Raw genomic sequence first — 60262 nt, forward strand, 5'->3', positions numbered from 1 at the left:
GAAGCGAGATTCTGCAAGCTTCCACGAGGTTCCGATTCCGATTCCGGTTCCGAAGCGGGAAGCGGACGTCCGATGAAGCTTCCGTGCAACGTAGACAGAAACAACATAGTTACCATTTGCTGTTGCTATTTTACAGCCACATAGGACTAACAAAATGTGTTCAAAGCGTGAGTTTTACCTGCTCATTAGAGCTGGAGATGAACGTGTTGAGTTCTCTAACTGACACAATTGGTATCAACATGCGTGAAAACCTCTCCTGCTGCACTGCACAAAAACATATCTTTGCCAAATATTAACTCTTTAAATTAATAATCCTCTTACCCAACTACAAGTAGTAATTTCTCCATTTAAGAAATGGTTATTAATGGGAGATATATAACGTTAATTTATTTGGAGTAGGTGATAAACTCTTTAAATTAAAGATCATCGTGCGCCTCGAACAGACACAACTTTTCTCTGGAATAGTCGCCTCTCTTGCAGATAATTATAATTACATTTGACTCTCTCTTATGTATGTAATGTGTAGTCAAGTCACTAAATTTGAACTCCACTCCATTAAATCGTCTCCTTCTCTCCCTTTACATATATACAGTTTGCTCTCTCCCACTAACATTCTCTAGCAAAAAAAAAACAGATAAATCACCAAAAAACAAAGAAACGATACATCATCTCTCAAGTGTCTAACAATGTGGCACACTACAATATTCTTGCTGACGTTGTATATAACAGGAGCATCACAGCATGGCGTTTAAGAGTGAATATACTCATGATCCAGTTGTTATATTCCTATGTTTCCGGTTTAAGACCCAACTGGAGTTATATCCTAGCGGATGAGGTTGTAAGTCTAAAATCACCGTCTTTCAATTTTCAAAAAACATGCAACAATGCAAACTAAAAAATTGATTCTTAAACTTTATTATGCAGAGAACCAAGATGGAAATGACCATTTATCCATGAAGCAATGGCGGAGCCACATTGTAGGTAGGGTGGTCAATTGACCCTATGAAATATTTAAAATTTAACATTTAGGCTAATATCCACTATTTTTGATGTGGTAACCTAGTTAAAAATTTTCTGTTTGACCCCCATGTGTTGAGTTCAAAACTCAGATACTACCCTTCTAGCTGTAATAAAATAATTATGACCCCTGTGAAGTGAAACTCTAGCTCTACCACTGACAGAAAGTGCATATAGATTTAGAAACCTAGAGAACCAAGAAGGACAGTGGGTGGAAATTTTTCGGATAGAAGTTGATCATGCCTATCCAGGTTTCAATGCAACAAACTCTCGATTCAAACTATCTGCTACGCCGTATACTAAAGTCCACACCATCGATCCTCTGAACAAACATCATTACATGGAATTCAAGTGTATTTCCCTCACTTCATGAGCAGAAACTATCCCATAGGTACTAATACTAACTACTAAAATATATTTCAGATAATGTATATGTAAGTAACAAAAGTTAAAGCACTTATCTTGTAGATATAATGGGAGTGGTCTTCAAAGGTGGTGTTTTACATAATAGACAACACGTAGGTACAAAGTAACATATGATCACGGCCAAACGTTTACATTAGTGTAATGGACACACATTGTTTTATTCATAATAGTGAGAGTGAGATAAAATGTGTGGCAACTGGCGATCGTGCTTATGCCTTCTGGGATGGGTTTGAAAATCGCGGAGAGGTGATTGCGGTCCTTAAGATGTGGAGAATCTGGAGGTTTTATAAGTAAGTGTATTATATTGTTTTTTTAGTTTTAAATGTGTTAGTTGAATAAAATGTTTCCTAAACTCATTTATACAAGTTAGTTTGATGATGATGATCTGTGACTTGAAACCGAGGGTGGGTTATCTGACTTCAGGTTCAATCCACGTTTGCCGGAGGTTGAGGAGTTCATGCAATCGCTACTTAACAGTGATCCTTATGTTCGTAGATACGGAGCTATGAGGCCTTTGTAAAACTTGGATGTTCTCTCTATTTTTTTGGTTGTGTTTTATTTGAATATATTTTTACGCATAAAATAAAACTATGGTGAAATAAAAATAATTATCTTTGTTCTTATCTGATTGCATTAAGTTATTTTTTGGTTCAAGGTGTGTAAGGAATATTTTCTATATATCATTGAATTTTGAGATAGAAAGATACATAGATACGGAGAGAAAATTATGATAGACTTAAAAATAGTCATTGCACAAACATGTATTATAGCATTAAACATATTGAGATAGAATTACAATATACTTATACACTAATAATAATATCTATATATGCAATATATGAATCATAATAATGCTCACACATGCATGCGGGCGGTCCACCTAATTTTTAATATAATTGAAAGCAAAAATTTCTTCATATTTTCTAAAAACACGATCAATAATGTTTTCATATATAATATTAAACAAATAAACAAAATATACAAACGTATTCAAATTACAGTATGTCAAAGAATTTATACAAGTTTATAATCAAATAAAAAATTAAAATGATTTATTTTAGTAATAGATATCACCAAATTACATATTTATTTTAATATCAATTTCAGTTACATTTCAAGGAATAAAAACCCATATGACTAGCCAAATCCTTCTTTAGTAGAGTAGTTAAAGCTATTATTAACAATGGTGATAATGTTGAAAACGAAAAAAAGAAGATGTTAGTTCATTTGAGTTGAATTGATTCAAGTAATTGATCATTAAAAAAGGGGTCAACCCTGATTAAGTAATTTTTAATACATTTCAATTATTAAAATAAATAATATTCTAGAAAATATATTTTTGTTAAAAAAATAATAATATCAAAATTCATTATTTTATAATCTATAAATAAAGATTTGATTCATTTAATTCAAACACATAATTTTTTTACTATAATATTTGATATTATTCAACAATTGTTTTATTATATAAATAATAATTCTGTGTGAAATAGATAAAAAAATTATAATTAAAATTAAGTAAGTTTTATTTATTTAAAAGTTTTAGTTGATAATTATTATTGACATGTATTTATAAAGCAAAAAACAGAAAAAAATAAATGAAATGTAAAATGGGTACTGAATTTTTCAAAACAAAAACCATTGTAAATATGAATATTGAATAATTGTTAAATGATTATGTGGAAAAGAGGTAATGTGATGTGGAATGTACAAAGTGAAAAGGTGTCGAAGGATATAACCGTTGTGTGGAATTGTGAAAATTGATCGTTATATAGATCGAACTTGTGGGTAGGGCTGAGAATTTTAATCGGAACCGTTTACCCGAAATGGACCGGTTCAGTTATGGCTATATTACCCGAGGGATCCTGCTTCTAATACCCGTAGGCATCAGCTCGGTTTTGATTTTTACCAAATATCAGAACGAGTACCCATTTGGATAAGCAGAAAAACAAAAAAGCAACTATGTTAGTACCAGACCACTTTAATTTACATATAATTTTTTTTTGTCAATATATATAGGATTCACATAATTAATATGTATCTGAAACCAATCTAAAACCGATGATACTCAATCCAAAACCTAAACCAAAATCTACTAAGTACTTATTGAGTATAGAATTCATATATTCTAAAGATCCACCCGAACCCATTCCGAATATCTGAATTCCCAAGCCTACCTATGAGTCACAGAAACCCCATATATGAATGAATAGCCCAAGACACCTACAAAAAAACAAAGAAAAGTGTAACTAGGGCTGCACATTCGGGTATCTCTTCGGGTATGAATACTATCCAGTCGGGTATATGTTTTCGGATTTTGAAAAATTGTCCCATTCAGGTCGGGTTCGAGTCGGATCCGGGTGGGTTGGGGTTTTATCCGAAGGAACCAAACTACTCGATTCGACTTAGATATTTTATATTCACACATTACTTAAACTTATCCAAAATAACTTTAAAATCTAAAAATACTCAATTTATGTGGTTCGAATTGGTTACTTTTATCTGAAAGTAACCATGAATATAAAGTTATTTAAGTATTTTTATCCAAAACATCCATTTTCATCTACAAGTGACCAAAATAACTAATATAATTGGTTTATAATTTTAATTTAGATATTTATATTTTATAAATATAATTTAAAAATAATATTATATATATTTATATGTTTGGATATTTTCGGATACTCGTTCGGTTCTTGGTGCAGACCGGGTTTGACTTCGGTTTTTCGAATTTTGAGAAATAGTCCCATTCAGATATTTAGATAGGATCCGACCGGATTGGATATCCTATTTTTAGGATCGGTTCGGGTAAATACTTGGGGTATGGATATGATGCCCAGTCTTAGGTATGTATGTCTGTCTCTATCACCACGGCAAAATATACTTCTCAGTTACCAAACAAGCCTACAACTTCATCATCTCCAAACCCCAAAACCCTTCTAAAACCCTATCATTCACACTCAGAATTCTCACATTTCCAGCCATGTCAATTTCCAAAGCTGCCCTTCTGCAAACACTCGCTCGAGCCTACCGCCCTCCGCCGTTTTCCGCCGTCCGACGCATGTCTGTCGCGACGCAGGAAGAAGCCGCGGCCGCCGAAAGTCGCCGTCGTAAGCGTCGTATTCGCATGGAGCCACCACCTCTCAACAGATCCAATCAACCTCAAATCTCTAGACCTATCCCGAACCCAAACATCCCGAAGCTACCAGAATCAGTATCCGCCCTCACCGGAAAACGCCTCGATCTCCACAACCACATCTTAAAACTAATCCGACAGAACGATCTCGAAGAAGCCGCTCTCTACACTCGTCACTCCGTCTATTCTAACTCCCGCCCCACGATTTTCACCGTCAACGCCGTTTTAACGGCGCAGCTCCGTCAGTCGAAGTACGGGGCGCTGCTGCAGTTACACGGTTTCATCAACCAAGCTGGCATCGCCGCCAATATCATCACCTACAACTTGATCTTCCAGGCTTATCTTGATCTTAGAAAGCCTGACGTTGCTCTGGAGCATTACAAGCTCTTTATAGATAACGCGCCGTTGAATCCTTCCGTTGCTACTTTTAGGATCCTTGTTAAGGGTTTAGTTGACAATGGGAGTCTTGAGAAAGCCATGGAGATTAAGGAAGATATGAGTGTTAGAGGCTTTGTTCCTGACCCTGTTGTTTATAGCTATCTAATGATAGGTTGTGTGAGGAAGTCTGATGCTGATGGTGCCTTTAAGCTTTATGAGGAGTTGAAGGAGAAGCTTGGTGGGTTTGTTGAGGATGGTGTGGTTTATGGGCTGTTGATGAAAGGTTATTTCATGAAAGGGATGGAGAAGGAAGCTATGGAGTGTTGTGAGGAAGCTATTGGAGAGAACTCAAAGGTTAGGATGAGCGCTATGGCTTATAACTACGTGCTTGAGGCTTTGGGTGAGAATGGGAAGTTTGACGAGGCTTTGAAGTTGTTTGATGAGATGAAAAGGGAACATGATCCACCGAGGCGTTTGGCTTTGAATTTGGGGAGTTTTAATGTGATGGTTAATGGGTATTGTGGTGAAGGAAAGTTTGAGGAAGCATTGGAGGTTTTCAGGCAAATGGGTGAGTTTAGCTGTAGTCCTGACACTTTATCATTCAACAATCTGATGAATCAGCTGTGTGAGAACGGATTGTTGGCAGAGGCTGAGAAGCTTTACAATGAAATGGACGAGAAGAAGGTGAAGCCTGATGAGTACACTTATGGTTTGTTGATGGATACTTGTTTCAAGGAAGGTAAGATAGAGGAAGGAGCTGCGTATTACAAAACGATGGTTGAGTCGAGTCTGAGAACAAACTTGGCGGTGTATAACCGGTTGCAAGATCAGCTGGTTAAAGCCGGGAAACTCGGCGATGCGAAATCCTTCTTTGATATGATGGTGAGCAAGCTCAAGATGGACGACGAGGCTTACAAATTCATCATGAGGGCGTTAAGTGAAGCTGGGAGACTGGACGAGATGCTTAAGATTGTGGACGAGATGCTGGGTGATGAAACTGTTAGAGTGAGCGAAGAAATACAAGAGTTTGTGAAAGAAGAGCTGAGGAAAGGAGGAAGAGAGGATGATTTGCAGAAACTTATGGATGAGAAAGAGAGATTGAAAGAGGAGGCAAAGGCGAAAGAGTTAGAAGCAGCAGAAGCCAAGAAAAGGAGTACAAATATTAGTATAGCTTCGTTAATGAGTCCAAAACTAGAAGAAGAAAAGAAAGAATAGGTAAAAGATGCTTTGGGATAATAATGGTGTTGTTGAAGAAGTCATTGTAGGAGAAGAAAGCGTGAATAAGCTATGATCCACCTTTTTTTTTTATTATGCCAGGATTTTTGCAGTCGTTTTTTCAACCTTGCTTCTGGTTTCATAAATATTATTATTAACATGGTTTCAAAATAGATCTACTTGATGCTATCTATATGACTCTGCATCGTATTCTTTAATACAGGCTTGTGCATGTAAAATGCAAGTTGTGACAATAAAGTTTAGGAAAAAAGGAGTCCAAACAAGACAAAAGCCATATAATAAATAAGACATAGAGGAAACATAAGACTCTAAAGCCTTGAAGAGGTTATATAATAAAAGTATCCATCATTATATGTACATGTTGAAGTTAACCGAAACATATGACTAGAGAAATACAGAAGCGAAGTAAAGAAATCTAAACCAAACTAGTCTATGGAAGCAACTTATCAAAAACTAAGACTAGAAACATGTTCTTAAAGTCAAAATAAGATGTCCTCTAGAAGTGCATGTTACTCAGAGCTCCGTGGTTCTTTTGCTTGCTCTCTTTTCATCATTGCCTGGAGCACCACAACACACAAATACAGCGAGATATGTTAGCCCATGATATGCTGCAATCATATATGTATGGAGTCTGGTCAGCAAGTAGATAAACACTACCTCATACTAGTGGATGAGCTCTGAGCCAAGAATCGAACAAACTCGTCTTTCTTCTTGCCAAAGTTGTAAACAGCATGATCACGGAGCACTTGCGTTCGCTTTATGTCCTCCAGCGTTTTCTCCTTCTTCTGTTTCAGCTCTTTCATTTGCCTCTCCGCCTCACTATGATTATCCATCGCCCGTGAAGCATTTGGCTTTGCAAACCTCACCTTCACCTCATCACTGCAATTTTGCATTTGTTACAGAGGGAAGAACCAAAAGAGGGAAAAAAGGTTGTCAGAATCTTCTTACCTGCTTCCAAGTGTTAAGATCCCGCCTGTTCTAACGATTCCTCCATCCAAAGACACTGCACCTTCACTTATGCATGGGAGGGCACTAATCATATCAGCCCTAGTTTTGTACACCTGAAGACGGGAGAACAGACTGTAGAACAAAGTCTCACGAAGACCGTGTCCATATGCTGTGACACAGAGTAGGTAAGCTGGATCGATCTGTATCATGTTCACAGCAAAACCGAGAAAACCTGGGGGATACTCGCCGTTTGGTAGTTTTGGTTTCAGAAGATTAAGCCTTCTTTGTGGATCACCAGCTATGAACTGACCCACATACGGTCTAAATGTCACCAGAACAAAGTGTCATTAGAAAAGATTTTCATAACGAAAGTATCTAAACACAATTGGTTAATACAGAGTACCTCAGATTTTCGAGAGAGATGGCATCGAAATGGCCTTCAATGGTTCTGCCAATCGAAGAGCCAAGCCCGTGAAGTCCAGCATTTCTATCAACGTTGCCTTGGCTATCATAACTCTCTAGGCCCTTAACACTGTCGTAGTCCTTGCATACAAGTGCCAACATCGAACGAGTCCCTAAATAATCCGACAAAACCCTGCAATTTATGAAGAGGGAGCTAGTCAGTTTCAGACTACAGAAACCATCACAAGAAAGGAGGTGGAACTAACTGGCTCAGGTTTTCATCATGGACTTTCCCGAGTTTGGCTACAACTCCAACAACACCTTTTGTCAACGTCACCTGAGGAGAATGCCGAGACTGAACATGAGTTAAAACTGCAGCAGCTGAGTTTGCATGGCGAAGGATCTGCTCATTGATGTCTTCACCCTGAAGGTTGCCATCACAGTTCTCGCTCCTAGGAGTGCCTGAAGGATTGAGTTTGTTCATATGAACTGCCAAACAAAAGCCGACATTAAACACCTCTCAATTCTCAGACAGAATGTGGGTATAAGCAGGACTCGAACCTTGCAAGTCGAGGATAGATTCATCCAGTTTGGTTTTCTGAGCCTTGAGAAACTTCAAGCTATCTTCGTGCGTTTTGAGTTTGATACCCATGGCTTCAAGATCAGACTGGATCCTATTGGAAGTGAACAAAGCAAACTCTGCCTGAGATATCCCTCCTCCGTTCTGGGTTGTTTCTTTTGGATCCACCATCATCATCGTTGATGGATCTTGAACAGCCGCATGAAACGAAATCTACAAAAATTGGATTAAAAAATCAATTCTTTCATAAACCCTAACCCTCAATTTCGAAAAAGCTGAAACCTTTAAGACCTTTCATCCAATTTAACCACAGATACTGAACAAAAAAAGGGAATTGCATTAAGCCAAGAACATAACTCGGCCAATGTAGTCGCATGCAATTGAACAATATAATCAAAACCCACCAGAAAGATACAAAAATAAGAAAGTAAAGATGAAACTTTTCTCCAGGTTTACAGAGAGATTGATCGCGTAAAGAAGAGATCAGAAGCTAGATTCTTGATGTTCTAAGTAACAAAAGAGAAAGTTCTTGACCAGACCTGTTGACCTGTTGGATACATTGCTCCTCCTCCTCCTCCTCAGCTTCAATGTTACTACCGGAGAATCTTTTTTATTCGATCTCTGCGCTTCGGCTTCTTCTTTGGTCTCACTGGTGAGGAATTTAATTTTGCAGGGTCTCCTCTGGAAATGAAAGCCATTTTTTTACTCCTTTGGGCCGAAACACGTACGCAAGTATTTTTTCATTTTATTCTTTAATTATTTTCTTGGTGTACATTAGATAATCAGAAGAGAGCTAAGCTAGCCTTCGGTCCACGAAAGGCCCCATAACTAAGGGACCAAAAACTATATTTTTGTTCCCTCCCTTGGCTCTTAGAGCATCATTATCCCACATACCCAATTAGGATCTCTTATTTATTTTTTAATATTTTTAAGCAATAAATATGAGTTAAGAAACTCCGTTGAGAGACCCGATCATTTATGTCCTTCATTGCAAGTCTCTTATTTAAGGGTTTTAAAAAAATTAAAATTACAATTTTTTTTTATTTAATAAAACATAGTAAAAAGATTGAAATGAATCAGAGGAAGGTGAACATTGCCACACACACAAAAAAAAAACATTACCAAAAAGCTAGAGTCTTTGCTTATGACAACTCAAACATCAACCAAAGGACTAGTATAACACATAGATGAAACCAAATCATGCTGGAACTTGGAAGGTTTATGATAAGTCTGAGTTGCTCCAAAGAGGCTTTTGATGAGATAAACAAAAAAATTGCAATGCCAATGAAATTCCAGGGAACAACAGTATATTCTTTGCTTTGTTGATCCCAAACTACTAAAGCCTTGCATGTTACAAGCCAGCCGAAAAACAAATAACAAAATATATTGCAACTTAGATACTAGTATTACAGAAGCAAAATAACTCAGAAATAGTTTGTGGTGTTCCAGAGTTACCAAGCTTTGCGGAGTTGTTTCTCATCCAAGACAATGATTCAACTCCTTTCACAAACGCTCCTTCGAAGTTCACTGGAGGAAGAGGATCACCGAACGCTGCTAGTAGCCCATATAGAGCAAAGATCAAAATTCTAAACAAAAAAAAAGGATTGTATCAGAAGAAGTCACATGGTGTTTAATTGTTGCATTAGAAGATATTGTCTACCTTCATCTGTTTAGCAACGAGGGGCAAGCCTGATGCAGACAGCAAACGGTTCGCACATTTACCTGAACAAAAGGTGGAACCATTTTGAGCTACAGAGAGAGAGAGAGTTCCCTCCCTTGGCTCCTGGGTTACACGAATGCTTCATCAGACATTTGATTCCTGCTGTAGAACCAAAATTAGAATCAAATTCTTGTAAGAACTTACAGAATGTTACTTCCAAAACGCTTATAAAATATCCTATGTAAAAACACGTTGGAAGCTTATGATTTTATTTTAAAATCACGCTTTCGTTTAATAAAACATAATATCATAAATAAATTAAAAAAAATGATGTTTTTTTGTTTTTATATAAAATCTCAAAATTTAATAATAATGAAATAGAGAATAGAAATATACAAATATTAAAAATAGAATTATCTCTATGCATTGATGCTTTTATTAGAGATATAACATATATATTCAAATAAATTATGTCAATTATTTATGAAATATTTAAAATAATTAATAGAATAAATTTTTATAAACTAAATTTATGTGTATTTTACAGTTTTAATACAAAATCATTTAAAATTATTATAAAGAATAAATGCTTTATTTTAATTTGAATCATATAATTTTAGATTGGATCCCAACTATACTCTAGAATAACATTGTATACCTTATATACTGATTAAAATTATTCTAACATTTGATTTATGGTGATCTCGTCAATAGGGATGAGCAAAAAAAAAAATTAGAACTCTCCAATCCAATTAAAGGTAAATCGAAATCAAAGTGAAATATTGAGATTTTTATGTTCGACAATTGCATAGAAACTCACTTCTGAATATATATTCTTATAAGTATTTATAACATCAAAATATATTCCAATATTTACTTTAATGTATATTTTTTATAGTTAGTTAAATATTGAGATTTTTATGTTCGACAATTGCATTAAAATTTTTATTATACTTAATTTTTCTTCAAAAGTTCTCAACTATTTTAGTTTTAATTTTAAATGATGTTTCCGACGTTTATAGAGTTTTTAATTGTTAGTTTTAAATTGTGTATGTTTCTCTCTTCTTAACCATGCCACCAAACATTTGTTAGTGCAAACTGTTTTATTTTTTCAATTTTTTTAATTTAAATCTGTATTTTCCAGTCACAAATAAATCTTTGGATAACGAAAAATCGAATTAGAACCGAAACTGAAACTGGAATTATAACCAAACCCAAATTTAAAATTAATTCAATCGGGTTTCCAATGTGTCAATATATCCTAAACAAGCCCGAGTAAATCCGAACCGGCAACGAACCAAACTTTTATAATTTCTGAATTGGATTAAATTTGTGCTCCCGAAAAAGCCAAATCTGAATTGATCATGAACCAAAACTGATTGGACACTCTAACGCCAATGTATATGTGTTAACACCAAAATAATTTTTAGAGTCATTAGAGAAATAAGTTTAAATTATTAGAATAATTATAATATGTTTCATTCATTATTTGGTTTATCTAAACATATAATATATATTTCATTAAATTAATCATAAAATTAATTAGTAATATACAAAAAATCTTCTTCATTTTTTCCTTAAATAAAAACTACAAAACTGATGAAAGTAAATGACGAAATTACTTTATATGTTTTAAAATATATATAAAAATTGAAGATATTGAGTAATTTTGATAAAACATTTTGTACCATCTTTCATTTTTATTTAATTTTATATTGTTAAAATCAATTATTCAATCATATTAACCATATAATAAAATTATATTTTTTCATATATGTTACATTTTGATTTTTTTTAAATGGCAATAAATTATTAAACTATTAAATATCCCACATTAAATTTATTATGATCAATACTTTAATATTTTATTGTAAAAATATATAAATAATTATAAGATCATGAGTACATCATTTAATAGATACACATATATATATATATATATCATTTATACCATATAAATTTTAAAAATATTTTAATTTCAGAATTGTTATACTTAAATTTATAAAATTAAATATTTATGCAATTTAAATCGATCAAATCATTAAAATATATATTTTATTACTACTTTAAAATATTTTTAAAAATATTATGTAATAAATATTTTAAAAATATCTCACTCGGAGATTAAAGGCTCGAACCATGTATAAGGTGTTTCCTCTTTTTGAAGGGTATATTGATCAGTATGTAGAATCATAACCACTAAATCTTGACATAAAAACTAGTTTAGTAAGTTTATATAATCAATGTTCACTATAATCAAACTATAATTATACTATATAATTCTATGCAGCGAATGTTTTTTCAAACACTGATCACGATAAATTCATTGTAGCTAAGGATTATTAAGGTAGGTTTTCATGTACTATTTTCAAAAAATTACATGCATGGAAAGACATCTTCCATATCTATTAAAATAAAACTAAATCTTGACCCGCGCGACCGCGCGACCGCGCAAGTATTTAATTTTACATTTTAATTTGTATTTGTACTTAATTTTACATTTTTACGTTTTAGCGTAAAATATAACACCAATATTGGATATTATGTAAACAAATCAAACATTTATATAATAATATCATGTCTAAAATATATATAGCGGATAATTTTTTTAAATGAAAATTACGAAAAATAGAAAATTATAAATTAGTATGCTATTTACAAATGATACATTAGCTATAAATTAGTATCCCAAAACAGCATCTGCTCAACCTGATCTTACTGCAGTCCCGTTATGGGTAGATCTTCAGGGGGTTCCGGATCACCTATTCTCCCATAATGGTCTTACGTTTTTTGGAGATACTATTGGTCACACAGTGAAATTTCACCCGAATACGGAACGATGCGTCCGGCTTGATGTAGCTCGTCTACTAGTGGTTATGAATCTGGAGGAACCTCTACCTGCGAGTATAAATGTTAGGGGATCGGGTGAAGTCATCTCTGTGAGCTATCCGTGGCTGCCTCCACGTTGTCTTGGCTGCCAGAAATGGGGGCATACCGACAAAACATGTTCAAAAAATAAGCATGTCAAAGATAAAACAGAAGTTGCGAAGGAGAACGAGAAGGCTGCTGAAAGTACTGGAACTGAAGGTCTACAGGCGGGATTAGTGGTGATTACTGAGAACTCAAAACCCATTGATATTGAGAACCCTGTACTGGAGGTAGCGCTTTTGGCTACAGCAGCGACAAGTGCTCACGAATCCTCAACAAATGATAGTGAAGGGAAAGTTAAAGATACTGAAGTGATAGTTCGTGATAGCGTCTCAGGCAAGGTAGCGGAAGATATCGAGGTCCCTGAGAAGGAGGAACCTTGGCTGACGATACCTCAGAGTTCGCCTTCGGGCAAGCGCAACAATGGGAAGTCTGGTAGAGGCACGGAGATAGAGCTCCCTAGTACGAGCTCGTCGTCTAGATTCCATCTTCTTAGTACCGAACTTGAAGAAGGGGAGGTGGAAGTGGAGGAGGAAGTAGAGGAGGATAGTTCTAGTTCTGATGAGGAAAGTTCAGTGGAGTCTAAGGCAGTTATGGAGAAGAAAAAACAAATAGAGAAACAGAAACTTGGAAACAATAAGAGGAATCAGAAAAGCAACCCAAGTGTGAATGTTGGAAACAAGAAAGATCAAACTAAGGGTGCCAAGAACAAGAAAGCAAATCATGTCTCCTCACGGAGACACTAATGTGATGATATCATTATTTGCGTGGAACACCAGGGGCTTCAACAAAATGCGCAAACAAACAGCTCTTCGTTCTTGGATTCAATCTGCTAAACCCTCTTTTGGTTGTCTGATCGAAACTCGTGTTCGAGAAGAAAACAGTATATCTATTCTAAATTCTGCTCTTCCAAACTGGAACTTTCTTACCAACTATGATCATCACCGCCTAGGGAAAATATGGGTCTGCTGGGCGGGGGATGTCTCGGTTACACTTCTGTTTAAAAGTGCCCAATGTGTCACCGTCTGGGTTACCTCCGACACTGGCGAACAGTTCCTTTGCTCTTGTGTATATGCTTCGAATTTTGCAGTCGATAGACAATATCTGTGGAGTGAGATGTCTTACATTAAAGCGCAATATGCCTTAACAGGAGTTCCATGGATTGTGATGGGGGACTTCAATGAAACTCTGGCGTCTTCTAAACATTCTCGAGGTACTTTATCTAGCGCAAATCTCCGAGGCATGCAGGCCTTTTAGTCTGCAGTTGCCACCTGCAACCTCACTGATCTTCCCTCTTTGGGACCTACTTTTACTTGGACAAATAAGCGGAAAGAGAACCCTATTGCAAAAAAACTGGATCGTGTGCTTGTGAACGATCAGTGGCTACACCATTTTCCCCAGTCCTATGCGAGTGTGGAGCCTTCAGGTGTCTCAGATCACACACGTTGTTGGGTTCGGTTAGAGACTCCCACGCCGGGAAATAAACGTCCATTTAAGTTTTTTAACTTCCTTGTGGATCATCCGGACTTTCTTGACACTGTTGCCACGGTATGGGACTCCACTGAGACTCTGTTTCACTCCACTTCGGTGCTGTATAGGTTCCATAAAAAGCTAAAGCTCCTCAAACCAGTGCTGCGTAGACTTAATAAGAATAAGTTTGGCAATATACCTCAAAGAACTCGGGAAGCTTTCGATGTACTCTGTGATAAGCAAAAGATAGCGCTGCAGGACCCCAATGAAACTACCTTTGAGGAAGCTGCAGACGCCATGACAAACTGGAACCATTGGGCTGCGATAGAGGAGAATTTTTTGCGCCAAAAGTCCCGGATCACTTGGCTGCAACATGGAGACCAGAACACTCTATTCTTTTTTAAAATCGTCCAGAGTAGAACCTCTTTCAATATGATAAGGCGCCTCAGCCTACCTTCTGGAGAGATACTTACTGATCTTCATCAAATCAAACTGACGGCTGCTGCACATTTCGAAAGCTTCCTCCAGCAGAGTCCTGTTCATGTTACCGCCAGGACTGCTCCAAATCTGTCTGAACTCTTGGATTTCCGTTGCCCTGAACACACTGCTCAGCTTCTCATTCACCCTGTTTCTGAGGCCGAGATAAGAAATGTGTTGTTCTCTATGCCATCTAGTAAAGCTCCAGGACCCGATGGTTTCCCGGCTGAGTTCTACCGTGCATCGTGGGATATCATCAAACAAGACTTTGTCATAGCAGTCCAGTCTTTCTTCATGTATGGATTTCTGCCTAGAGGTGTTAATGCGACAATACTGACGCTTATACCTAAACATGGGGATGCTAAGGAGATCAAGGATTATCGGCCTATCAGCTGCTGTAATATCTTATACAAAGTGATCTCTAAGATTCTCGCAAACAGGCTCAAGGTGTTGCTTCCGGACCTGATTGAACCGAACCAGTGTGCTTTTGTTAAGGGTCGGCTGCTGCTTGAAAATGTTCTTTTAGCCACTGAACTTGTTAAAGACTATCACAAGCAATCAATCCAGCCTCGAAGCGTTCTCAAGTTGGACATCTCGAAGGCATTTGATTCTGTAAACTGGTCTTTCATCATGAATACCCTCCACGCGCTGGGCATTCCGGATATGTTTATACACTGGATACACACATGTCTCTCCACTGCTGCTTTCTCTGTTTCGGTTAATGGTGAATTGGAAGGCTTCTTTGGCAGTGAGCGTGGCTTGCGACAAGGATGCGCTTTGTCTCCGTATCTATTCGTCATTGTGATGTTAAGAGTTTTCAAGGCTCCTAAGACAAATGTTGTAGTATAAAAGATTGTCGAACCAGTTCTGAGGGATATCAAAGCACTGAGAATGCAAGTACTCACTTAATCTAAGTGCAACCAATGATTTAGATGGGTTTTAAACTACTACTAATACTAGAAAGCAATAACAGAATGATACTTTCTTGACTAAGGGAAAAGAGAACTCATGGGCATAGGGATTAGACCTTGGGTGATCAAATATCGAACTAAGGATGGCAAACGATCAATCAAACTATCAACCTTAAGCCTAGACACAATTCTAAGCAAGCTCTATGTCTAGATGAATGCTCATTTGCTAACATATCTCAAACATCAAATGTCTTTGGTTGAATAATATGAAAGCAATCATTACTAACAAGTCTATTAGCTATCTTAGCATCTTTAACAACAAATGTCTTTGGCAAAGTATACTAAAAGCCTAGGAGAGTTGTCTCAGACATTTCATCAAACACCTTTTGGGTGGGAAATGTCTATTGATCAACTTTTGAGTGGCCAACTCAGAAGATGCATTATGAATACTCTACTAGTAAGGAACAAGAATGATCTACACTAAAACATCCTAGAACTAACCTAATCACCCTTAATCTCCCTAACCCATGAATTCAAAATGTGATTACTCACTAATCTCCATGATTCCTCTTAAACCCATATTGGATTTCAGATTAATCATGTAGAGAAGTAGATAAGAAATCAACAAGAACACAAGAACATAACAATCAAAATCCAAGAGATGAACTTCTCCAGAGAGTTTTTGTGTATTTCTCAATAGATCAAAAGATCATCTGCCTCTGGTGGCTTACAAAGTATTAAAACATAGGTTTTTAGAAGTGCAAAACGTGCCTTCAAATTGCAAAAAGGTCCCCGAGAAATTGTAATTTTCGGCAGCAAAATAACGCGGAGCGACTTGCAGGTGTCGCTCCAGCAAGTCGCTCCAGAGCCACTTTTAGTGTCTCCGACGGCACAAACGCGAGCGACCTTGGTGTGTCACTCCAGCAGGTCGCTCTGAACATCGGGAGCGACTTCAGCACGTCGCTCTGGAAGGTCGCTCCAGGGTCAAATATGTGTGTCTCCGGATGTGAAAACGCGAGCGACTTCGTGCAGTCGCTCTGGATGAGTCGCTCCGGGATGTGGTGCACAGCGACCTCATGTAGTCGCTCCAGGCAGTGCTCGTCCAAAGACCACTCTAATCACCTCCTTTGAGCTCCAAATGCACCCAAATGTCTCCAGAAACTCCATGTGGTACTCAAATACCTGATAGAGACATATGTATGCAAAATGCAACCTAGACATGGCTAAATCCTAATCTATATGATGAAAATGCACATGAATAAATGGATAAGACAATGTAAATATGCAAGATATCAACTCCCCCAAACTTGTTCTTTTACTTGTCCTCAAGTGAACTTTCTAGAACTCATAGGGAGAGAGGTTTGAAGGTGGGAGCTCATAGCCAAAAGAAACACAACTAGCAAACACAACTAGCACACTCTCTTATCACACTCTAGCTTCTCTAGGCCTATCTCAACTCTTTTTGCCCTTACACTCATCATCAAGCATCCACACATTCACATCAACCAACTATCATATTCATTAAGCATAAAACATCAGGTGAATTCTTGCAAATGGTCAATTGGTCTGAATCATTTGGTTGAGTAAAAGGGAAGGCTTTTATTCTAGTGAGTCAAGAGGTTTAAAATCCATGATCTTTTTAAAGTGGTTTACTCTCAAAACAAGTAGCCTTGACATTGCACATAATATATCTAAGAAAGTGACCAACTCATGCATACAATGCTTAATCTCCATTGTTCTACCATTTTCCCAAACATACAAATCACACAATCATTTCCCAATGTCAAACTCAACTCACATCTCTCACCAAAAGATCCTAAGAACATCAACTCTTTCTCTTTGAAATCTGCAAAGGATTTTTCACAACCTCAAAACATTTATTAGCTCCTAACAACTTTGCTAGCCCCCTTTTTCTTTCTTTTCTCTTTTTTTTTTTCGTTTTTCTTTTTCCTTTTTTTTTTTTTAGGCTGGGGGCCAAGACTTTTCAAAACTTGAGCTAGAGGCTTCTATACTGGTCCCAATAAAACAATTCACTTAAGCACAAAGAGTCTATTCTTTTCCTTTTTCATTTCTCCCAAATCATAATCACAACACTCACCCCCACCTATAGCTAGACAATAGAGTGCCCAATCTAGCAAGAATGAAGATCAAGCATTGTCGTTCCCGATACTCTCAACATTATGCACATGTAAGACTTTCTGAAGAAGTCCTCACTCATCAAACAATGAAAGCTAAAAAGGAGGGAAGGGTTTTGGGAGTGGTCTACCACTAGAGTTTGTCAAAATAAGATTGGAATAAAGGATGTGACAACTCAAGTGTGTATAGCCATGACTCAGTACACAAGGGACCATGAGCAAGAAGCATTAAGTTCGTTCAGTTCAAATAAGGTTGTAGTTGGCTTCAAAGACTGAGTTTCAGCAATCAACAAGTTTCAGGAAAAGTTTTCAAGGCTTGAAACATACAAGTCTTTTTGAGAGGTGCATAAACTACTCCGGTGCAACGTAGTGTTCTTTACAAGGCATTTAAAATCATTGCTTCCAATGCAAGTGAATGCAACCTATATGCTCTAGACTCTCCTAGAAATGCAAATGATGCAAACTAAATGATTGAATTTTTTTTTTTTATATGCAAAAAGATATGCAATGCATGACTCAATGAAACAACATCAAAGCAAACATGATCAAATACTTGGTACCTCCCCCAAACTTGAGTTACACAGTCTCTGTGTAAGTGAGAGAGAGATACCCAAAAGACAACTAAAATGCAAAGTATGAACTGGTATATACAAGGGAGTGTGGTGGGTACCTTCTATGGGGAATGAGTAGAGGGAGATGCTCCCTCCTCGTCGTCCTCAGGTGGTAACTCTTCAAGGTGCTCATCAGCAGGAGTGTCCATCTCTTCAATGTAGAAGGCTTGCCCGAACACAGTTGGTTTCCTCATTTTCCCCTTGATGTCAAAGTGGAGGATGTTCTCTTTACCCAAATGGAGATCAATTGTGCCTTCTTTCACATTAACAATAGCTCCTGCTGTAGCTAAGAATGGCTTTCCTAGAATCAATGGGTCTTGAGCCTCCTCACCCATCTCAAGCACCACAAAATCTGTAGGTATCTCATACCTTCCAATCTTCACAGGGAGGTCCTCTAAGATGCCCACAGGATACTTCACTGAACGATCAGCTAACACCAGAGAGAGTCTACACTTCTTGTACTGAGTGAATCCAAGCTTCTTTGCAACAGACAAAGGCATCAAGCTGACACTAGCTCCCAAATCGCAGAGACATTTCTCAAATACCATAGGTCCAAGAGCACAAGGTAGTGTCAAGCTTCCTGGATCCTCTAACTTCTCTGGAACATCAAGCCTCTGGATGATGGCACTGCACTCATGGGTAAGAATCATCATGCCTTCCATCTCCTTCTTCTTTGCAGCTACAGCATCTTTCAAGAACTTGCTGTATTGAGGAATCAACATAAAAGCATCGATGATGGGCATTGCAACCTGAGTTTCACTCATTTGCTTCTCAAACAGAGCCTTGTACTTCTCTAGCAGCTGCTTCTTGAATCTACCAGAGAATGGAAGTTTGGGTTCATAGGGAGGAGGAACAAAAGAACTCTCACTTGCTGGAGTACCAACTTCACCATCTTTTACTGTCTTCTTCTCTTCTCCAACCTTTCCTTTACCTTTGGCTTCCACTATCTTCTCCAAGATCTCATCATTGATCTTCTCATCAACAATCACCACTTCATCATCTATGTTGATGGCAACCCCCTCACCTAGTTTCTCAGCATCCTTGGTGAGGGTTCTAGGAGGTAACTGCTTACCACTCCTAAGGGTGATAGCTTTGGCCTCCTTGGGGTTTTGGTCAGACTTTCCAGGTAGAGATCCTTGCTGGCGATTCTGGTGAGTGTTCATGGAAGCAAACTGATTCTCTAAATTCCTGACTGTAGAAGCAAGGTATGAGAATTTGTTGTTGAGCTTATTGTAGCTCCCATCAATCTTGGTATGAAGGTTCTTCAACTCATAACCAACATGCTTCTCACTTCTAGTCTGAGACTCCAAGATTTGCTTCAGTAAGGTATCAGTGCTGCTCTCTTGAGGAGCAGAGGAACCAGACGAGGGGTTTTGCTGAGGCTGATAGCTGCCTTGCTGGTTATTTCTAGGCGGATAACCACTCTGTTGGTTGTTGGGATAGGATTTCTGTTGGTAGTTGTTGTACTGAAAGTTGGGCTCCTTTTTGTACCAGCTACCATTGTTGTTAATGAAACACAACTCCTCTTGACCTTCCAAACCCTCAACCTCATTGACAGCAAGTGGATCTTCCTGCTTGGAGTTACCAACAAACTTCAGCTGCTCTTGGGTGGCTTTTTCAGCAATGAGTAGATCGATCTTGTCTTCCAAAGCTTTGATCTCTTTCCTCGTCTGCTTATCATCTGTTCTACTTCCTCTGTCGTGGTCTCCACTGTAGACTGCATCACTCTTTACCATGTTGTCAACCAGCTCTTCTGCATCCTCCTCAGTTCTCCCCAAGAAGAACCCATTGCTAGCTGTATCCAGTCTGGCTCTGTACTTAGGAAGAGCACCACGGTAGAATGTGCTCAGCAAGCTCTCCTTAGAGAAACCATGGTGTGGGCATTGAGCTTGGTAGCCCTTGAATCTCTCCCAGGCTTCACTGAAGCCTTCCAAGTTCTTCTGTTGAAAGCTGGAGATCTCATTTCTCAGCTTAGCAGTTCTTGAAGTTGAGAAGAACTTCTCCAAGAACGCTTTCTTGCAGTCATCCCAAGTGGTGATAGAGTCGCTGGGTAGAGACTTCTCCCACTGCCGTGCCTTATCCCCCAAAGAAAAAGGGAATAGCTTGAGCTTTAAGGCATCTTCGGACACACCATTGGTTTTTGACAACCCACAGTAGCTGTCGAACCTGTCCAAGTGATCAAATGGATCTTCTAGAGCCAAGCCATGATACTTGTTGTTCTCGATCACGTTGAGGAGTCCTGATTTGATCTCAAAGTTGTTGGCTGCCACAGCGGATGCTCGGATTCCCAATCTATGACCATGAATGTTGGGGCGGTCATAAGTGCCAATGGGTCGAGCTGCTCGCTGTTGGTTTGGTGGAACGTTGTTAACTCCATTGGCGGCAGCATCATCCTGAGGTATGTCTCCCATATCAGTATCCAATCTCTGCAAGTGAGCCTGTTGCTCTTCTTCTCTTCTCTTTCTAGCACACTCTCTCTCTCTAAAGCTCTAATGTCTGCAGCTCTTGGAACTAGGTTTGATGGACCCCTGCTCCTCAAGTTCATACACCTGTAGATTAAAGGGAGGTGAAGAAAGAGAATTAGTAACAAAAGAAAATAAAAATGACATAGTCTCAAGCAAGTGACTAAATCTCAATGTTAAAATCTACTCAGAATTTGGCAACGGCGCCAATTTGATGTTAAGAGTTTTCAAGGCTCCTAAGACAAATGTTGTAGTATAAAAGATTGTCGAACCAGTTCTGAGGGATATCAAAGCACTGAGAATGCAAGTACTCACTTAATCTAAGTGCAACCAATGATTTAGATGGGTTTTAAACTACTACTAATACTAGAAAGCAATAACAGAATGATACTTTCTTGACTAAGGGAAAAGAGAACTCATGGGCATAGGGATTAGACCTTGGGTGATCAAGTATCGAACTAAGGATGGCAAACAATCAATCAAACTATCAACCTTAAGCCTAGACACAATTCTAAGCAAGCTCTATGTCTAGATGAATGCTCATTTGCTAACATATCTCAAACATCAAATGTCTTTGGTTGAATAATATGAAAGCAATCATTACTAACAAGTCTATTAGCTATCTTAGCATCTTTAACAACAAATGTCTTTGGCAAAGTATACTAAAAGCCTAGGAGAGTTGTCTCAGGCATTTCATCAAACACCTTTTGGGTGGGAAATGTCTATTGATCAACTTTTGAGTGGCCAACTCAGAAGATGCATTATGAATACTCTACTAGCAAGGAACAAGAATGATCTACACTAAAACATCCTAGAACTAACCTAATCACCCTTAATCTCCCTAACCCATGAATTCAAAATGTGATTACTCACTAATCTCCATGATTCCTCTTAAACCCATATTGGATTTCAGATTAATCATGTAGAGAAATAGATAAGAAATCAACAAGAACACAAGAACATAACAATCAAAATCCAAGAGATGAACTTCTCCAGAGAGTTTTTGTGTATTTCTCAATAGATCAAAAGATCATCTGCCTCTGGTGGCTTACAAAGTATTAAAACATAGGTTTTTAGAAGTGCAAAACGTGCCTTCAAATTGCAAAAAGGTCCCCGAGAAATTGTAATTTTCGGCAGCAAAATAACGCGGAGCGACTTGCAGGTGTCGCTCCAGCAAGTCGCTCCAGAGCCACTTTTAGTGTCTCCGACGGCACAAACGCGAGCGACCTTGGTGTGTCACTCCAGCAGGTCGCTCTGAACATCGGGAGCGACTTCAGCACGTCGCTCTGGAAGGTCGCTCCAGGGTCAAATATGTGTGTCTCCGGATGTGAAAACGCGAGCGACTTCGTGCAGTCGCTCTGGATGAGTCGCTCCGGGATGTGGTGCACAGCGACCTCATGTAGTCGCTCCGAGAAGTCGCTCCAGGCAGTGCTCGTCCAAAGACCACTCTAATCACCTCCTTTGAGCTCCAAATGCACCCAAATGTCTCCAGAAACTCCATGTGGTACTCAAATACCTGATAGAGACATATGTATGCAAAATGCAACCTAGACATGGCTAAATCCTAATCTATATGATGAAAATGCACATGAATAAATGGATAAGACAATGTAAATATGCAAGATATCACATTGCCATAAATGTGTTGTCACTAATGATTAATAAGGCGGCTCTCTCTCAGCGAATCGGGTTTCACCCTTCCTGCAGTAAGGAAAACTTAACACACTTAAGCTTTGCGGACGACTTTATGATCTTCACTGATGGTTCAGCTGCTTCACTGAGGGGTGTGTTTGAGGTCCTCTCAGATTTCGCAAGCGTCTCCGGCTTGGTGATAAACCCAGCAAAATCTTCTATCTTCATGGCCGGCCGTATTACTCAGGAATTTAAGGATGAGGTCCTACGGCTAGGCATACCAATAGAGTCCCTACCTGTGAGATATCTCAGTCTTCCTCTTACCACAAAAACAATGACCAGAACAGATTATGAACCATTGATTGATCAGATCCGCACGCGTCTTGTGTCATGGTCTAGTCGTTCTCTATCCTATGCAGGTCGTCTCCAGCTTGTTATAACAGTCATTGGCAGTATTACAAACTTCTGGTGCTCTGTCTTTCGTCTTCCCAAGAGATGTCTGAGTACCATTGAAGGGATGTGTGCTGCATTCTTATGGTCTGGGTCGCCAAATACGCATACGAAGGCAAAGGTTTCTTGGGATGATGTTTGCAGACCGAAGACTGAGGGAGGTTTGGGCATACGACGCCTCACAGACACTTTACGAGTCTTTGCGCTTAGCTTGATATGGCGATTGCTCACTAATTCTGGTTCTCTGTGGGTAGCCTGGGTGAAGGCTTACTTGTTGCATTCTCACAGCTTTTGCAGGCTCTTGGATATGGCGCAAGCTGTTGAAGCTTAGGGACCACGCTGCTTCATTTTTACGGTCTGAGATAGGTAATGGTAAGGCCACCTTATTCTGGTTTGATAATTGGCTTAGAGTTGGGAAGCTTCTCAATATTACAGGAGATATAGGAACACAAGTTTTAGGCATCCCTCGCTATGCGACGGTCTCAAAAGCGGCCTCTGGGGGACAATGGAACATTCGTCGGTGTCGTGGCTATTACCTACGGGCGATGATAGCCTGCATCAACTCTGTTCCAGCTCCGGCGGAGGACGCGGCTGCCGATCGTCGTCTATGGCGCCACGGAGATGAGGAGTACAAACCGGTCTTCTCTAGCAAAGCAACATGGGAGCAACTACGGGTCCACCACCCAGAACTCTCTTGGTGCAAAGCTGTCTGGTTTCAACAAAGCATTCCTCGGTTTGCTTTCATCACGTGGTTAGCTTTTCAGGACAGACTATCTACAGGAGCTAGGAGTCGAGCTTGGGGTTGTGAGCAACCGTGCCTCCTCTGCGGGGAACCGGACGAGACTCGCGACCACTTGTTCTTCGCCTGCCCTTACTCCTTTACGGTATGGATCGAGCTAGTAGGTTTCCTATTGGGCTCTCGTGTGAACCCCGACTGGGCTATCACCGTCGCATCGATCATGTCCCCTCGCCGGAGGGAGATTGATACATGTCTCCTGAAGCTTGCTCTCCAAGATAGTATCTATAGTCTCTGGCGCGAGAGGAACACCAGACGCCACCAGGGAAATCCCCTTAGCGCAGCCCAAATGGTCCGATATATCGACAAGACCATTAGGAACAGGATCTCCTCCCTACGAAAGCGGAAGCCAAGCTTCTACAGCGACATGATGCAGAGATGGCTAGCTCGGACCTCTTCTCAGCAATCGTAACTTAATTTTTTTCTGGAAAATTTGTGTTTGTTTCTCTGAAAGCATAAACCTGAGTGGCCTGTAATTTTTTTCTTTTGTTGATAATCAATTTAAAAATTTCAACAAAAAAAAAATATAACATTTGTAAGAAAATAGTTGTTAAACTTCTATCAAATTTGGAACATATAAAATTAAGACTTAAATTTGTAAGAAAATAAAATGAAAATATAAATTTGATGAAACTTATAAGAAATTATAAATCGGTTTAAGTTTGTGTATATTTAAACAACGCCTGTATGCATTTTTTATTGTTTTCAGAAATAAATATTTATTTTGTCTAAGTGATAATATATATTCTACAGTTTTTCCCGTGTAAATATTTATTTAATATGAAATTTATAAACATAATAATTTTATAGTTTATATGATTAATTTTATTTTATCATGTACATCGTCAATTGTATCATCGCCATTTTTAGAATATGACATGTGCATCAATACATAGTTTTTTTGTTTTTTGGATTAAAATTTTAATGTAATGTATAATAAATCGTTTTGTATACATGGTAAGATGGTAAATAATTATAATGGTGTATATAATCCCCTTATTGCTAACAGAGAAATATTTAAAGGAGTAATCTTTAATGTGTAACTTAATTACAAGCATGCTGAAGTGGCAGCCTTAGAATCCATATCAGTCTAACAAATTAATTCTCCTTGCTTTACTAGACTACTAGTGGTCTGTCTGCGCTACGCGCGGGGCGGCTGTTTTTTGTTGTAATTTGAACTTTTTTGATGTACCATATTTTTATTGATAGGTAGTATTTTGAAAGTTTTAGTTATATGTTAGATGATGAAGCAATATATGGATCTATGGTCTTGCTAATGGTTTTATGGTTTAAGTAATGTAGATAGATAGTAAGAAAGCATATAGTTTGTTTCCGTAGTTGTAATTTTCGAAGCATATAGTGCATATATCGTTTTTTTCTTTTGTAGTTGGAGGCCTATTTGTTTCCTCTAGATCTGTGATGATAAGATCGACGTCAAGTCTTGCAGTTGCGTTTTGGTTGTAGTCCCTGATGGTAAGAGTAACTTGGAGATCATTACTTATGGTATTGTAGCCGTTTGGTAGCTTATTCATCACGTATTCAGTAGTCTCTTAAATAAGTAAGGTTGAGTCTGGGTTGTGAATGTGATGGTATGTTAGCATGAATTCCATGTACCCAGTTGTTGAGTATTTTAAATTATCTTAATTGTCAATGATAGACGATAACTGAAAATCAATGATAGAGTTATTGTGTGTTGGGCCTGTGGATGTAGACTTATAGTGTTTGTCATGGATTTTCTTCTGTAGATTTTGTTTGGTGTGAGAACTGATAAGAGAGAAGTGGCTCCTTATTCATTGTGTAGTATTTTGTGTAAGGATAAGTTGTTGTAGCTATGTCTTATAGAAGGTGAGTTAAAAAAAAATTCTTTATTTCTTTAACCATTTAGTTCAAAGGTCCATTTATTCAGGGGCGTTAACATTTTGAGTCAATGGTTTGTGATAAGTTTGTTGTTTTGTTTACGTTGAGTTGTTACTTATTTCAAAAACCATGTATAATAATGTGTAGTGTGTATTTGTATGAGAGCTGAATAATATTTGTTATTTTTTTGTATTTGCATGATTCTCATAATGAGGTTTTTCTTAGTATAATAGATGTTTCGTTTGGAAATATATTTTGTTTGTTTTTGCAGACGAAGTGTATGCTTTAGTTATACCGAGAACACACACACTTTATGTTTCATGTAATGTTGTTTTTATATACGTAAGTTCTGTTTTGGTTTTTGTGAGATAGAATGAGGGGAATTTTGTTAAACTTTGATAATGAAAATAGAAATACTGAATGTATATGTTTGTGTATTTTAAATATATAGATATAGGTTATACCAATGGGGTTTGCCTGTGGATAATGTAAACATAATTATATTATTACATGACGGATAAAGGGTTTGAGTAACCATTTTTAAAGCTGAAAAATTTATGGAATCCACGCGTTAGTCATGTATTCAATACATTTTCATATATGTTTTGCTAATTATTCAAGACAGAGTTAAAACAACGTGAATTTTTTTGGGCAAATTAAAATTACCTCTTTTTAGCTTGTTTTCCATTTATTTTTTAAAATCAAAATATAGAAACCATAGAATCTAAACTTTTTGAACATGGAAATAGATAAACTGGTGGAATTGATCCCTTCTCTATAAGGATACAATAACCCACTTATTAACTTAGCTGGAAATTAAGGAATAAAAAAGAAAGAGAGCATAAGAAACTGGATTGATTGGTCCTCTCAATCGCAAACGTCTTGTTCGTCTAAATAATGAAAACAAACTTGGACTGTCTCTGGCTACGCATGGATTGTTTATTTTTTTAATATTTATTTTTTGCATTCCTTTTTTAATGTTTAATTATAATTCAAATTAAACAAATAATATCGGTTCATGTAACCGGATCGTTACAATAGAAGCTATGCCCTACAAATCTATGTTGTAAGTGAAGATGGACGACGACAAGAAAATCAAAGCAGCAGTAGACATGATCAACAATTTACCAGATGTGATCCTTCAACACATAATCTGCTATATTCCGATCAAAATAGCCACCAGTACTTTCCTCTTGTCTAGACGATGGAGGCATGTATGGTGCAATATACCTTCGCTCACCTTAGATGTGGATACGCTGACTGCCGCTTCAGTAAACAAAACCCTAATTCCTATCTGACGTTTCAGTAGTGGGTAAATGAGATCACGAGCCTTAATCATCTTGTTAACCAACCATGAGTAGTTACTGCTTGTGTTAATTGTCCAGTAGTTAGAAATGTCTCCTCTTAGAATTACCTCCTTGAACCAACAGACCCACACAGAGTTCGGGCGAAAGAAAATCATCCAGATAAGCTTCAATATACAAGCGAGGTTCCAGCTATGAAGGTCTTTGACACCAATCCCCCCTAATCTTTGGTAAGTGTTACTGTCTCCCAACTCACTCGTGCTGTGTTGTGGCCTTTTCACTGCTTCCTTTCCACATGAATAGACTACAGAGAGAATTGATTCTATTGATGTATGATTTTGGCAGGATAAAACTCGAGCACCAGAAGGTAGAGACTCCAGCTATCACCGTCTTGATCAGGAGCAATCGTCCAGCAAACGAGAGAGCTTTAGCTGACCAAGTTTAGAGACGTTGCTTGATCTGCTGTAGGAGGGGCTCACAGTTCTCCAAGTTTAACGTCTTTGTACATAATGGGACCCCGAGATATCTCATAGGTAAACTACCACATGGCATACTAGTTGATGCTTGTATTGCAGAAATTTCTTCTCATGTTAGTCCATATGCAAAGAAGCTAGATTTTTGTAAGCTCAGCGCTAGTCCTGATCTTTTTTCAAACTCTTGCAGTATCTGGAGAACCCTCTGAACAGACTCTCGAGACCCATCAATGAAGATCAATAGATCATCTGCAAATGAGAGATGTGTCAACTTCGTCTTATGGCACTGGTGATGGTAAGATAAATATCCAGACCTTGCTTCTTTATCCAACATCAGTGACAGGTAGTTCATAGCAATGACAAAAAGGTAAGGAGATAGTGGGTCTGCTTGCCTTAGTCCTCTCTTACCTTTGAAGAAACAACTCACCGTGCCATTATACCCCACCATAAATGATGTTGTGCAGATGCAAGCTTTCAGCAGCCGAATGAAGGGAGCAAGGAGGAGCAGGCTCTCCAATGCTGCAAAAATGAAATCACAAGAGAAGGTGTCAAAGGCTTTGGCTATATCGACCTTGATGGTAATCTTCTTAGACCCTTTATTTTTATGATAGCCATTCACCAGTTCGCTCGCCAATACTGTATTTTCTATTAGCAACCTTCCCTCCACAAAGGCTGTTTGGTTTGGCAAGATTAGTTGGTGTAGAATAGGCTTAAGACGTCTCACCAGTAGCCGTGATATAAATTTATAAAGCGTATTCAAACAGGAGATGGGTCGATAGTCTGATATTCTAGATGCACCTATGAATTTAGGAACCAAAGACATTATTGTTGAGTTTGTGGTTTTTGGCAGGAAACCTGAGTTGAAGAAATCTTGTATTGAGTTGATACATTATGTGCCTAGCAGTGTCCAAGAAGCTTTTAAGAAACCATAGGTTAGTCCATCAGGCCCTGGCGCTTTATTTGGGTTGAGAGAAAATATGAGCTTAGTGATTTCTGCATTTGTAGGCATCAGGAGTATGGAGTTCGTCTTCTGTTGGCTGCAGGTGAAGGGTGTAAGACTTTGAAACCAGTTAGACGAGGAGTACCATATCACGGAGAGGAGGTCTGGGCCGAGGACAGCCTTAAAATGTGAGATGGCGTGAGCGCTCATCTCCAATGGATCGGTAATGGTAACACCTGACAGTAGGAGGAACGAGCGAATGGCATTAAAGCTTGCTCTCATCTGGCAAACACGGTGGAAATATGTAGTGTTGAGATCTCCTTCTCTGAGCCAAGTTATCCTAGACTTTTGTTGAAAGAAGCATTCCTCAATCTGTCTCAAGAATTGCCATTTCAGGTTCAGTTCGTGTTCTTCAGCAAAAGTTTGTGGAGTTGGGTCTGTTAAGGCATGTACCTGCGCATGTTGTAACAAACGGTAATATTCATTAACTCTTTGTTGGATATTTAAGAAATTTTCTTTATTAAGAGTTTTGAGACTCCTTTTTATGCTTTTCAGCTTCCAACACAGAGTTGCAAGGTTGGCAGACACACTTCCGGCGAGCAACCACGCATCAGTAACAACCTCCAAGAAGCTCGGGTGTTTGGTTAAGTAGTTTAAGAACCGAAAGGGTTGGGTTCCAGCTTTAGGGAGTTGGAAAGCAAGGTTAATAAGGCAGAGGGTGTGATTAGAGGGGGACAGTGGAAGAAAGGTGGCAGTGGCATTAGGGAAACTGGTAAGATAGTCACTGTTGATTAGGCATCTATCAAGTTTCTTTGCAATAGGAGTAGCATTACGATTGTTTGTCCATGTGTGAACAGGTCCATAGAATCGAAGATCAAAAACCCCCATCTGGAGCAGACTGTCACGGAATTGGAAAATTTGAGGAGCATGTCTATTGTGAGAGAAGGAAGAATGCTCATGGCAGTGGAGAATTTGATTAAAGTCGCCTCCTATCATCCATGGCCTTGCGTCTAGGGCATGAGCTGAGTGCACATTCAATAGCTCAACCCAAAGGTCAGTTCTCTCTTCGCTAAGATTTGACGCATAGATGGCAGAGTAGATGATAGGGGTGCAATTAGGAAGCTCTAGTTCACAAGTAATCATTTGCCTTGACTGTGAGATGACTCGAACTTTTGCAGGGTCCGTCCAAATGAGCACGATTCTCCCGTCCTCATCAGATAGGTAATTTGATATATAGTGCCAGTCTTTAAATAGAGTAGACATCAAGAGGGGTAGAGATACTTCCTTTATATGTGTTTCCAAAAGAGCACCAAAAATAGGTTTATAACTAAAAAGCCAATCCGAAAAAGTCCGATGTTTAGCCGGGTCATTTAAACCACAGAGGTTCCAAAAAAGAGTTTTACACTCATAGGAAGAAAAAAAGGGATCTCCAATAGACTGGAGAGGTTAGTATCATTTAGTAGCAGCAAAAAAAAGGTTCTTTGTAGAGGGATCAAGGAAAGGGGAATTAACAAGATAGTTTAAGGTGCCAATCTCAGGGAAAAGTGGGGCAGGGGATGGTTTCAAAGATTGATAGGTGACTTTTAGAGGAGCAGGGGGGAGAACGTAGGGGAGGAGCGGGTTCTTTTAAGTGAGGGCTTTTTTGGCTTGTCAGAGGGAGTTTCAGTAGTGGATGAAGGAATTTTATGAATTGGAGTGGGGACAAAAGAGGGAGACGTAACTGCTGAAGGGGTAGTGGGAAGAGAGACAGAATGGGTAGATGGTGGGGACTGAGTGATGATGGGTGTAAAGGACTTCTTAACAACATACTGCTTACTCTTTGCAGCAGTAGCTGGAGTTTTTTTCAAGTTTTCTGAAACTTTTTGCTTCGCTTTTTCTCCAGGAGCTCTTGCCATAGGAGGAAGATCCTTAAGTGGAGGATCCTTAGGCGGTGTAAAGAGCAAGCAATTTCTGACAACATGACCAAGCTCATGACAATGAAAGCACGTGGGAGGCAACCATGATAATCCACTTGAACCTCAACTATCTCACCACTCTGTCGTTGGAATTCAACTACCGTTGGGAGCGGCTTTGTGAAATCCACTTCCACTTTGACATGAAATAAGGTAAGACTCACGAGATTTAAGGTGAAGCCATCTGTTTCTTTAGGGTCACCAATTAGTCATGCAACCAAACTAGCTAAGACCTTGTTGATAACGTAGGTCTAGGAGAACACCGGTGAGGTGAGTAGCTTGGATATTATAGGCATAGAACTTGTAAATACGGTATATTATTATTAAACCATTTTTTTTGCAACTTCGACATTCAAACTTTGGGAGAAATCAAATTTCTTAAAATGTAAACTAGATCTTTTCCCGCGCCCCCGCGCGGGTGTTGGATTTAACTTGCGTTCAATGTAAATTTATAAACCATAGATTTTATAAAATGTCCATTTATCTTTTTATGTTTAGTAAAATCTATTTAGAGTATAATATATTATATTATAATAAAGATGTTTGATAATAATATTTTATCTGTGCGTAATATTATATTTTTTAATTTTATAACTTGATGCAATTTGATCTAATTGTAATATTCATATATTAACCTATTGATTTTTTTTGTTTATTTATTTAAAAATGGTTTAATTTTTTACAATAGGTTTTTATGAATTATTATTAATTTTATGATATTTGGTTTTCTTGAAAATTGTATCGTAGCAGATTAATATATACTATATATTACAGTTTTTTTTTCAGCAAAATAAATAACAATTCATTGTAATTAATTAATTAAAAATTTTGATTTTAAGTGAAGTGGCAGATTTGTAAATAAGAAAGAAATACAATGACTAAATGTGTAAATAAAAAGAAATATTTAATCTGCTATCCATGTTTCCAAACAATTCTCATTTAATCTGCTATCCAAAATTCAAAACGACAAAATCTGTAAATGAGAAAGAAATACAGTGACTAAATATGTAAATTGAAAAAATATTTAATTTGCTATCCTTGTTTCCAAACAACTTTAATCTATTATCTAAGTTTCCAAACAATACCAAAAGGTACTTCATTTTTAATAATATAGATACAAACACTCTTTTATCTTTTCATGTCCATGAGATTAATTCAAGAATCAAATTATTTTTCTATCAGCACGATTATAAACGTTAAAATGATTTTAGCGACCCTAAATTTGCATAAATAATAAATATATGATATTAGTTTAAAAAAAAGAAGAAGATATATATGCTATATCACTAAGGAATATCATGTTTAATTGAGCTTTTTATTATGTATTACAGATCTCGTATGTCTACAACTTTCGTAATCTACTGAACTAATCTCTATCAATATTCGATGCATAACATATTTTAGCCTACTCCTGTGGATCTGTAATTCTGTATGAGTCTCGATGAGTATTGAGATCGAAAGGTGGTCCTGTTTGGAGGTGGTGTACTGTAGGTCTTGGGCCCGCATAGAGAAGTTAGGTCGCCGTTTTTAAAACAACTGCACATTGTCATATTTGTATTTTCCAATCTAATTTAGTTTACATCTAAAAAATACTAACGGCGTCATTTGCTATTTTCTAGTACATTTTAATATCTATAGATTAAAAACAATAATTTGTGTAGACTATTATGCCTAGCTAGTCGTCCTCGGTTTATTTGATTACAATTGGTAACATGAGTTATTTCACATATCATTCATGAGGATTAGTCTAAACCTCAGCTTTAAAACTTCTTTGATTACTATATATTTTAACTATATATTTACGTATACAAATTCCATCAGAAATATGTAAAATAGAGTATATAATATAGGTCCACAAATCCACAGAATTTAAAAAGTCAAAACATATTTTTTAATGGAATGAGGAGCTCAATTGTCTTCTTTCATTTTTCCCGATCATCACAAATGTCAGAAGACTTTATACAAAAGAGAAAAAGTGATTGGCGTTAAATAAAAACGAAAAAGAAAAAGACAAAAATAGAAACCTCGTGAACTTCGTAAAAACACTTAACGGCGTTTAACCGAACTCAACGTGACTCCGTTAATGGTTTCATTATCGGTGGTGAAGTGAGACACCTCCTCCTTCTCAACTTAACTCTATGTGACTTCTCTCTCTCTCTCACTCTCTCACCTCTTATCTTTCTCATTCTCACTCTCTCACACTGTCCCTCTCTCTCTAAACTTAAAAAATCGCTTGAATGACTTGATCACACTGCACAAACATGTAAGTTCCTGAATGCTCATTTATACATATATGTCTAACTTGTATGCATCTGGATATGTTATATATAAACGCAAAAATCTGCACGTTACAATGTTACACATTTTGGTTTTGGCTACTTCTGGAATTGTTTTTGCTTTTGCAAATTTAAAGCTAATTTGAGAAACTTTAATTAAAAGCATATTTTGAAAGAATTTTTCAGTATTGATAGAGCTTATGATCAAAGAGTTTTGCCGGAAATGGGGAAGAAAGGGAATGGTGGATGGTTCTCAACGGTGAAGAAGAAGGTCTTTAAGTCCTCTCCTAAAGACTCGAAGGTATATCCAAACATACCTTCAGTTATTACATTCATACATTTCTCATTAAATTGCAGCATCGTAACTCGATGTACTACAAACATATAAGAAGAAATTTGGATCTAAAACTTAATCGAAAATACTAATTATAGCCATTTTACCCAAAATAAAGAAAGAATCTATAGTTATCAAAGTACACATGTGTAACGTTTTAATTAATTTAAGCACTTCTAACAAAACAAAACTTGAAGAGTAAGATATATATGCCCCATAATTGTTTACTTAAATAATAAGTAATTTTGGTTTAATGTCTTTTTCTTCTTGAATCGGGCAATATGCATGTTAGATATCCATATCTTAAAACATTATTATGCATACGTAATGTACTAATGATATGCACTGAATTTATTAACCTGATATGTTACAAACAAATTAACGCATTTTACACGGCACTATCAAGAGAGTGACAATTCTATTTATTTATTTTTGTTGTTGTTGTTGCAATATAAACCTTTTTTGTTTGCATTATTTAAGTAGTGGACGTAAGATGCATTTATGTATATACTTTAGCTTAAAAAGGGGAACAAGTAATACGATCGTTCATCTTACATGACAAGTTGAGTCAAAAATTAAATGTAAAGACCGTAATTATGAATTAAAAGCCGAAAAAGATTGGTCCCCTTTTGAAAGAGATGGACTAAGGAGGCTCCTCATAAGAGCATTGATATATGATTTTCATGACACCTAAAACAAATCTTTTTCCTTTCTCCCCAAATTTCATGTGCATTGCTTTGTTCCCTCGCCATCACTCCACCCATTTATTTCCCCACCTATAGATATATGTATGTTTATGTCAACTTGTAACTACATATATGCATATCTTCACGTTACTATAGTATAGTCCTTTTATTTACCACTATCCAAACGTTTAGCCCCACAATCTTTACCACTTTCTATTTATTTTGGATCTCAACTCCAACGGTCTAATCCTTTATGCCATTAGCATTAATGGTCTCCCAAAGAATTCTCATACAAAAAAAGAAGTGAAAATGAACGAAGTAACTATAGTAGTTAACTAGTTATAGTGAAGACTGAAAAGGTTGAAAATTTTGGACCTGAAATAAAAAGCTAAAAGGAAGTAATATGCCCATAAACTTGTAAAGATTAAAATATTTCAAATGATGTATAATTACTACTTTCTCTGTTCCTAAAAGATTCATATTCTAGTTTTTTCATACATTTTAATAAAACACATTAAATTTGCATAATTTTTTGTGTTTATCTTCTTTCTACAATTTTAAGCCAATAAAAAATCAAATAGTGCAATTAAGATTTTTGAAGTTTGCAATTAGTTAATAAAACATGCATTGAAAATGTAAAAAATGAATCTTTTAGAAACAAAATCTTTCTCTAGAATATGTATCTTTAAGGAACGGATAGAGTATTTCAAAGTTGATTTAAACATATGCAGAGAGAGAACAACATTAGCAACAGCGACGCCAACAGGTGGCAGCAGCAAAACGACACGCAAGAAGTCGTGTCTTTTGAAAAGTTTCCGGAGGAAAGTTCGCCGGAGATCTCCCATGACGTCGAGAGCATAGCTTCTACTCCGGCACCGGCTGTTGGAGAGAGAAAACATGCCATGGCTATGGCCACGGAAGATGCTGCTAAAGCTGCGGTTGCGGCCGCAGAAGCCGCGGCTAAAGTCGTTTGTCTTGCCGGCTATAACCGCCTAACAGAGGAAGATACTGCCGCAGTGCTCATCCAATCGCACTACAGGGGTTATTTGGTAATTTAGATTCCTATTTTTTTTTCTGTAAATAAATATTATCTCTATTCTACAAATATATCACACACTATAAAAATAAACTTAAATACTAAAGAACATTTTTTAATTTCCGAAGTTTTGTTATAAAAAAAATCAGAAGTTTAGTTTAATTCTAAATAATAATTGTTTTCAATTAATGTAGATAAAATAGGTAAACATGTAAGAAACTGTTTTGAAACACACAAATTTTTTTTGGAAATACACAAAACACACACAAAAATGTTTCTGTGGAAAAGTAAAAACTTTCAAAACATCTATATCCTTATCATGTGGAACGGAATGAGTAATTTCAACTCTCATCACGATCATCAGTATGATAAAAACTTATTTAGAATTAAATAAGTTACCATCGGAATCGAAATATATTTGGCTACTATGTTTAAACCGGTATTAACTGATATTTGTATACAAATTCATTGAAAACGTAGCTGATTTATTCATTGTAACTTGTAGTTGCAAACTAGTAGTAAACCAGTAATCTTAAGAAACAACCGGTTTATCCAAGGTTATGACCGTTTGTTTTTTATGTTTTCGTTTTTCTTTCTTTATCTATTGTAGGCGAGACGAGCACTTCGTGCCTTAAAAGGACTAGTTAGGCTACAAGCATTGGTACGTGGTAACCACGTACGTAAACAGGCACAAATGACCATGAAATGTATGCAAGCTCTAGTTCGTGTCCAAGGCCGAGTGAGAGCCAGAAGGCTCCAAGTGGCTCATGACCGGTTTAAGAAACAGTTTGAAGAAGAAGAGAGTCGATTTATGAAGGAAAAATCGAACAAAGGTACGTACAGAAATGTTTAGAAAAATTTTCTAGGATAGGTTTTTTTTTTAAGTTTTTGTCACAAAAATAGTATTCAATGAGAAAAATAACCAAAAAAGTTTTATTAAATAATAAAAATATATTTATATACTCTAAAGTTAACTAATCTAGACTTAAGGTTTATAATTGATGGATGAGTTTTTGAGGATATGGTCTCAAATTTTAAAACTAAAAAAAAAATAGGTATTTTGGTTATTTTTCTTATTGAAAACTATTTTGTGACAAAAACTTAAAAAATACTATTTGAGAGAATTGTAATGTTTATGGTGGATATTATATATTCATGCATTTCTGATGGTGAACATAATATTTATAATTGTATGGTTTTGTAGGATCTGCGAATGTCCAAACCGAACGAGAAAAAAAGAAGAAATTACACGAAGTGAACGGAACCAGCCTGTACCAAACTCCAGGAAAGGTAATGTGGAAAAAACTTGGGTACTATGTTCTACAATATTGTCTTATAAGAAAGTACTATATTGTAAACTATTAGTTAATTGTATTTTGAGTATAAACAGGGAAAAGAGAAGACTCAAGAAATGATGGAAAGAGAGAGGGCCCTTGCTTATGCATACACCTACCAGGTTGGACATCTCTCTTTTTCCTAATAACTTTTACTCTCTCAAAATAGCCTTCTAATTTTTGATAAAATTAAGTTGGACAATATTTTCATACGTGACATCTGAAATATATGGAAAGAAAAAAAATTACAAAAAATAATATATATGTACTATTTATATCTTTAACATCTTTACTTACACGATTTTGTTTTCAAATTGAAGCGGCAAATGCAACACACAAATGATGGCGATGCAATCAGATTTTCAGTCAATGGGCCTGATAGAAGTCAATTAGCTTGGAACTGGCTTGACCATTGGATGTCTTCCCGACCATACACAGGCCGTCAAACCGTACCTGGTTCCAGTCCCGGTCCTGGTCAGTACAATCCTCCTCCATATCCACCTTTCCCCACAGCTGCAGCAACCACGGCTGGTAACACCACACCGGATGATGTATCGGAGAAAACGGTGGAAATGGACGCGACCACTCCTACTAGCCTCAAGGACAGGATAATCGGTCTAATTGACCGAGAGTATATAGAGTTAGGAACATACAGACAAGCCCATAAGCAACGTAAAAGCCCAACCCGTATACCAAGCTATATGGCTCCAACTGCATCTGCAAAGGCTAAAGTTCGTGACCAAGGCACTACCGTCAAGCTTCAAGGTACTTCTTTTATTCCAAATTGGAACTCGTCGACCAAACAAGGTTCGATTAATGGGTCGGGTTGTGGTTCGTCAAGTTCTTGTGGAGAAGTAATAACCGGTTATCCCGGTCTCAGGAGTCCTAACCCCAAAACGGACATCCGACGTAAACCCGTTAGTCCTAGTCAAAGTCCTACCGGATACGGGAAGAGAGGCTGGAGGCATGATCATTAGAAGAAGTATCTGAATCTTTTTTTGGTTTCTTGGAATAAAAACTTAACGTATGTGTGGTTGGTTATCTGAATATATAACTTATTTGATAAAATTGTATATGACATGAATAAACGAACATATTTTCTCTAGTTGGTCAGAGCAATATGTTATGAATGAAATACTCTCTCTTTAAAATATTGTTTAATTTTATTAACCAAAAGTAATCATTGTACAAACGTCTCATAGCGGTGAAGTAATCATTGTACAAACGTCTCATAGCGGTGAATCACAGCGTCAATCCAGTACAACAGTTACAAATAGCATAAATCTGTTATTCCAACTACAAATGTATTTATGTCATTACTTCGTTACACTTCACTCTTTCGATCCAACTGATCCACACTGAAGTTTTACTTGTTAGTGCAAGATGACACAACAATAAGTAATGCAGAAAGTAAATCAAAGAGACAAATCACACAAGCACACCAAAGCTTTTATTAGAATCTTCTTTAAACAATCTTCTTTAAACAATCTTTACAAGACTTGCTTATTCAGCTTTAACACGTCAGTGTTAACACCCTAACACACGCTACTGAAAGATCCTAAGCTACCGCTTATGTCTCTTCTCCGTCAAGTACTTCAGCCACTGCTTCATCACGACCCAAGAACACCTCCAAGAGCTTCTCTCTCTCTATAAGATCAACCTCAGTGTCTCTGTCTCTATACAGACGATCCCATAGCTATCTTATAGTTATTCTCCATGTCCCGAAACCCTAGTCTCCAAGGCAACATGTATGGACATCTTCCATAACAATAAGTGCAACTTTCCTTTTCTTGGAATGCACTTATTCCTCTTTCTTTAAGTCATAAACTTGCTCCTCAAGTTTATTCCTCTTTCCATATCTCCAAGATACTCCCTTGCTCTCCAAGTCTACACGACTCCAGCTCAGCATCTTGACTCCACATGGTCTTCACCACTCACTACGACATCTGCTTCAGCAACTACGTCAGCGACTACTTCAGGGCAGACATCTTACAAGCTTTGTGTGCCGATCAAGCACAACACTCTTCTCGTTCAGCAACCACGTTGCAACCACGTTCCTCACATAGAAACTTTTATACCAAATGTGCTTTTCTCCCCCACGAAATGTGCACCACACCATGCTTTTCTCCCCCATGAGATATGCATACTAAGGACCAGAACATCACCATTCTCCCCCTGCTTGATTGCATACTAAGCAAAAACAGATGCTTAGATGTCAAGCCTTACAGACCCACCGTCTGTTTCTTCATGTATAATCATGACACAGCCCCTGCTGCAGCGGAATAACAAGCACTGCATCACGATCTGACGCACCTGTCGAACTACCCTTCGACCAGCTTCTGTTGAGGACCAGGCTTCCTTCATGTGTCATCTCCTTGGCCATAAGCCCTTCCCCATCCGCACCGAGTGCCCTCTGCACTCGTTGCTATTGTCTTGGAGTGATTTCACACCCCTGAATATCATCTCGCACCACTTCCTGACGCACTTCAATCTCCTTCCCTTTTGTGTCACAGACAACTCCGTGTCCTGACTCCACGCTTGATGCTTCTTGACCTTCCTGAAGATCACTCCTAACAGAGCTGCATCCATCTTCTGATGTCTCATTCTTGATCCCATCAAGTAAGCCACTCTTGGCTAAAGACACCTTTTCAGCCCTCCTGGGCTTAGAGAACGTCTTGTTCACCTTCTTGACCATGTTTCTGCTCTTCTCACGAGCAAAACACTCTACCTTCTTGTGTCCAACCTTCCCACATAACCAACAGCACATCCGATGCTGCTTCTTGCTTGGCCTGACACAGCTGCTGATGCACCGATCAGTCTCCTTCCTTGTACCAGCTGCACAACCATGCTTCAGAACCTCCTGTCTGACCTTCATGTTGTTGCACTGATGTACTACTTTCGGCTTGTTACTCACACCTACGCGCTGTAGAACTTCCTGCCTTACTCCCTGTCGTACGTCCCGACGTACTTCCTGACAAGCTCCTTTGGCTCCACTTTCTGATGTGCTCCCATGCACGAAACGTGGCAACCCCTTCTGTTGTACTTCCTTAGTACTCTCAGCTCCTCGATATCCCAGGCCCCACTTCGCCTTGGCTGGTTGACCCATTGAGAGTATCTTATCCAACTCTTTGGATCCACTGTTGAGCATCCTGATCTGTTTGCGATTCTCAGCCAAATCACGTTCCAGCCTCATTGCTTTCTCACGTTCATCAGTAGCAACCTCTCTCAGTTTGCTAACCTCCTTCTCCAGAGACTCATAATTCCCATTTACAGCAGCAAGTTCTTCAGCAAGATCTTCATATTATTCACGGCTCTGCACCAGATCATGTTGCAACCTCAGATTCTCATTCTTGAGATTCAACCACTTGTTGTGCATTACTTGATAATCCTCAGAGTCTGTACTGACTTCTGAATCCGAGGATTCACTGGATTTCTCCCTGCGTGCACCAAATGCAACCATATTCTTCATCACCTTTCCATCTTCTTCAGACTCTGAATCATCAGACGACTGCAATGGAACTCCTTTCTCCTTCTTTGAGTTTGGACATTCACGCCGTGTGTGTCCAACACCTCTGCACTCAGAACACTTAAGTTCTCTCCGTTGTGCTATAGGACAGTCAGTCTTTATATGACCAACACCTTCACACTCATAGCATTTAATCGTTCTCTTCTTCTGCTATTGCCACGATCACCTCCCTGACAACCATACTGATTTCTCTCACCAGAGGAATTCATCATCTTACTCAGATTCCTAGCCAACATCCCCATGGCATCTTCAACATTCGGAGATCTATCTCCATCTTTATCAGCAGCAAGAGCTATACTCCTTGATGCACCACCTGACGTAGAGACTGAACTATTGTCTGTCTCCATCTCTTGTGCCTTCAGCATACCCACAAGCTTGTCAAACTTGAGCTCATCCGTGTTTGTAGTCATCTGTAAGACCGCCTTGTGAGCTCCAAACTTCGTTGGAAGACAGTGTAGTAACTTCTTTACCAGCTTCTTCTCCTTGTACTTCTTCCCAAGTACAAATGCTTCATGCGCCATACCACTCAGTTTGGCACTAAAAGTCGCCACATAATCATTATCAGACCACCTGAGATTCTCAAACTGCGACCCAAGATGATCTAGACGAGTCCTCTTGACACTCTCATCTCCTTCAAATGAATTCAGCAGGATCTCCCATGCCTCTTTAGCTGAAGTACTCCCCTGAATCAGCTGAAACTGCTCTGCTTCAACAGCTCCGAAAATCACCGACAACGCCTTTGCATTAAATTTTGATGCATTGCATTCTGCCTCTGACCAATCCTCTTTTGGCTTAGGCTTCTTCTCACCTCCTGTGACTATGGTAGGCTCCTCCCAACCAATCTCCACAGCTGTCCACGCATCTTCATTGATTCCTCGAATCATCTGCTTCATGCGAGCCTTCCAATGACCATACTGGTCCGCATTCAACACGATCGCCTTCTGCACAGAAATAATCGTGTCCATCTTCACCTTCAGGATCACACCAGTAACTTAGGTGACCCGCTCTGATACCACTTGTTAGTGCAAGATGACACAACAATAGGTAATGCAGAAGGTAAATCAAAGAGACAAATCACACAAGCACACCAAAGCTTTTATTAGAATCTTCTTTAAACAATCTTTACAAGACTTGCTTATTCAGCTTTTACACGTTAGTGTTAACACCCTAACACACGCTACTGAAAGATCCTAAGCTATCCGCTTATGTCTCTTCTCCGTCAAATACTTCAGCCACTGCTTCATCACGACCCAAGAACACCTCCAAGAGCTTCTCTCTCTCTATAAGATCAACCTCCGTGTCTCTGTCTCTATACAGACGACCCCATAGCTATCTTATAGTTATTCTCCATGTTCCCGAAACCCTAGTCTCCAAGGCAACATGTATGGACATCTTCCATAACAATAAGTGCAACTTTCCTTTTCTTGGAATGCACTTATTCCTCTTTCTTTAAGTCATAAACTTGCTCCTCAAGTTTATTCCTCTTTCCATATCTCCAAGATACTCCCTTGCTCTCCAAGTCTACACGACTCCAGCTCAGCATCTTGACTCCACATGGTCTTCACCACTCACTACGACATCTGCTTCAGCAACTACGTCAGCGACTACTTCAGGGCAGACATCTTACAAGCTTTGTGTGCCGATCAAGCACAACACTCTTCTCGTTCAGCAACCACGTTGCAACCACGTTCCTCACATAGAAACTTTTATACCAAATGTGCTTTTCTCCCCCACGAAATGTGCACCACACCATGCTTTTCTCCCCCATGAGATATGCATACTAAGGACCAGAACATCACCATTCTCCCCCTGCTTGATTTCATACTAAGCAAAAACAGATGCTTAGATGTCAAGCCTTACAGACCCACCGTCTGTTTCTTCATGTATAATCATGACACAGCCCCTGCTGCAGCGGAATAACAAGTACTGCATCACGATCTGACGCACTTGTCGAACTACCCTTCGACCAGCTTCTGTTGAGGACCAGGCTTCCTTCATGTGTCGTCTCCTTGACCATAAGCCCTTCCCCATCCGCACCGAGTGCCCTCTGCACTCGTTGCTATTGTCTTGGAGTGATTTCACACCCCTGAATATCATCTCGCACCACTTCCTGACGCACTTCGATCTCCTTCCCTTTTGTGTCACAGACAACTCCGTGTCCTGACTCCACGCTTGATGCTTCTTGACCTTCCTGAAGATCACTCCTAACAGAGCTGCATCCATCTTCTGATAGTCTCATCCTTGATCCCATCAAGTAAGCCACTCTTGGCTAAAGACACGTTTTCAACCCTCCTGAGCTTAGTGAACGTCTTGTTCACCTTCTTGACCATGTTTCTGCTCTTCTCACGAGCAAACCACTCTACCTTCTTGTGTCCAACCTTCCCACAGAACCAACAGCACATCCAATGCTGCTTCTTGCTTGGCCTGACACAGCTGCTGATGCACCGAACAGTCTCCTTCCTTGTACCAGCTGCACAACCATGCTTCAGAACCTCCTGTCTGACCTTTATGTTGTTGCACTGATGTACTACTTTCGGCTTGTTACTCACAGCTACGCGCTGTAGAACTTCCTTCCTTACTCCCTGTCGTACGTCCCGACGTACTTCCTGACAAGCTCCTTTGGCTCCACTTTCTGATGTGCTCCCATGCACGAAACGTGGCAACCCCTTCTGTTGTACTTCCTTAGTACTCTCAGCTCCTCGATATCCCAGGCCCCACTTCGCCTTGGCTGGTTGACCCATCGAGAGTATCTTATCCAACTCTTTGGATCCACTGTTGAGCATCCTGATCTGTTTGCGATTCTCAGCCAAATCACGTTCCAGCCTCATTGCTCTCTCACGTTCATCAGTAGCAACCTCTCTCAGTTTGCTAACCTCCTTCTCCAGAGACTCATAATTCTCATTTACAGCAGCAAGTTCTTCAGCAAGATCTTCATATTGTTCACGGCTCTGCACCAGATCGTGTTGCAACCTCAGATTCTCATTCTTGAGATTCAACCACTTGTTGTGCATTACTTGATAATCCTCAGAGTCTGTACTGACTTCTAAATCCGAAGATTCACTGGATTTCTCCTTGCGTGCACCAAATGCAACCATATTCTTCATCACCTTTCCATCTTCTTCAGACTCTGAATCATCAGACGACTGCAATGGAACTCATTTCTCCTTCTTTGAGTTTGGACATTCACGTCGTGTGTGTCCAACACCTCTGCACTCAGAACACTTAAGTTCTCTCCGTTGTGCTATAGGACAGTCAGTCTTTATATGACCAACACCTTCACACTCATAGCATTTAAGACGTTCTCTTCTTCTGCTATTGCCACGATCACCTCCCTGACGACCATACTGATTCCTCTCACCAAAGGAATTCATCATCTTACTCAGATTCCTAGCCAACATCCCCATGGCATCTTCAACATTCGGAGATCTATCTCCATCTTTATCAGCAGCAAGAGCTATACTCCTTGATGCACCACCTGACGTAGAGACTGAACTACTGTCTGTCTCCATCTCTTGTGCCTTCAGCATACCCACAAGCTTGTCAAACTTGAGCTCATCCGTGTTTGTAGTCATCTGTAAGACCGCCTTGTGAGCTCCAAACTTCGTTGGAAGACAGTGTAGTAACTTCTTTACCAGCTTTTTCTCCTTGTACTTCTTCCCAAGTACAAATGCTTCATGCGCCATACCACTCAGTTTGGCACTAAAACTCGCCACAGAATCATTATCAGACCACCTGAGATTCTCAAACTGCGACCCAAGATGATCTGGACGAGTCCTCTTGACACTCTCATCTCCTTCAAATGAATTCAGCAGGATCTCCCATGCCTCTTTAGCCGAAGTACTCCCCTGAATCAGCTGAAACTGCTCTGCTTCAACAGCTCCAAAAATCACCGACAACGCCTTTGCATTAAATTTTGATGCATTGCATTCTGCCTCTGACCAATCCTCTTTTGGCTTAGGCTTCTTCTCACCTCCTGTGACTATGGTAGGCTCCTCCCAACCAATCTCCACAGCTGTCCACGCATCTTCATTGATTCCTCGAATCATCTGCTTCATGCGAGCCTTCCAATGACCATACTGGTCCGCATTCAACACGATCGCCTTCTGCACAGAAATAATCGTGTCCATCTTCACCTTCAGGATCCCACCAGTAACTTAGGTGACCCGCTCTGATACCACTTGTTAGTGCAAGATAACACAACAATAGGTAATGCAGAAGGTAAATCAAAGAGACAAATCACAAAAGCACACCAAAGCTTTTATTAGAATCTTCTTTAAACAATCTTTACAAGACTTGCTTATTCAGCTTTTACACGTCAGTGTTAACACCCTAACACACGCTACTGAAAGATCCTAAGCTACCCGCTTATGTCTCTTCTCCGTCAAGTACTTCAGCCACTGCTTCAGCACGACCCAAGAACACCTCCAAGAGCTTCTCTCTCTCTCTATAAGTCAACCTCCGTGTCTCTGTCTCTATACAGACGATCCCATAGCTATCTTATAGTTATTCTCCATGTTCCCGAAACCCTAGTCTCCAAGGCAACATGTATGGACATCTTCCATAACAATAAGTGCAACTTTCCTTTTCTTGGAATGCACTTATTCCTCTTTCCATATCTCCAAGATACTCCCTTGCTCTCCAAGTCTATACGACTCCAGCTCAGCATCTTGACTCCACATGGTCTTCACCACTCACTACGACATCTGCTTCAGCAACTACGTCAGCGACTACTTCAGGGCAGACATCTTACATCTTCATTACTCCTCTCCAAACCATCAACTGTCAAGTATTTCCTCTATTTTCTATAATAATTTTTTTGCGGCCCATCAATTCGTTCGGCACAGAGAATCAGCTTGTCCCCAAGCCTAGCATATGGAAAACGAAAAACCGTCTCACTCATCCAAACCCAAAACGTTTTGTAAGCAGGTAAGCTGATGCGTCCCGAATCAGCAGAAGAAACAAATCAAGAAGGCTTGGCTTATAGAGTCTGGATTAAACGAGATGAGTTTCAAGATTTATGAAAAATATATTTATGAACATGTTTCAGTCCAAAGAAAAAAAAGCCCAACAAAAAAATACAAGTCATGGTTGTATAATATAATATATCAATCTGATGGTAATTCGAAGACCGTCGACCATGCGAAAGTACGAGATCATACAAATATTTGTACGACCAGAATCCTTCAATTTCGGTCAAGTCAAGATATTTATTATTGTTGGTCTAAGTCTTCCTATTTTTAAAAAATTTCTAAGTTCAATGTATGACTAGTTTTTTGTATCTCAACCTTTTGTATGTCTTGCATATTATATAAAAGTCATTTGATAAATTAAATAAAATAAGTTGTGAGTGATTATTTTTGGAACCTTGAGAGTAATTCTCATTTCTTTTCAATAGTGTGTAATATTCATTGATCGATCCGCCTTGGTGCGTCATATCCAAGGGATCAACCTGGCTTATCAATTGAATTTCATCATCATTTGTGTCGCTATTCTACCAACCAAAGGGTCTTCATTTGGTGTTTAAACAGTTCAGGTGATGAGTTTCATATAATCCTCATTGGTTCTGCATCAGACTTCATCCGGAGGTTCCATCGCCTATCTTCTTGTTGGATCATCGCTAGCATCAGGCATTAAGTTTAATATACCTCTTGTTGGATCTACACGACCTTTAGAAGCTTAGGATTATCCCTTTCAGTCCAGCTGAGTGATCCTTCTATTTAGGACGTATCACAAGCCTTTCTAACACATCAAAATCTCAAAGTTCCCATAGTATCATAACGTGAATCAAGCACAACATCCAATTTAATCACCCACTCATCTTCCACGGACAGAACCAAAGGTAAAGGTTGTAACGATGTGATTCTGTCCCAACACAAGTTTCAACTGAGAAATGTGAAAAATATATTGGATACGCGACTCCACATGTAGTTTGCATACGATAGGCTACAATACCAATCTTCTCTAACACCTGAAAAGGCCCATAATAACATGCATCCAATTTCTTACAAAGATGTTTTGTAACATCTTTGTAATAAATTATGTCTATATGGGTGGAACTTAAAAAAATCTCTCACCAAAAAAACTCCAGGTCACTACGATGCGTGTTAGCATTGTGTTTCATCAATATCTAAGAATGCACCAAGTGAACCTTGATATTACGCAACCATGCATCTCGCTCCTGCCAAGATTGTTCCAATTTAAAATTACTAGTGTAGCCACTTTCATAAGCAAAACATTTAGGAGGATCACGGCCATACATCAGTTTGAATGGATGTGTGATAGCTTATGTTATACGAAAATTCAGCCCACACAATAAAATGAAACCATTTATTTGGGTGAGATGACGTTTAACACATGAGGTAAGTTTCCAAGCAGCGGTTAAGAACCTCAGTTTGACCATCCGACTGTGAATGATAGGATGTACTATACTTCAGCTTCGTCCCAGCCAAACGGAAACACGTTTGCCAAAAAAACTCAAGAAAATCATGTCCCTGTCAGAAACAATGGATAGAGAGAGAGAGAGAGAGATGAGGAAATCCATGGAGTTCTACTCAGTATAGAAATGATGTCCACAATATGAGCATATTTTCTCAAGATCCACAACAACCAATATCACGTTTTCCTGCTGACACTGGAAGGCCTTCAACGAAATCATTATTATGTTTAATCTTTTCTTGTATAAAAAGATGCGGGCCTAATAAATAAAAGTTTTGACTAAACGATTGTTAGAGAAATATAAGGTAACATACTGTTAGTTGAAATTTAAAGTAAGCTCAAAATATTATTAGTTAATGAAAGGGTGCAAAAACCTTGTTTAAGTATATTTTTCAGAATGATTCTCTTTTAATAGTATAGACTACATTTTGATCCGTGCTTTCAAAGCGCAGGATAATTTTTCATTGAAAATTTTATTTAATCGCACTTTCTCTTTATTTAAAGTAGGCGTGGACATAGAATCTGTAGCGCGAAGTCCGAACTGAATCCAAACAGAAACTTGATCCGTACCCGGTCCAAAATATAAGAAATACCAGAGTGGATCTTGTAGGGTGGTACAAAACATATCTAAACTCGAAGTAATATTACCCTAACCCGAACGAGTAACCCAAAAAACGAAATTCCAAATTAATCAAAAATATAAATATTTGATACATATATATGTACTTCAAATTTTTAATTCTATCTTTATTTTCAATGATATTTAAAAATAAGTATTTAAATTTTAAATAAGTAACTTAAATATCTAATTCTATATAAATAAGTATTTATTTCTTATGTTTTGTTTTGTTTTTCAAATTTGGTATGTAACTTTAGATATATCCAAACCAACGATATACAATTATTTTATGGGTTTTAGGCTGTGATACAAATTAGAATTAAACCGATGTGTTATATCTGAAACCGATCTGTATTTATAAATTTTCCAAATAAGACCTATAATGTGATCTAAATTAGAACCAAAAAGTTCAAATAAGAATACCTGAACGAAGCCTAACTTAAAATGTGGTTTATGTTTTGTTCAATTATTTATATTTGATAAATATTTTACATTTTTGTTGGAATAACCCATAAAACTATACTCATAAAAAATATCAATAATAACATCTTCTATCATATTATTAAGTATTAATAGTAGCTAACTATTAATATTTATTTGATGAAATATATATATATATGATTAACTATATGTTATTCAACCCGTCTTTAAAGCGCAAAATTATTTTTATTATTATATAAATTAACTATATGTCATTCAAACCGCCCCTTACTTGGTAAATATACTGAATTGTTTTCAATGTTCTAATTTAAATATGTATATTAAAATATAAAATTATTTATTAGTTTATATACCTTAATTTAATATTTTGGTTTAATAAATTGAAGTATGTTGTAAAATTCATGAATCTATGTTATTATTTAAATTTATAATGTATAAAATAGTCAATAAATGGATTAAGTTAGTTTACATTTATTAATTGGTGTAGTAATTTAATTATGAATATAATATTATAGGAATGTTATTTCTTATTCTATAAATAAAAGAAATTAATAAATATTCGTTTATAATTATATTTAATATTAATTATTAATTTTATTATTTAAAAGTACATATTAAAAAGAAATGTATATTTACATTTTCAATAAAAAGGTAATAAAAGGTATTATTAAAATGCAATTTTATAAAAAGATACTTAAGAATATCCTTTTAGATATCTTCTTTTGAAAATATTAAAATAACAGGTAACATATGATATATGTTTAGTAATAACTAAGTTAGTTGTATGAGAAAAAAATAGGAAGTTAAATAAATGTTAAGGTCTAACCTAAACTATTTGTAAATAGAGAAAAAGTGCTTCTATTTTAATAGTATTGATTGACATATTTATTACAAATTATAACTAAATTTCCAAAAATATTGAATCATAAATAAAAAGGAACAATCAGAAAATATTTGTTGGCTTCAACTGACTAGGTTTTTTTTTGTTTAATCAACCAACTGACCAAGTTTACCATCAAACATGCATTTGGATTATTTAACTTCGAATTGTATGTACTGTTCACTTTTATTAAACTGTAATTCTACTCATGTTTCATTCATCATCTTTTTTATTTGAACAAAAATTTGAGTTTACGATAATCAATGTTTTTAATTTGCCTCCCTTGTAGAATAAATAGATAGTAAGTTTTCTTTATGATAGTTGGCCATTGTGATTGATAATCTTCACTTTGAAGTTCATCACCTTTTTTCTGGCACTTGGAATGTTCATTATTTCAAGAGGTATTTTATTGCAATAACACTCTCAGAAAAATTATACACCTGTGTTTTATTGGAGGATGATATCAAGGAGATTAAGGAACAATTACATGATATATCAAGACTGATTTTATGCATCATTTTTACTGTTTGTATCAATTGTATTTAGAGTATATTATCTGTTTTAGGCAACTCGTATTGTGTAAAGGTTGTACAAAGAACTACGAGATGAAAAACTAAATTAGAGGTTATTTTTTTCTAATCAAAAGTTATAAATGCAAGCAAATTTTATCAAAATGGTTAACAAAAATGTATTGTGTTACTTAGGGGTTATTGGTTGTTGTATTTGAATAGATTTGAAAATCCGAACTAAATCTAATGTATTAGTTCTGTGATTTTAAAATCTGTATTAAAATCATGTGTTATTGATTTAATGATTCATAAATTCTATATTAAATCAAATGTTATTCAATCTTACGGATTTAAAATATATTTGATTTTATAATAGATTTGAATGAATTTGTTTAAATTTTTTAGTTAAAAATACAAAGATTCAAATCCAATGAAAAACCTCCGGATTTACATATTTTACTTGGATTTATAAATACTATATGGATTTTTAAATCAATCAAAATATAATAACCAATATAATTTTAGCTACAACCTCTGAGATTCTTTTTTTTTTTTTTTGAGCAACAACCTCTGAGATTCTAAGAGCATGTTTATTGTAGGTCTCTTATGTTAGGTCTCTTAGCGCAATATAAGATACAGTCTCTTAGTTTTAACTAAAAAATCTAAGAGACGTCTCTTAAATAAGAGATATAAGAGACGTCTCTTAGTTTTTTTAGTTAAAAACTAAGATACCGTATTTTATATTACGCTAAGAGACCCAATCTAAAAGACCTGCAATAAACATGCCCTAATCGTATGTTTGTAGACCGGTTAAAACCAAAGAACCAGAACTCATCTTTGGGTTGGGTTATACATGGAAACTAAGCAATCAAAGAGGCTTTTGCCATTGCCAAGGCACCTTCATAGCTCCGATTTGCACCAATGAAACCACTCATATGCACAAACACACATCCCGGAATTGAACTTTCCTCTGAGAGCTTCTCCTTTTCAAGACCTCTCCATGAAATTGGCAAAGCTTTACGGCTCTCAAACTTGTCCGGTGAAACCGAAACCGCCTGGATTCTCCAGTTTTCGCTTCTATCATCCTGAAATTACATGCAAAACACTCACTGGCTTAAGAGAAATAAAGGTTTGAACATTGTAATATGCATGAAACTGACCTGGTAAAGGACATATTTTATGGGAGGATCAATCTTCATTTCTTCCTCGAGCTCGAATATATGGAGTTTCCACTGTCAAAACACACACAACTCTTAACAACTTTCAAAGGTAGTAGTCCTTATTATTCTCATTTTTAATTCGTCTAGCAAATTCTAACTTACTGGGCATTGTTTGTTAAGCTTCATGATTTCTCTGCTGGAGTCTACATCATGACGTTCTGCAAGACACTCCATAACAATTGACCGAGCTGGTAACCATGATCTTCCGTGAAAATGAACACACTATCAAAACGTAGAACACAGAGATTAGCATTGGCTGTATTCTCAGTTCACGCTCAAAGAGGCAGACAATTAAACAGATTCTGGGCACCAATCAGTTCTTATGAAACCAGGATAATAAAATGAGTTTCATATATTTACCAGTAGACAACATTTGTTATAGTATCACATTAGGCTCATTCATTCAAAGCAATTTCCACACTAGATTTAGTTTGGTACTCTCAACTTTTCCTTAGTTGCATCTTTCTATTCTGAAAAAAGATCAGAGCCAGATGAATAGGATGAGACTAAAGAAGGGGGGAAAGAAACCTGTAAGAACTCAGAGCCAGCAAGTTCCATTGCCCGATGAAAGGCTTCATCTTCTTTGCTACTAGACTGATCAGGCTCAATCCAGTCTAAGTTCAACCTTCCAATCCTATGCGCCAGGCTTGTGTTGTTTACATATCTTGGAGGCTGGTCAGTGTCGTATTGATGGATGCCGTTGTCAATAGCATCTACTGCCTGTAATTTTATACAACAACGAGTTACCTTCAAAAAAAAAACAAGTGAAAAACATCACAATATATATGAAAGTCTAGATGAAAGTTCAAGAACTGCTCCACGATCCTAACATCAAAACTGCAATATCTTTCTTTGTTAGCCCAGAGATACTACTACTTAGCAAAATTTGCCAATCTGCCAGCAGATTCAGTAACCTGTGCCCATCAATGATACACTAAACTATCAAAGACATAATAGCCAAAAACTTTAGCTTGTTCTTTGCTGTGAATACACACCAAAGAATCTAGAAGTGAAAGTAAGAAAGATCACCTCAATGAAGTTTTTGTACACAGCTAGAAACAATCGCTGCACATCAGGATGCTTCTGATCAAGCTGAAGCTCCTTAGCAATTATCTCCAAGCCATAGTGCTAAAAGGCAGAAGCATGAGCACAAATATTCTCTAAAAGCCCACCAAAATCTCAAGAATGCACCTTCTCTTACCTTATAGATAAGCCCTGCACTACTGAGTTTAGTATTAAACCCATGTCCAAACACTTCAGTGAAGCCTTTCTGGTGATGGTCATAACGTTCACTCTCAGGATCATACACACCACCAACATCAAGAGCCGCATCAAGCTTCTCCAATACCTTATAACCACATCACTTACCATTCAAGATTGTACCTTTACAATAAAAGTCAAGCCTTATCGCGATTCTCAGACCCATTTCTCGCAAACCCCGAACTGAATCCAAAGGTAGAAACACTCAACTAGATGGTGGGTAGACCGAATTCGAACCTGATGATCTCTGGTACGGACGATCTGAGCACCAGAGAATCTGGAGGAGAGACGAAGCATGAAGCAAGCTAAGGTTTCGTCGCAATGGAATGTTCCATTATGCGTCCCGACCCGTTTCGTCGAGAAACTCGCTCGGAAGTTTCCAGAACGTTTCGGAAACAGAGAATGATTCCAGATTCTTCCGCAGAACAGAGCTCTCGACCCAAGCATGGCTGAAAGGGGAAGACGAATGGTCAACGACTAAAACCCTTGACATCGTGGGTTTATGCTCGACTAAAACGTCGTCGTTTTTGTTCTTTGTCAAAAACGCTTCTGTGTGCGCGTTCACTTTTGTCCACTATTGGAGTAGACTTAAGGCTCCGAATGGAGAAAGCGAATCAAGTTGCGGTTCTAGCGGATCTAACGGATCGAGTAAAACAAAAATAGATCAAGCGTATCGAGTAGTACAAGCGTGGATCAAGTGAATCTAACGGTTCAAAATATATGTTTGAATGGTGAAAGTGGATAAAAAGTGGTTCAAAATATTGTACAAATTTAAATTAATATATATAAATATTTATTATACTATTTATTTTGATAATTAAGAAAACTTATTCTTAAAAATACTTTATAAATAAATAAAATTTATTCACAATATAATATAAAAATATATTTTAAACATATATATTATTATTTTTAAATGAAATATTTATCTTATTTAGGATGATTTTAAAATTTTAATTATGTTTATTTATTTAATTTACGATTATTTAAAAATAATAATAGTCAACATAAATATAATAAATCTTAATATATATTTTTAACAATGATAAACTTATACATAAATAAATTTAAAGTATATATTAGTAGAATGATGAATTTAAAATATATTTTAACTATAATAAATAATAATGAATTATATAATATTACTTTATTATAATTATAATAATATATTACATGTTAAGAAAAAAGAACCACTTGTACCACTCCAAATATGAAAGGTGTTTACTGTTACTAGTGGTTCTTAGGTTTTCTTTACAAAATGAACCACTTGTGGATCAGATTTTTTTAAAAGTGGGACATACACTTTGTTATTATTTTTCTTGAATGGCAAATATTAGGTGGATGCTTCACAATAGTGTAGGAACCACTTTTGTTCCATCTCCCATTCGAACTGTTAGAGTGTGAATGTAGAGCGGAATCAAATGGTGGTTCCTCTACTTAAGTGGAGCCTCCACCTCAACATTGCCATTCAACAAAAAACTAACAAATATGTAGCATTCACTCTTAAGTAGTTTTGATCCACAAGCGGTCTAAACTTTTGAGCAAATACATTGATCTGCCTTCAACAGTAATAATGCTCAACAAATGGAGTGTAATGGGCAGTCCATGTTTTACTTTTATTTTTTATTATTTTTAAAATTAACAGTTTTTAATTTTTTTTTTAACTTTTATTATTTACCGAGTTCATCTTTAACTGATATATATTATAATTATTTTTAGATTTCAATTCAATTTAATACTTGTGAAAAAAAGCTAATTGGTAAATTTAAAAATCAATATAAAATCTCTTTTTTAAAATAGATAATTTGAATTAGTTATGACAATCTATTTGATTTATTTGCTTATAATTGTAAATGAATTCATAAATAAATATTTTAGAAATAACTAAACTTAGTTATAAAAGAAAATAACAATTTAATTCTTTGAGAAATAATTCGAAATTGCTTTTACACCGCTTATATCAAAATGTAATTATTTTAAAACTCAAATAATAATATATGTTTAAAATAATTTTTGATTATAATTGAATAAAATTTTATTTTTTCATTCATAAATATTTTTAAAATCACTTTTTCTAATTATGAAAATAAATAGTATTACAAATTTTTATATGGATTAATTTAAATTAGTACATTATTTTAAACCACCTTTTATCCACTTTCACCATTCAAACATATGTTTTGAACCGCTAGATCCACACTTGTACCGCTCGATCCGCTTGATCCACTCTTGTTCCGCTCGATCCGCTTGATCCGCTAGATCCACAACGCTCGATCTGCTTTCTCCATTTGGAACCTTAGTGTGAGAATGGGAGGTGGGAATAAGACGGGTCTCGCACCAGATGGAGCATCCACTTCTAAATTATCCATTCAAGCAAAATGTTAACCACTCGCGTGCGTTTCTGTTTCAAAATAATAATAAAGAAAATTTGATCCACTAGCAGTCCAAATCTATGTACAAATATGACAAACCGGCTATAACAGTAGAACTTCATCATTTTTGAAGTGTATCGAGCAGTCCACTATTATTACCCGTACTAACAAAATAAGGTATTCATAAAATAATGTATTACTAATAGATTCTGAATATTTTAAATATATATATATTGATTCCTTTTTGTATAATTCAAACAATTTATATATATTTATAACTAACTTTGTTTATAGAATGCTACATTTCATTCATTCAATCATTTAAATATATATTTTGAATTCATTAATAAGTTTTTGAAAATTACGAAATATTAATCTGTATAATTTAAATTAGTCAGATATTTGGTTATGAAATAAATAGTAATATAAAACCTGTTTTGTCATCTAATAAAAAATTTTATATATTGTTTCTATAAAAATTATAATACTTTCAACCATTTTTTATTCACATTCGCTATTCAAATATTTTCTAATATTTTAAAATTAATGTGATAGTTAATATTAAAGCTTAAATTATTATACTACTTTATCAAAAACATAATTATTTTTAAGTCATCAAAAATTAGATATAAATTTCATTTTACAGCTCAATGTGTGTGTATATATATATATGTGGGATATATGTGTGTGTGTTTAAAATAATTTTGTATTATATTTTGAATAGAAATTATGTAACATTTTTAAAATACATACTTTGAATTATAAATCAAATAGCAATATAAATTATTTTAAATATATACAGTATTTTGAACCACTTTATATCCATTTTCACCATTCAACATGTGTTTTCACCTTTCAACATAAAATTATATATTATTTTAAATTTATAAACTATTTTGAACCATTTATTATTCACTTTCACTATTCAAAAATATGTTCTAGACCGCTAGATCCGCTCGATCTGCTTGATCCACTCTTGTTCCACTCGATCCGTTTGATCTGCTAGATCCGCAACGCTAGATCCACTTTTCCCATTTGAAGCCTAAGCTCCGAATGGAAAAAGGGGATCGAGCGTTGCGGATCTAGCGGATCGAGGGGAACAAAAGCGGATCAAGCGGATCTAGCGGTCTAGAACATATGTTTGAATAGTGAAAGTGAATAAAAAATGGTTCAAAATAGTGTATAATTTAAAATAATATATAATTTTATATTACTATTTTTTTATAATGAAAGGTAGTTTTTTGTCAATTAATGTACAACACATATTATAGCTTATAAAATATTTTAAGTTGTTATATATTTTAATAATTAAGTTCAAATATTTTGAATTCATTAAATATAATATTCATAATGTATTTAAAAGGTTACATGTATTTTAGTTCAGGTATATTAAAATTAATGATGAATATTAAAAATATTTTAAGAGCAATTCTCTCAAATAGTCTTTTTAAGTTTTTGTCACAAAAATAGTCCTAAAAATGATCAAAATAGCCTTTTTTATTTTGAAATTTTTAATATTTATTTTTTATTTTTTAAAATTTTAAACCCTTTCCCTTTCCCCAAAATTCACCCCTCTAAATCCTAAGTCTAGATTAGTTAACTCTAGGGTAAAAATATATTTTTACATTTTAATAAAACTTATTTTGGTCATTTTCTTTATTGAGGGTTATTTTTGTGAAAATAAACTAAGAAGGGTTATACTAGGGAATTTCTCATATTTTAATACTATGGTAGTCTATGCAAAAATCTTAAAATAAATCTGAAATACATATCAATCGAAAATTATGAATTAAAGTATAGCCTTTTTACTATAATAAACGATACTTAATTGTATAATGTTCTTTTATATCATGAATAAAAAAGATATATAGAAAATGGAACAAAAGATATGTATTGGAATGGAATGGAATGGGAAGTGGAACAAAAGATGGTTCCTACACCAAAGTAGAGCATCCATCAATTTTTCCCATTCATAAAATTTTGCAAATGAATTGAGAATAGTGGAAGAACCACAAGTGGTCTAATCTTTTTTGTCTTTTTGTTAAAAAAAGTGGAGGAACCACTTAGTTTATAAAACACATGACAAGAGGAGTATTTCTTCCACTTTTACTTATAAAACAGTTTTTAACTTTTTATTTATTTATTTTTATATTTTAATGATAATGCTTTTTGTAACATATGTAAACATAATATTATAGTTTTTATCTTGTAAATCTTATTTCATTAAAATATTATTTAGTTTTCTATTTACACCATATTTATAATGTGTATCTTTAATTTAATATCATATTTTATTTTTAACAATCTGTCATTTAAAATTATTTTACGTATAATACTAAATATATATTGATTTATATTGTATTACATATTGAAAATTTGTTAATAGCTACTACAATGTATAATTATTTGAAATGTTGAAATTTTTTAATTTACTATTATATTTTGAATAGAAATATATATTTATATTTATTTATAAATTATTTTTTAATAAAGTAAATACTTTTAATTATGAAAATAGAAATAGTAATATAAAATTTATCTAAATTATTTTAAATTTGTACAGTACTTTAGACCGTTTTTATCCATATTCACCATTCAAACATATGTTTTGTACCGCTAGATCCGCTTGATCCACTCTAGAATCGCTCGATCCGCTTGAACCACTCTTGTTCCGCTCGTTCCGCTTGATCCGCCAGATCCGCAACGCTTGATCCACTTTTTCCACTCAGAACCATAATGTATCTACTGTTACTAGTGGACCGTGAATTTGCTTCACAAAATAAACCACGTCTTGTACTGTTTGAACTGTCTCATTATTTTGTCAGAAACACAAGTGGATCATGTTCTTTGAGTTGAATCGGAATATGAAGGCAGTCGTACCACATTAGACGGAGGAACCATTTTTTTTTTTTTTTGCTTTCCATTCAAACACTAGGATACGCAGGGTTTCGGACAAAATTGTTGTTTCATCTCAATATTTGCTAGAGTTATTTTAGTTGTGAATTTTGCGTTTTGGGTTGATCATTGTTTTTCAAGCTTTTTATTGTTATAAGATTACAGTTAACAATATTACAGTTGTGATGATGAACTGTGTAGGCATTGTTCTCCACTTATGAAGGATTAAACTGTGTTAGTAATGTGATTGATATAGTTCGTGGTGTTGGTTATTGTGTCACTGGGACTTATTGTTTGTTTGTCTTTTTAATTTGTTTTTGGTACTATTGAGAGTACATAAATTATATTAAGGTTGTTGAAAGTACCTTTTGTTTATGGATATTTTTTTCTCTAGTTTAGTTGTGTAAGTTGTGTTTATTAAGTAATAATTTTTAGTATCCTTATTATGTTTTTTATATGTCTTTTTATTTTTAAACTTGTTTCTTTTACCGGACATTTAAAACAAATACATGAAGACTTGTAGAAATAACTATAAAATGAATGACAATTCTGAGTATTTGGGCCTTAATGGGTTTTAAACGAATTTATGTATTTCTCATAAGAAGTCAATAGCATTAGCCTGTTGACATTTGGCACGTAAGCTATTTTTATAAGACAAGAAAAGTGGACAGGTGGAGATGTTGTTGCCGCATTTGTGTCTGTCAGGATTGTCTCTTGTATATCTTGGTGTGCATGTGTTTGTTTCTCTTTTATTTGATGGGTAACATGTAAACAAAAATCGTTATTAGTTGTATTTATCAGAGTTCGTAACTTGCTCTGTTTTTTGTTTAGGTGATTTTACTGATCTTGGTTGTCGTTTTCGTCTTCTTCGTAAGCATCTACGAAAGTAAATTTGTAAATTGTTAAATAGTTGGCCGTATAGTTTGTAATTGTTTAGCTGATTTGATGTATGTGTCGTTGAGTTTTAGTTGAGGTGATTGGTTTGTTATATTTACTAGAGGTCTTTTCCGCGCTACGCGCGGATTATATACTATAATTTTTTCTACAAATATTTTTTTAATATTTGAAGTATAGTTTTCATATATTTGAAGTATAGTTTTATTTTATTTTATATTTGAAGTATAGTTTTCATATTTATTCTGTATGTATAATCATAAAATTCACATAAGGTTTCAACATTTAGAGAATGAATTGTTTCATTTAGAACTTTAACAAAGTTTTCGTATGTTATAATTTTATATGACATGATAGTCATTGTTACTCTAAGTTTTGAGTAGTTGCATATTCACTTAAACTAAATATTTTAAATTTAAGTAACCCACAAGAAAAATGAAAATTTGAATATCAATTTTACTTTTGGCATAATAGAGAAAAAGAATGATAGTATGCGACTTTTGTTTTAAGAAAGGGCATTAGTATGTGACTTCATGAGTTTGAAAGATTTATAAGCGTAATTGTTTATTCAAAATGGTTCAGTTTGTTACCAAATGAATTACGTAAGGACTTGGTATGGTCTAAAAAACTATAATTTTTTACTTTCGGTGTGTTTCTATTAGGTGAAGTTGGTATATAATATTTTTTGTTGGTAATAGTGTTTCTTTAAATATTTTTTAAAACTTTTTGTAGACAACTTGCGAATCTCTTTCCAAAAATCACATAAAGAGTTTTGATTCCTTCTTTGGTAATAGAAAGTTAAAAACTTATATTTTTGGTAAAATAAAGTTACAAAATATTTTGGTAATGGTTATTTTACTGATTTTTTGCATTTATGAATTTCACTTTTTTGTTTGTTGTTGTGTCTCATATTTATATTTTTATACCTTTTAGCAATTCTTATTGAAACTGGTGTTAATTATTAACTGTACACAATTTAAATATATGAGATGTATAGTATTGTAATAGTGTTTGGAAATTTGTTTTATCCAAAACACTTAAACATTCATCAAATATAAAAATAAATAATTATTTAATTGTGTATATTATATTTTTTAGTTATTTATTATCTGTCATTTGTCATTTATGTTGTTTAATACTTTTATCTCCTTTTATATTTTGTTTTCTTTAATTATTATGATAATGTTTGTGTATTATATATACAGAAATAAAATTTAATGTTCATCAAATAAAATATATGCAGTAGGAAGTTTGTTTATTTTAGTTAAGAGTGTGAATTCTTAATATTCATAATATTAATGTTAAATATTTAGCATAAGTAAAAATATTTTATCTTTTGGGCGTCTATTTAAAATGATCCATTAAATTATTACTTATCATATTAAAACTAATTCATTATAATTTACTGCATATGTTTTGGTTAAATTATTTTATTCATTAAATTCTTTATTTCACCCACTTACTCATATCAAATAAATAATGTATTGTATTTTTCTTTATTGTATATGTGTTACTAAAAACACAATATTAAGCGGCCATCTTGATATAGAACCATAGATGAAATTCTATTCGGGAGTTGAGGAAACCAAAACTATTATTTGTTACTTAAGCTTAAATCTTGAACAGTTTGAATGGTTGAGTATTATTTTACATTCCTTAATACTTAAGTCATTATATAAAGATAAAATTTAGCTTTTTCAAGCAATAATAAAATTCTGCATAGGAATACAAAACCGGAAAAAAAAACAAATTGACAATCTATAAACTGTAAAATCTCATTGTTCTTCTCCGACATTAGCATGATCAAAGCATGAAACAAATATTTATTATTCTTCAAGTGCAGTATTTACCAGATGTTTTTTTTCACCAGACGTTTCTTGTAATACAATTGTTCAAAAACAACAAAGTGAATGTCTATATAATTGCCTATCCCCAAGCCTTTGGTGAATGTTTTCTTCTTGGAGTGTTATGTCCCATTACCTAACATTAAACCAATTTAAAAAAAAAAAGCAAAACTATGTTTACCCACTTACTCAATATACTCTTATGGAATATTATTTGATTACTACAATATAAAATCACTAAAACTAATCACCTTGAAGCTCAAAGATGTAAATTAAGAAAATATACATTTTCTGTTATCATTTGAAGAAAATAATTTATAAAATTATTTTAAGTTCTCAGAATGTATATTACATGATTGTTTTTTACTATTTTTAATTATATGGAGTTTCAGAACCCTTAGATGCTTAGCATATGTGTAATCATCTGTATATTTTATATTTATATCACATGTTTAATTTTCAGTTTGATTTCTTAGTCAGGCTTTTATATACAAAACATTGAAAGATTTTAAACCAAACACCATTGTTTCCAAAATAATCTAATACCACTTGAAATTATAATTCAACCAAGTCATATGGTCGTTATATATATATTAATATTTGTCTTTTTCATAATGTATAGATCATTGTGAATGTGAAATTTTCATCTTTGTATTTATATATCCTAGCTTCAGTTCCTTATTTAGTAAAGAACTTATGGAAAATTATGACAAAGTTGACATATACGCAAACAACTATAAAACATACACACGTCCCGTCATGCCATTGCAGCACACAATTCTATATAACATACACACTGATGTGTTTCAAAAATAAACATACACACTAACGTCATGCCATTGCAGCCAAAAACAAAGAAGCAGCAAAGAGGAGTTGGTTCGTCGAAGTCAAATAAGTTCCAATATATATAAAAGCTGAACAAAGAAAAAAAAAAGTATAAATGCCCTTTTACAGTTAAAAAAAAAATTAAACTTATTCCAGCAAACAGAATTTGTCATGTTTCTAACTGTAGGAGAAGACGTGAAGTGGTCTTTATTACTCTCTTCATGAAACTCTTCACCTCTTGGATCCCTACACAATGATTTTGTGATTCTTGAGCTTGATTCTACAGATTATCAACTTTGCTTTCTGATTCTCCGAGCATTGACAGCATCTTATGAAATTGATTCCCAGCTAATGCATTTTCCTCTTCAATCAGTTTGACTCCATCACTTTAGGTTTTCCACAAGACACTTATATATTCATCAAATATAAAACAAAATAATAACCTGATTTTTTAGTCCAAAATCATTATTTATGCTTTGCTAGTGAAACTGGGTAATCAGGATGACACAACACACCTCTTGACATTACTTGATATGCATCAGTTTCTTGGAACGCTATTGCTACATTATCTCCAGCTCTTGCAATGGTGAAACCCTGAGAGTCATGCTCCAGAGAAAGCAAGATTTCTTGATCTCCCGATGTCATAACCATTACCTAGCAGAATGTTCCAGTAATGTAAGCCATTAGTTGAAGCA

The 60262-nt window shown here is 36.0% G+C and overlaps 5 protein-coding genes and 1 non-coding gene across 7 annotated transcripts; 3 read left to right on the plus strand and 3 right to left on the minus strand.

The window, feature by feature from the left end:
* The first annotated feature begins 4275 nt into the window (after window positions 1-4275).
* On the plus strand, window positions 4276-6290 carry LOC106429848 (pentatricopeptide repeat-containing protein At3g49240, mitochondrial). Its single transcript, XM_013870618.3, has one exon. It carries the CDS (start codon window positions 4292-4294, stop codon window positions 6170-6172), a length of 1881 nt encoding a protein of 626 aa, XP_013726072.2. The 5' UTR covers window positions 4276-4291; the 3' UTR covers window positions 6173-6290.
* Window positions 6291-6488: 198 nt separating this feature from the next.
* Window positions 6489-8850, minus strand: LOC106429845 (protein DEFECTIVE IN MERISTEM SILENCING 3-like). The gene is made up of 7 exons (XM_013870615.3): window positions 8663-8850; window positions 8105-8336; window positions 7810-8032; window positions 7545-7736; window positions 7142-7462; window positions 6851-7072; window positions 6489-6750 (listed from the first exon to the last, which is right to left on the minus strand). Exons 1-7 carry the CDS (start codon window positions 8681-8683, stop codon window positions 6744-6746), a joined length of 1218 nt encoding a protein of 405 aa, XP_013726069.2. The 5' UTR covers window positions 8684-8850; the 3' UTR covers window positions 6489-6743.
* Window positions 8851-20181: 11331 nt separating this feature from the next.
* LOC125576044 lies at window positions 20182-20288 on the plus strand. Its single transcript, XR_007314578.1, has one exon. It is a non-coding gene; the product is annotated as a small nucleolar RNA R71 (small nucleolar RNA).
* Window positions 20289-28178: 7890 nt separating this feature from the next.
* LOC106429849 lies at window positions 28179-29372 on the minus strand. Its single transcript, XM_013870619.1, has one exon. It carries the CDS (start codon window positions 29370-29372, stop codon window positions 28179-28181), a length of 1194 nt encoding a protein of 397 aa, XP_013726073.1.
* Window positions 29373-32211: 2839 nt separating this feature from the next.
* On the plus strand, window positions 32212-36952 carry LOC106429871 (protein IQ-DOMAIN 21-like). Of its 2 annotated transcripts, none has more exons than XM_048781851.1 (7): window positions 32212-32444; window positions 32644-32758; window positions 34209-34526; window positions 35124-35346; window positions 35718-35803; window positions 35904-35969; window positions 36168-36952. In XM_048781851.1, exons 2-7 carry the CDS (start codon window positions 32681-32683, stop codon window positions 36822-36824), a joined length of 1428 nt encoding a protein of 475 aa, XP_048637808.1. In that variant the 5' UTR covers window positions 32212-32444; window positions 32644-32680; the 3' UTR covers window positions 36825-36952. The 2 variants fall into 2 exon arrangements, with proteins under 2 accessions (XP_048637808.1, XP_048637809.1); XM_048781852.1 differs by having other exon boundaries at window positions 32292-32444; window positions 32634-32758.
* An 11789-nt stretch (window positions 36953-48741) lies between these two features.
* LOC111200985 (MYG1 protein) lies at window positions 48742-51382 on the minus strand. The gene is made up of 7 exons (XM_022692718.2): window positions 50975-51382; window positions 50679-50825; window positions 50507-50605; window positions 50006-50197; window positions 49580-49699; window positions 49418-49489; window positions 48742-49342 (listed from the first exon to the last, which is right to left on the minus strand). Exons 1-7 carry the CDS (start codon window positions 51182-51184, stop codon window positions 49118-49120), a joined length of 1065 nt encoding a protein of 354 aa, XP_022548439.1. The 5' UTR covers window positions 51185-51382; the 3' UTR covers window positions 48742-49117.
* Window positions 51383-60262: the final 8880 nt, after the last annotated feature.

Source organism: Brassica napus, chromosome A6 (assembly GCF_020379485.1).
Source record: "Brassica napus cultivar Da-Ae chromosome A6, Da-Ae, whole genome shotgun sequence".
Classification (NCBI taxonomy): Eukaryota; Viridiplantae; Streptophyta; class Magnoliopsida; order Brassicales; family Brassicaceae; genus Brassica; species Brassica napus.

Bases quoted from the DNA above. Each gene is read 5' to 3' on its own strand.
- LOC106429848 (XM_013870618.3), top strand. From the start codon at position 4,292: ATGTATGTCTGTCTCTATCACCACGGCAAAATATACTTCTCAGTTACC.
- LOC106429849 (XM_013870619.1), bottom strand. From the start codon at position 29,372: ATGATTACTTGTGAACTAGAGCTTCCTAATTGCACCCCTATCATCTAC.
- LOC106429871 (XM_048781851.1), top strand. From the start codon at position 32,681: ATGGGGAAGAAAGGGAATGGTGGATGGTTCTCAACGGTGAAGAAGAAG. The intron at 35,347-35,717 runs GTACGTACAGAA...ATGGTTTTGTAG, and splicing joins GAAGGAAAAATCGAACAAAG to GATCTGCGAATGTCCAAACC. The intron at 35,970-36,167 runs GTTGGACATCTC...TTCAAATTGAAG, and splicing joins CTTATGCATACACCTACCAG to CGGCAAATGCAACACACAAA.
- LOC111200985 (XM_022692718.2), bottom strand. From the start codon at position 51,184: ATGCTTGGGTCGAGAGCTCTGTTCTGCGGAAGAATCTGGAATCATTCT. The intron at 50,606-50,678 runs GTAAGAGAAGGT...TCTGCCTTTTAG, and splicing joins GTGCAGGGCTTATCTATAAG to CACTATGGCTTGGAGATAAT. The intron at 49,700-50,005 runs GTTTCTTTCCCC...ACGTTTTGATAG, and splicing joins CTGGCTCTGAGTTCTTACAG to TGTGTTCATTTTCACGGAAG.
- LOC106429845 (XM_013870615.3), bottom strand. From the start codon at position 8,683: ATGTATCCAACAGGTCAACAG. The intron at 8,033-8,104 runs GTTCGAGTCCTG...TTTGTTTGGCAG, and splicing joins ATCTATCCTCGACTTGCAAG to TTCATATGAACAAACTCAAT. The intron at 7,463-7,544 runs GTACTCTGTATT...GGTGACATTTAG, and splicing joins ATCTCTCTCGAAAATCTGAG to ACCGTATGTGGGTCAGTTCA.